At 36.5% G+C, this 72,089-nt stretch overlaps 2 protein-coding genes across 3 annotated transcripts in view; one reads left to right on the forward strand and one right to left on the reverse strand.

Moving 5' to 3' along the window:
• Positions 1 to 19,819: 19,819 nt before the first annotated feature.
• On the reverse strand, positions 19,820 to 37,162 carry LOC108682908 (nucleolar protein 6). Of its 2 annotated transcripts, XM_047882221.1 has the most exons (25): positions 36,846 to 37,162; positions 34,614 to 34,733; positions 33,824 to 33,943; positions 33,379 to 33,558; positions 32,541 to 32,696; positions 32,166 to 32,286; positions 31,809 to 31,966; positions 30,512 to 30,632; positions 29,871 to 30,061; positions 29,443 to 29,564; positions 28,920 to 29,244; positions 28,213 to 28,382; positions 27,251 to 27,284; positions 26,303 to 26,361; positions 25,492 to 25,663; positions 24,981 to 25,026; positions 23,876 to 24,027; positions 23,227 to 23,408; positions 22,447 to 22,591; positions 22,139 to 22,244; positions 21,814 to 21,967; positions 21,307 to 21,436; positions 20,545 to 20,751; positions 20,211 to 20,315; positions 19,820 to 19,963 (listed from the first exon to the last, which is right to left on the reverse strand). In XM_047882221.1, exons 1-25 carry the CDS (start codon positions 36,963 to 36,965, stop codon positions 19,820 to 19,822), a joined length of 3,540 nt encoding a protein of 1,179 aa, XP_047738177.1. In that variant the 5' UTR covers positions 36,966 to 37,162. The 2 variants fall into 2 exon arrangements, with proteins under 2 accessions (XP_047738177.1, XP_018027652.1); XM_018172163.2 differs by lacking the exon at positions 26,303 to 26,361 and having other exon boundaries at positions 27,192 to 27,284.
• Positions 37,163 to 66,064: 28,902 nt separating this feature from the next.
• LOC108682909 overlaps positions 66,065 to 72,089 on the forward strand; it is a 13,464-nt gene continuing 7,439 nt past the window's right edge. The window contains exons 1-7 of the mRNA XM_018172164.2: positions 66,065 to 66,754; positions 69,035 to 69,202; positions 69,327 to 69,403; positions 69,916 to 70,110; positions 70,537 to 70,706; positions 70,962 to 71,043; positions 71,872 to 72,002. Of these exons, the coding sequence (XP_018027653.1) occupies positions 66,541 to 66,754; positions 69,035 to 69,202; positions 69,327 to 69,403; positions 69,916 to 70,110; positions 70,537 to 70,706; positions 70,962 to 71,043; positions 71,872 to 72,002 (1,037 nt within the window). The 5' untranslated portion in view covers positions 66,065 to 66,540. The remainder of the gene's footprint in view (positions 66,755 to 69,034; positions 69,203 to 69,326; positions 69,404 to 69,915; positions 70,111 to 70,536; positions 70,707 to 70,961; positions 71,044 to 71,871; positions 72,003 to 72,089) is intronic.

The raw sequence follows: 72,089 nt of genomic DNA on the forward strand, positions 1-72,089 counted from the left end.
GATGTAGAGAACCCAAGCGAATTACTACAGGTAAACTTTCCTTAATGTCTTTGTGTAGTAAAGGATTCCATGTTTAGGAGTAAAGAATTCTATGTTTAGGAGTAAAGGATCCTATGTTTAGGAGTGAAGGATTCTATGGTAACCTGCTACTCGTGAGTTTTAGATAATAACTTCCAGTTGAACTGTGAAATTTTTTAGTCTTCAAAGCCATTCGCGACGAAGCTGGTCTTCGTCAAAAGACTTTGCTTCCGACGAGTCACGTGTCTGTGAACGCAACACTCCACCAGCAGCGTCACAAAGGCGCCCACTGAACCTGGAAATACCAACATAATAGCCAGAAAATTGAAGCACAGCGTCAATTTTAGATCTAAAGTGACTCCATAATGCAATAATCGGCACAGTACCCTGAGATAAATCACTCTAAAATACAATACTCGTAAAATAGACGCAAATTAGATCCAGAAATTTAACCATGCTTTGATAATATGGGAGACTCACCTAAAATGTAAAGAATAAAGAGTCCCAGAAAGTCACCGAAAGAAAAAGGCCGAATTTCTTCAACATTTTTTGGGGGTGGCTTGGGATTTGTGCACCAAGTGGCGTTGCGCAGTTCAAAGTTCTGGATGTGGTCTGGTAGTCCTGCCTGAATTACACGTAAGAACCTGCGACGAGCCAAACAACCCCATATATAACGATTTAAAATTTTCATTTATTTGTAGAGGACGCATAGTTTCGGTGCGAATTTCATGAGACATTATTAATAATTGATTAGAAGGTTGTAGCTGGAAATTATTTGCGGCAATCGAGTTTCACTAGATAAGTACTATCTAGTACATTGCAATTTTATTTGTAGGTCAATCAAGCAAACGTATGTTATATGCATTATCATGTACGTTTCTGATCTATCATTTACATCATTCGTATAAATAATGTCCGGACAAAATTAAATCACTTCTCTAAACAAACAGAACGTACAAATGAATATAGAAAGTAACAATATCATTCTAATCATGTCATGCATTACATATACTGTCATATTATGGTAGAAAAATTCTCTAAACAAACAGAACGTACAAATGAATATGGAAAGTAATAACATCATTCTAATCATGTCATGGATTACATATACTGTCATAATATGGTAGAAAAATCATAATAATAATGCGTCACTATAATAACGAGGCCAACTCACATCATATCCATGGGCTCACGGAGCGGAGATTTTTTCGGATAAGCGAACGTGAGGAAGATGTCGTGGAAGCCTCTTTTTGTGAAGGCCAGGCGACACTCACCTGTCTTCGAGGACATAATAATGCAACGTTTCTTTAACAAAATATGAATTGAATATCATGGGAAGGAATCACGCGTCAGCGTTCAAAAACTTGCCATCAGCTGATCGCTAGTTTGAAGATGATTTGAGAAATGAAATTATATCGCGATGGGAACATGAAATTCTGAAAAACCTAAAGAAATAAAGTTGAATGTTTTTTTTATGAAACACGCGGCTGAATCCAAACAGCAGAATAATTCCGTTACGTAATATAACACAACACAACATAAAATAACATAACAAATATAGCACAAATTTCCCTATGGTTCTCACCTCAGAAAAATCGATGGCGATGAATCCCTTGTGGAAGACACGCGGAGCAACAACTGCAAGATTCACCGAATAATAATATTTTTAATAATTATTATAAAAAAGAACTGTGCGAGCAAACTGGATAATGGTGTGAGAAATTTTTCATTGAAATCGGGTAAAAATTACTATTAAACATCACCTATTTTCAGGGATCACTAATTTAAATCAGTTGAATTGCCCACTGAAATAACCATGTTCTATAATTTTACATATTGACTAGAAGTCGAGAACAATCGTAAACCTAAATATTTGAATGAAATATTCAAACATGTTAGAGGTATTGGGAAATGGCGAAAACACAGTCTAGGGTTATAAACTTCTACATGTTATTTTGTTACGAGTAAATGGCAGTGCTTGCAGCCACTGATTTTCTAAACTTCCAGGTGACGCACAGCTTTCTTCACTAATAAATCGTATAAATTTTAGTGCATCAACTTTCTGTAGGCCTTGTAGCCATGAATGAATTTGAAAAAAAAATATAACTCAGTACTCACTGCAGTGAGAGACAGAGAGCGCATTTTCTCGTCGACGAAAACTTGAGGTCACGGACAGACAGACGGACAGACGGACAGAAAGACAGACAGACGGACGGACGGACATTGCGAGCACAATAGTGCATTTTTTCCCTAAATGAGAAAATGCGCTAAAAACTGTTATATAAGCACCTGCAACTTTTTTCTCGAGCGCTGCAGGTACGACAGCCTCAGCGTCTTTGAGCGGCTCGTCTTTTAGAGGCCACATGCGGCCTTGCACCGTGTCCGGGTAGGTCTCGTGGGCCGCCTGAAAAAGAAGACAGTTTTGATTTTAATTTTTTATTTAAATTTTTTATTTCAATTTGCAACTTTGAGGTTTTTAACCTAAAGAAACAATTTTGATTCTTTATGACAATAGTCACGTAAGTCAGAGATAATAGTCAATAGTCACGTCAATAAGTACGCAGTCACGTAATTGAGATAACGCATTCAGGAGGCTAATATTTAATCAATTTTATAAACGATCGCAACATAATATATATTGGTTATAAACGTTTAAATTTTTGTATCAATAAAATGGTAATATAAATCCTAATAAAATTCACGTCTAATTTCATTCAAAAAACTCAAGAAGCCGATGCAAGAATTTTCAAAGAATTTGTAAACTGGTATATGAATATCATTAAGTATATACTATTGTTTTCATAACCAAATAGAGTATATCCTTTGTAAGAAACTTAATAATTAAAAAATTATGCGGATAAAAAACCTTGAAGAATCCACCGTAGTAAGTGCCGTCCACTAAAGTCCACTTATACTCCGTCTGCTGCACCAGCTGCTCCATGGAGTCGAACGGAAGTTTAACCTGAATCAATAACGACAGATCATTCAAATTCAATCAAATTTGTTTTGGTAGTAAAATAATAAATAAAAAATCATGATGCAGAGGCTAGACACTATATGATAACATGTTGACACTAAATAAGGCTAGACACTATATAATAAAGAACAGGTAGATATTATAGACACCGCTATAAATACGAGATATTACACAAAAGTATGAGACATTCCAAGCGATTGATTATTAATGTACACCTGAGTAGATTAGGCTACATTTGTCTGCTAGTACAACTTTAAAGCAATAATTATTGACGTCAGTTGGATCGTCCAAAATCTTCTAGGTCCACGTGACAAAGTTCCGTTTTTCCGTGAATTAGAAGATATACATAATATTATATTATACATAATATTATATTATACATAATGTACAAGTACTCATTGAAAAGTTGGCATGCCAACATACGTATAGCTCTCATGCATAATTTTTTTAATTGTTTTTAGTTCGTTTAATAATGCAACTGAAATAATAATAGTTCGTATGATAACGAAATTGAACTCAATTACACATTATACACAAACAAATTTTCAACGAAAAATATAACTGTTATGGTGCGCTATTTTTTAGAATTAAATATAAAATTATCTTTGCAGTTTCACCTTATATTCTTATTTGCTTAATGACCTTACAGGTGATTATGGCAATGTTTTTTAATAACTTTTATGGCATATTAACCTTATTTGTGATGAGTATATACTCATTGAAAAGTTGGCATGCCAACATACGTATAGCTCTCATGCATTACTTTTCTTAATTTTCTTAGTTCGTTTAATAATGCAAATGAAATAATAAAAGTTCGTATGATAATGAATTTGAACTCAATGACACCATTAGTACATGAACAAATTTTCAACAATAAATAAAACTGTTACGGTACACAATTTTTTTTAATTAAAAATAAAAATACCTTTGCAGTTTCAGATTAAATTTTTATTTTCTTAATGACCTTACAGGTAATTATGGCAATGTTTTTTAATATTTTTCATGGCATATTAACCTTATTTGTGATGAGTATGGCCTTAAGGTTGCACCGATACGTCAAGGACAAGACGGTGCTCGTGAGCATCCAAATCAAGGCCAACGTTCGTCCAGAGTCACCTCTTGGTCCGTATAATAAATCTGCCGAGTCAATTAATATAAGGTAATACAATTATAGTTTTATATAATGTTTATAAATTGCGTATGTAATATATATAATATATATTATGTAATGTTTATAAATAAATCTTAATATATTTATAAATTATAAATATATTAAGATGCTTTTTAAATTGTTCACATGATAATTTCATCAAATAATCAACATGAACTGCATGCTAAAGTTATATAATAAATTAACATAATTAATCTCTGCAGTGTTTTCAGAATGAACAGCGCAGACCAGGGAAAAAGATTCATTGTGAAATTATTTCTTGCTTGCACTTACAATAGATATTTCATATTGCTTGCAATATGAAATTATTTCTTGCTTGCAATTGACACAGACACTCATGACTCCGGCAACAGACACTCATGACTCAGGCAGCAGACACCCATGACTCAGGCAACAGACACCCATGACTCAGGCAACAGACACCCATGACTCAGGCAACAGACACCCATGACTCAGGCAACAGACACTCATGACTCAGGCAACAGACACTCATGACTCAGGCAACAGACACTCATGACTCAGGCAACAGACACTCATGACTCAGGCAACAGACACTCATGACTCAGGCAACAGACACTCATGACTCAGGCAACAGACACTCATGACTCAGGCAACAGACACTCATGACTCAGGCAACAGACACTCATGACTCAGGCAACAGACACTCATGACTCAGGCAACAGACACTCATGACTCAGGCAACAGACACTCATGACTCAGGCAACAGACACTCATGACTCAGGCAACAGACACTCATGACTCAGGCAACAGACACTCATGACTCAGGCAACAGACACTCATGACTCAGGCAACAGACACTCATGACTCAGGCAACAGACACTCATGACTCAGGCAACAGACACTCATGACTCAGGCAACAGACACTCATGACTCAGGCAACAGACACTCATGACTCAGGCAACAGACACTCATGACTCAGGCAACAGACACCCATGACTCAGGTCACCCATAAGACAGGTATTACCTTGGGAAAGCAACACACGAAGACTCCATTCCAGCGATCGAAGGCCAACGCTTTTCTTGGATTCTTTCTCATCAAATCGATGAACTTCTTTGTTCTTATACACTCTGGAACTTAAATCAAATTAAATTGATAATTATCCGTTAGTGAATCAAAGGTAAATATTGTAGCCGGTATTGTATTAAATTCACGAAATTTGCTCTGGAATAAAATAGCTCTACCAAATTAATAGTCATGAGTAAATACTCTGTTCGCAAAAATGCTTGTAATTTATATTGTCTTTTTCTGTTGCCATTTGTTATGAACTTAATTTCTACTTCATTAGTCATGCTTGTCCTGGTTACAATAATGATAGGGCAATTATATCAAATATTTTTTTTGGAAGATTTCAGTTCCTACCTAATAATATAAAATTATATGATGCCCTAAAAATACTAGTAATTGTAACAATAATAAAAATTGTAAATAATATTACCTAAAATAAATTATTAATAATAATAACGATAATATTAATATTGATAATATTAATAATGATGATTATAATAATTTGATTAACAATAATAATATTAACAATAACATTAATAATCACAATAATAACATCAATAACATTAACAATAATATTAAAAACAATAATATGCGTAATTATTTGCCTAAATCTGCTTAGGTTAGCGAGACTCACAGAGCGCGAGGTTGAGTGAAGTTAAGCAGAGCAGAGCTGGCCGCTATGACGAGGATGGCAGCGAGCGTGTACGTCCACACCTACATGAACAAATTTCATCACGACCAGGTAAGGTGATAACCGAAATAGGCTCGACGACCAGGTAAGGTGATAACCGAAATATTCATCACGACCAGGTAAGGTGATAACCGAAATAGGCTCGCTTGTGTCAAAGCCATCAGTGAAGCAGTTCTATGATCAAATCATAGTTGGTGCTGTTGCTTGAATTACAAGCGGTTTGCAACACTTATTTTATGTATACGTTTAAGTTATGATTGCAACGTACGTTTAAGTTACGAGTGTGAGAAAAGGTGCTCCTTCTATGCACAAAAATAGCAGAGTGCATTGTTAGAAAAGTCATTTATTATCATAATTTTTTCCAGTTCTAGTCCTACGTGGTCATATTAAAAACCTCGATTTTAGGTTGTAGCGAGAGTGATTAGTTGACCGATAAATGTTCAGATAAACTTTGATGTTCTTCCGATAATGAGGGGTGTAATCAATAGAAGCATTTGGTTGGTTATGAATCAATTCATGCTGAGTTTTGATGCCATCGAATAAATCATGCTTTGCATTAAAAACATTAGTATAGTATAGTTATAAGTATTCCTTACTTTAAAACAACTCCCCTGCTTCCTGACCTGGAGCTTCTTCTCGAAGCGATTGTTAGAATTTTCTTTATTGAGCTCTACCGTTCGAACGCTTCAATTATGATCAAATTCTCCAATGTAGATATACGCGTGGATTTTCTAGTCCAGCCCTTTTCTTATAAACCAAATCATTTATAAATTGCCATTCGCCAATTTTTGAATCCCCAATTTTGTTTAATCGCCTTAGATATAGAAATGACAATCAATATAAGAGCAAGAGGTCGCCAAACTTTTTATCCGTCTGCTCCTTCATATGAACTTTGAACTTTACCATCACATAGATAATTTTGAACGTATTGAAATCTAGCAATACTTAGGTTTAATAATTAATAAACATTGATTCAATTACAAATCCGTAATGAAAAAAAAAAGTGTCATATGGACTGCGCTGGCACCAGCGCACGCTGACTCAATTGCGATAACTGTACTGAAAGCAATTGTTCACTACATTAATTTTTTGAAGATTAAAATTTTATCCTGTTGATTGGAATTTGACAAAGCTTCAACTTTTTGTGCAAAAATGAAAATTCTATTTATGGTCTTAAATATTTTAAATATTTATCTCATTTTTACTTATTTGGCCTCATTCCGACCAGCTCCATTTATCGAACGCCTGAGTTATTTCTACGATCACCAGAGGTCGAAATCGACCGCATTGCCGAATACAGAAATGTTTTTGACACATGGTCTAGAAAAACGTAAATAATTTTCCGATTTCAATTATTTGGCCTGGTTTTGACCCCTTGAATTTATCGACCCCTGAGTACCGTCTTCGACCACCAGGGGTCGAAATTGACAGCATTGTCGAATACAAAAATGTATTCGTGTATAAGGTGTAGAAAACGTTATTAATTTTTTCATTCTAATTATTTGGTCTCCTTTCAACCCCTTAAATTTATCGACCCTTGAGTACTGTCTTCGGACTCCAAGGGTCGATATCGACCCTATTGCCGGATATATGGTCTAGAAAACGTAAATAATTTTTCGATATCAATTATTTGGCCTGGTTTTGACCCTTTATCGTCCCTTGGGTGCTGTCTTCGACCTCTAAGGGTCGATATCGACCCCATTGCAGACCCTAGCTCCAGACCTAACGTTGTGCCCCAGCGGACGCGCTGACAGACAGCCCAGACAGCATCGCTGATTGATCTACGTTTGAATTAAGACTGGAAGAGCCAGTGCTCTACCAAGAATAATATCAATTCCTGTAACTGCCACAATAAAGACTATTTGCATTTAAATTAAGGCCGCAGGTATTGTCGAGTTTTATTTTTTAGTAGAAATACGCGTTTTTACAGATACAAACGCAGCAATTTCTTAGATGTGGCTTGCTTGATTTAAAATAATTTTCCATGCGTTCTAGAATTTTTGATAAACTAAGCTAGTTTCAGTTTCAAATGGAATATATGTTAATGAATGCAGTTTCAACCGTGAAATATTTCCGGTTATAAAATTGCGGAATTGCATAGAGGTTTTCAACGTATTTTATAAACAGAATATTCGCAATTTAATCGAAGTTACCTATCATGAAAGACTTCATCCACTTCTGAAGCACTTCGACCTAATTTTTCATCGATAGTTCACGAAAGGGATTTTTATCGATATTTCCAATATTATATTATATTATATTATATAATTGTATAATATATTATATATTATCCAATTATAATTATATAATGTATAATGAATTATAATGAGGTGCAAAAACAATTAAAATATTGTCAAAAACCTGATCGATGAAAGGCTTAGTGAAGATGAACATGTCGGGCTGGATTTTTGTGATGGCTTTGTATAGGAAGTTGTTATCGCTGTTCATGTAGGCAGCTGCGTAATCCACGACTTCTGTCCTCAGTAACGTCACTCCCAGTGGCCCCAGAGCCAAATCTGCTTCCTAGTTTGAGGTAAATAGCGGTTTAATAGCGGTTTCAGCGTTTAGTAGGCCGGAGGCCTGTCGCCGATTTTTAACATCGCAGAACATTCACAGCATTTTGCGGTCTCGAACTCGCAACTCACTGCTACAATTCTGTCTCGCCGATTCTGACCAGAAACTGGCGCACAGAGCTGGGATCGAACCCGCGCTTCTCTGCGACAATCTTGGTTCTCTGAACTTTATGCACTGGGCCACCCTGCTACATAAAAGACATTTAAATACGCAGCGAAAAACAGCTGCGAAGTAACCAGGAAAACAATAGTTATAAATTGTTAGCAATTTGTAATGATCTTAAAGAAATCAGATAATTTGAAGCAGAGCTACAGCTTTTTCAAGACCATTAAATTAACAGTGACATTGTTGGGGATTGAACTGATAACGAATTTGTGATTTTGCGTTAGAAAGAGTTAGACGTGACCTTGTCCAAAATAAGAAAGCGGATTCAGTATCGCGTGTGCCGTGGATATGTATATAAGGTACGTCTTGTGTTGATAGGATTTGAGGAATAAAGTGAATGTTAGTTATAGAGTTATCTATGGTTTCCATCTGTGTATACTTTTTGTAAATATTTCAGTAGCATTTATTAATAAGATTTTAGTCGTGCTGATTATTAATCGGATATGCATGTTTAGATTAATACCTGGTTAGATATTTATTTGTTCCATTTGTGTGTTTCAGGAGTCTCAGAAATAGCTCAAATCTCAGAACCTCAAGAATAGCTCAAGAATTTCAGCAATAGTCTCGAAAGTGTCTCGTTTCTGGTTTCGGTGTTTACCAAGGCTTGGTTTTAATCTGTAATAAAGATAAATCAGAACTCGTTTATCACTTGAGCCAATGGGAAGTACCTATTCGATCACAAGGCTGAACAATGCAGGGACGAAGATGGCTTTATTCATTTTGTTGAGTGCGTCCCTAGCAACATAAGTATAGATGATTAGCAATCATATAAAACATTCTGGGCATTCTCTTCATGAATTACTTCAAGAGCGTTCAAAACAAGTGAGAAAAAATGTCCATAAATCTTGAATTCTAAATCAGTTCTAATGCTAATTCTGGCAGACATTTACTAAATTAGATTCTAGGTAGCGGATGAGTTCGTAAAAATTCTTCCTATTAGTTTAAATAAACTGGGTGGTCAGGACAGCGTGAGCTCTAAGCTCTGCCGAGAGATGGTAACGCAAAAAAATATAACTCAGTACTCACTGCAGTGAGTGACAGAGAGCGCATTTTCTCGTCGACGAAAACGTGAAGTCACGGACAGAAGGACAGACAGACGGACATGACGAACACAATAGCGTCTTTTTTCCATAAATGAGAAAATGCGTTAAAAAGATTATTTTCTTGAGATTGCCACCAATGATTGACCCAATAAGCCTCTTTAACTTCATGTACAAGGAACACAAGGAATTAAATTAATTTTCGATAGTATGGGAACGACAGTGACTAGAACTATGGACTAAGGTCTCGGGTGAATGATATAATGTTTGACTTTGTTTATAATTTTTTCGCCCTTCCTTTATTGAAGGTTTCATATTATCTGTAAAAAATATTTTCTGTATGTTTTATTTTAATAGTTTCATTAATTTATAAACAATGTGTTTCATAACAAAATTAGTAATTCTGACCTTTCTGTCCAGCATGCCCACCATGCCCGTCCACGTGCCGTTCAACTTGTCCCCCCACTGCTGGTCAGGCGTCGGCAACAAGTAATAACTGCCACAGGAAATAGCAAATTCTGGATGAACGTAATGAATTTGAAACTAAAAATTATGCCAGTTATAAACGTTATATTCTCGTGTTTCCTTTTATTAGGATAACGCTATTCGAGACTGTAGGAATAAGTTGAACTAAATACTAATATTATGAACAATGTCACTAGGTAGAATTGAACAAACACAACAAACAACGCTAATATAGCGTTGCTTTCAACACTGATAAATTCCTAGATGTGACAGGGATAAATTTTATATTATATTGATGAAGTTTGCGCAGCGAACATATCGATAATTTGGTACAAAATTTCCAAGAAATTATATTGACACTCAACTTTTTGCTTGCTTATATTTTAATGCACTCATAATTTACGGCATATTTGAATTAGAAAATATACTTTGGGAGAATTTTTAGCAGATTACCTACCACCACTTGAGGCGCTCCATCACCAAGCGGAAAATGGACACATGGCTGCCAGTGAAGGGAACTGGCCGCACGTCCACTAGTGGCGGCCACTGTTTTTAGCCAAGCGAAAAAATATGACAAACTTATGATAGAATATATAATATAAAATAATCGTGGTTCAAACGCTACTACAGAAACTTTAAATTTAATTTTCATTCAATAAATTGAGAGAAATAGCTGCGTACAAAAGATTTACTCTCGTCAGTCTGAAGACAGCCAAAAACTGATATTTTATTAGGAATTATGTGAGCAGCAGGACCGTAGGCAGAGTAAATTAATTGGCATGAACCTAACTTGAGGTTCGCAGCTCTGAATCGCTGATGCGCTCTTTGTTCCAAATCATAAGAGCCTGATTACTGTGTTCTTTCTCCCAGAAAAGATAATAAAAAAGTTGGAAAAGAGGCAGTCTGAAATTTGAAATTGGATGTTTGACGGACACGTCAAGCATTCATCCGATTTACCTTCATGTGAAATTTGCTAAACTGAAAAATAAACGGTTTGAACAAATTTCCTAAACTCTACTAAAAATACGTCACTACGACTTGCAGTAGTTTTTCCTGGTCCTTAATTCTAATCCGCTTTCAAAGCAAGGGTGGAGTTTAAGCTTATCTCTATGCTGGGGACATTCTAAGTTTCATGTAGAAAGCTCCAGTGTATTATATCTCTACGGTAGGCTAGGGATAAATGAAATTATTGAAGGCTAGAGCAAATTTAGGACTTAATTTTAGTCTGGAGACTGAAGACAAGCAAAAGGCGCTGGAGTTGTAGCAGGCTTTTCAGTGTGTTTGTGTCGTACTTGGAGATTTATTGAACACAGGACAATGGCAGATTTTTTGAGAAGCGAATTCCAAGTACGATTTAGAGTAAATTGAATTGTAGGCATGTTAGTAGATTGGAATCATTGCAGGATTTATTATTAATATGCGTCATATTTAAGTTTATATAGTATGTTAAAGTACGAATTAGATGTTTAGTTAGCATGAGCCACGGTAGGCCAATCTTCGGATGCAAATATGCTGGGCTTATCAAAAAATTTGAGCCATGCATGGCTTCATGTTTCACGTGTTGGCCTCAATTCATGTTAAGCTTCATAAAGCTTCATATTAGCCTGTAGTCATGCTGGGCTTTGTAATTGACCATGTAGCAATGCAGGGCTTTGATGTAGCTTGTAGAAACTGGGGTTAATAAATGCGTCGAGTCATGTTGGGCTTTGTTGTAGCCTGTAGCAATGCTGGGGTTTAAAAATGCCTGGAGTCATGTAGGAGTTATAATAGCCTGTAGCAATGCTGGGGTTTATAAATGCGTGGAGTCAAGTTGGGGGTTGTAATAGCCTGTAGAAATGCTGGGGTTTATAAATGCCTGGAATCAAGTTGGGGGTTGTAATAGCCTGTAGAAATGGTGTGGTTTATACATGTCTGGAGTGATGCTTCTCTACAGTCAAGCTTTTGCGTAATTGTAGGTGAATTTCAGAGACGAATCGGTCATTAATTCTTGACCATTGGCAACCTTTTGTGGCTCTCATGATGAATTAAGTGGCCAAGAAATGCCGCGTTTTGTTAAATCATGAACGTTGTTGTTAACATGACAGCTGAAAAATGTACCATAGTAACTTTACAATTAATTCGATTGAACTGAACTTTTAAATCGTGCATATGCCGTCATAAAGTAGAGGTCATCCTCGTCTCGCATCCGATGAAGAACTGTGATGATGAAATTTAAATGAAATCAAATAGAGGATGAAAGGTCTATAGTCGATCATTGACGAGTGAAACAAAGACCCCCACTTCATTTGGAAAGTAAAAGTCTGGCCTTGGGAAGTTTATAATAGAAAACGGCTGAGAATCTAAATATTTTTTTCAACACGCTGGAGCGATGAAACAAAGGTATCAGTAATGACCCTGTAAGTGAAGCTGAATGCTCATTTTACGCACACAATGATTCCATGAATTATTCTGGATACTGACGAGCTGGCAAACCAATAACACGACAGAAAAGGAATAAATAGTCTGGAATTTTGAGGTTTTTTTTTGTTATTGCTTCTAAAGTAAATCAGTCGGGTTCAGAAATAAACTATATATACCTTTTTGTCGCATTATCTTAATTTTCTTTTATTAAAATTTTGTATGATTATCGTTTAAAGGGCTCTGTCAGAACGCAATAAAATATAAATACGAGAATTCTTAATCTCAGTGTTTTGAGAGCTTGTTTAAAACATAGTTTTTACTTAAATTACGATATTCGTCTCTACGATCGAGGCAACTGGCAAAATTGCTCTTATTTTGTAGAAAAAAATACACCTGAGAATTTGTTTTCTTGTCTTTTCTGCACAAGTGTGATTTTACGAGAAGTTCATCAATGAATCAAACAAGGGTTATTTTTACATCTAAGGATTGAAAACTGATGCCCGTCAGATACAATTACTAACAGATTAAACGCTCCAGGGATCGAAGATGATCATTTCTCAACCAAGGGTGAAGATTTGCTCCCGTGAACAAATAATACTTATATAAAATGCAATGTGTAAATACATCGTCATACCTCATATATAAGTATGTATATGAATACACCGTCAGAGGAGACCGCTGATCGTAACATTTTTGTATTCCGGAGTATACAACTATATAAATATCGTAGTATTCTGTGTTTAAATAAAATATAATGTATAAATTTCGTAGTATTCTGAGTTTCGTAGTACCCCGCCGTATTCTGTACCCGTAGTATTCAGCACCCCGCCGTATTCTGTACCACGGAGTATTCAGTAATCTGTTCCAGATAATTCTGAGCGCCATGTTTACTCACGGCAGACACGGCGACGGTGATACAGCCTGGAGTTCTATGGAAGACCTCCAGCGCCGAGCCGTTCATTGCCACCGGGAGTTCCATGCCAAGCTTGAGAAGCTGTCTGTCTTTGCAGTGTCTGCGTGGTAGAAGTGAACGAAGAAAAATAAATTTACGTTCATGTTATAAGTAATATGATAGTTAAAGTATTATTTTAAGTGTTTAATATATATAATTGTATATAAAATCAAAATTTTCTTCACGTTTTAGCGCATTTTCTCATCTATGGAAAAAAGGCACTATTGTGCTCGTCATGTCCGTCTGTCTGTCCGTCTGTCCGTGACTTCACGTTTTCGTCGACGAGAAAATGCGCTCTTTGTCACTCACAGCAGTGAGTGCTGAGTTATATTTTTTACTTTTATCTACATTCAAATATTTATTCAACTATTAATATGAGAATAATTTTGTAACGATCACTAATAATATAAGGTTGTGATGGCATCAGCCTTTAACGATTAATCCCTTGGCAACTTGGCAAGAAATGAAACGCAACAAAAAAAACAAATCCACTCTATCTTATTTAAAGCATTTTCTTAGTTTTTAAATTCTTAGTAAACATTTTATTCAAGCGGACTGATGATTTTCAGTACTAAATCTTTGGTAACTATTTGTCCCATAGTCACGTTTAATTATTATGCGCCTCCAGACTTATTATATTTTTATCTGAACCTGAGGACAGGGATTCGTTGAATAAATGCTTGAGGGATAAGTAAGACTTCATCTCTCTAGAGAACTGTGGTACCTTGATACAGTGTCCCAATACATAAGAGTTATATTAGTGGTAAAAGGATAAATCGACGTCGACCGTTAGGTAAGGAGTAACTTTAACGCGAGTTACTTTGCAGCGTACTTGTTAGTTACTGTGGCTTTACGAAGGTTTCCAGGACAATTTTAGACTTCGTACCTCCGTTCACCGGGTACAAATTCTCCGTACACTTATGCTGTTTAAGCTTTCGACTCAGAGTCAGAGGCAAGCTCTCAGTGACACAATGGACTCATAGCTAACTATGGGTCTGGTGGTAAATACATGAGAATTTGTATCCACAAATTAATCTCGGACACGACCCCCCCCTCCCTCGGTGAAGATCGTCCTCGATTTTAATCAAAATCAAGAAAACATCTAGTTCAGAGCTTCCGGTCAATATCGCATCTCATACCTTAAGTAAAGTCGTAAAAGTTGTATAAGTGATTGATTAATATATGAGGATACAGTTCCTTCACTTAACAGTAAAAAAACGGAGGATGACACTTTTAAAATAACCGGTTTATCTCCAACGAAATTTAACAAAATCCGAACTGGGAATTTTGAACACTGTGCTATTTAACGCTACGTTCTTTGGCGATATGTCAAACAAATTTATGAATTAATAAATTCAGAAGCCATAATCGCAATCAATGGTTGGTTAATATCTTAGAGTCCTCATCTCTACTAAATTGAAATGAAATTCAAGTCTTAAAGTGCAAAACACTAATCATCTTTAAAGTATAAACGTTGCAAAAATTTGCTCTAAAATTATTTACGGTCTAATACAGTAAAAATAAAACCGTTTAAAATACATTCTGCGTTCATGTAACCAATGATATCAACATTTTAATTTCAAACTAAGGAAATTTTGCATTCGAGTAGGTAAACACACTAATTGTATCAAACCATATGTCATTCGCTGCCCTTTATTCAAATATAATGCAATATTTGAACAAAGAAGATAACACTTCATATATATTCAACCATTGTTCGAATTATTGGGCAAAATATAGAACATGATATTGTTGCATAGACATTGGCATAAATTACATATTTAGAGTTACCTATATTTTAGAATAACAAAGTGATATAGAAATGTTTCGCTGCCGTTATCCATGTTTCGTAACGTTTTCACTACTCCTTGCATGACAAATGTTTCTTGACTCTTCCGAGTAGAATTTCTCATCACGAAACGACTTCGTTATTCGAGTCTAGCATATTCACTTTTTACTTTGACAATCATTTTATCGGTATATACACTCGACAATAGTTGTTTATGATTATTTGCTCTTCGTGCTATTGAAATTCAGTGCACGTTATTGAAATTAATGTAATCATTACAATTATTTATAGCCTTTTAGCTCTTGCAGCTTTCGATTTTGTTTTAACTCCGCAAAATCGTGCACGACGTGAAATTTAATTTATAATGAACCTTTACTTCGTCATTATTTTACATTCATGAGAATTATATTTATATACATTTTTAAGCATTTAGGTAAGTCTTGGATACTCAAATCTTTCAACCTTTGAATTATTTAAATTCAATACAATACTTTAGCCCAATTTATCTAGCATTGAATGTTAAAAGTTGGAAGGTAGCAATTATTCATAATACGTATATCAACGATCGCGATGAAATGACATATTAATCAAGTCTCAAACCTAGATGATTACAATAGGAAATCGTTATGCAAAATGAATTGCTCATTAGACGTCAAATGTAAAATAGATTTTACTCGACTGTACGTCATCGGTTGTACTGTTATAGGTCGGTTACTCATTGTAGCATCGATGAGTATATACAAAGATATACATATAGATTATAGATATAATGACTGAATGTAATACGGGTTCATATAATCCATCATTAACAATGACCCTGTCTGAACCTTTATATGACGTCATAACAGTACACATCAATAATACGTCTGGTTCATCATTAGCTCTGACATTCATCAATGTACGCTTCGTCAATGCACGTGGCCGTCGTTCAAGGATATTTAATTTGTTGATTCATTAGCATTTATCGAAGTACGTATGAAACTTTCAGCGAAGCATTAAATGCGATGATGAATAAACTGTGGTACCTTCGCTGTGGTGCTACTGTGGTACCTTCGCTGTGGTGCTGCGGCACTGTGGTACTTACGCTGTGGTGCTGCAACGCGGGAGAGGAGCGGTTGGCGTCTGAGCGCTGAGCTGGAGCGCGGCTGCTGCTATGCGAGTTGCTGCACGATTTATTACGAGTTTAATTGCCGAACCGATCAATACGCCAATCCCACGTGCCTTTGATAGGCCATGAAAAACTATTCGAATCCACGATGAATAGATAACGATATTCGAGCCAACAAAAGCGTGAAATTTATTTCATTCACACCATCATTCGGTGCACTGCTATTGCATGGTGAATGGATAATGATGGATCAGACACCTCTAAGATTACAGATTTATCACTGGAAAAATGGCCTTTGAGATTCGTGGCCAGCTTTTTCAATAAGCCATAGACAGTTTTTGTGAGACCTCGTGTGGTCACCAAGAACACACATGCGTTTGATGGTTATTCATCCAAAAGGCTGCTTTCTCTGCTTCCCTAATGCAGTTTTAAACCTTATATATCATGGATATCGGGTTCAATGCAAGTCGATGAGGATCACGATTGCAAACTATAAGATGGTACAAGCGGAATCACACCACACAATATTGTAGCAACTTCAGGCAGATATCATGCATAAATTAAACACAAGTTCTCTTTGTGGGGATGAACGCGGCTAATAATAAAGCGAGGTGGCATGTAGAATGTTATTGGACTTCAATGATGCTATAGCAGGTTGTGAATGTTGTATTCGGCGTTCTTATGATGTGACCAGATGATAAATTAAGGCGATAAAATCCAGAGTCTTGCAAGAAATTGGCTATCACTACTAGGCGAAGATGAGAATATTTTATTTAGAATATGATATGTTGTTTATGCGCGAATAAAAGTTGGATGCGTGAACACTGAACACACGCGCGTTGGTTTTTCTTTAGCGATTGGTGACACAGAAGAATTGACACTTCTTAGGTTAGCATAAAATTGAACAGAGATAATTTTCAATTCCATTTTAGCAAGGAAATGTTCTGGTTGCTCCTGCAACAACATTATAAATTGTTCCTGTGTGCCATATCATGTTCTTGTGTCATTTTATGACAAACTTTTTATCAAATTGGAAAACTATTTGTCACCACGAAGGTCTCAAATCACGAGTGTACCTAAAAACGGTGAATTTTGCTAAAAAAATCTAGGACACTGACAGAACGATGAAACTTCCAGGATCTCTGCACAAGTTGTGCAAGAAAAATGGTAAGTAACGAACAGAGCTGGGCAGCGCTACTTTGAAATGTAGCGGCGCTACCGCTGCCGCTACATAACATAGTGATGTCGGCGCTGAAGCGTAGGCCTGATGTGGCCTGTCGCCGGGCGACACATGCCCTAAATGTAGCGGGCGCTACCGCTACACCCACTAGATTGTAGCGAGCGCTATCGCTACCGCTTCAGTAAAATGTAGCGCCGCTACAATGGCCAAATTGATTGGAAATCTTTAAAACTTTTATTGTTCTGCTATTGGGATTTACTCAAGAACATTTAATGATAAAAAAACATTTTCAAACTTATCAATGCAACTTTATTGCAAGTAACCTAACCGAACTAGTACGGGTTAGATACAGTAAACAAAAGTTACATTTATTTTTATGTTTTACCTTCCCTACATGGATATCTACTTTAATCTACCAATCTAAAAAATTATCCACATATACATATAAAAAATCAGTCTTTTATTTGTATATGTATGTGGATTATTTTTGAGATTGGTACATTAAAGTAGACATCCATGTAGGGAAAGTGAAACATAAAAATAACTGTGTGAAAATAACTGTGCGCAAACTGAAACATGAAAAAATACCTGGAAGTGGCAACTGGTAGCAACTTAACAGGTAACAACTAACATGTTGACACTACGTAGTAACAGGCTGAGGTTGCCAACATTACATCGAAATCTTTCGTAGTTTTGTTCTGTAATTTATATTATGTATGTATCATGCTGGTTTTTAAATAATATTTAATACTATTGAGTAAAATCTAAAGGCTTTACCTATAAATGTAGCGGTAGCGCTGTAGCGGCAAAACCTCGTATCGCTACTTAAATATGTACATAGCTGACGATTGATTGAGATAGCTGCTGGACTTATTGCCTGGTCCTTAATTTGCTAGGCATTTTAAGACTGAACATATGCTCCTGCATAGCTTCGTCTAGTCTGTTTTTGAAGATGTTCATACTCGGAGCGCCAACGATGTCATCAGGGAGGCCGTTATACCTGTCGGTGACTCGAAGCGAGAAGAAATGTCGCATGGATGTGTTCCAACGCTGTTTTTTTAGTTTATAGCCGTGGCCCCTGGTGTTGGTTCTTGTTTCAAATTCTAGTAATCCTTCTGGGACCTTGTATAAGCCATGAGTATACTTGTATATGTATTTCAATGAGGTCCCCACGCAGACGTCGATAACTGAGGCTTAGTAAATAAAAGTTACATTTATTTTTTGTTTTACCTTCCCTACATGGATACCTACTTTAATCTACCAATCTAAAAAATTATCCACATATACATATAAAAAACAGTCTTTTATTTGTATATATATGTGGATTATTTATGAGATTGGTAGATTAAAGTAGACATCCATGTAGGGAAGGTGAAACATAAAAATAACTGTGAAAGTAACTGTAAGCAAACTGAAACATGAAAAAATACCTGTAAGTGGTAACTGATAGCAACTTAACAGGTAACAACTATCATGTTGACACTAGTAACAGGCTGAGGTTGACAACACTACATCGAAATCTTTCGTACAGTTTTGTTCTGTAATTTATATTATGCATCATTCTGGTTTTTAAATAATATTTAAAACTATTAAGTAAAATCTAAAGGCATTACCTATAAATGTAGCGGTAGCGGCAAAACCTCGTATCGCTACTTAAATATGTAGCGGGCGCTACCGCTACATTGCTTTAAATGTAGCTCCGCTACCGCTACTGAAAATGTAGCGACCGCTACATGTAGCGCGCTACTGCCCACTTCTGGCCTAACGAGGGGATGCATACCTGGCTGCGATTTCTTCAGTTCGACTCGCGATGCGTAACTTAAACGAAAAATCGATTGGCAGTTCGCCCAGCTGATAGCAGTTAATTACTTTATCCGTTTTGGGTACATAGTTTATTTCCCCCATCCCTTGTCTCAAATTATATCGTTTCAAATCTAAGTTTACCTTAGATTTGACTCTCATTAGTTCCACAAAATCAATAGCAGTTTTATCGAACTTTTTTTTCTCTCACATGGTGCGAAAAGCGAGCTTGAAAACTAAACTTCTAAGCAATAGGTAATTGCCGACACAGTCCCGATTCGCAAAACTTACATTTCAGCACAATATGAAGCTGTCGTACAGACTATATAAATTCGAGAATCCAGCCCAGAAATTAGAAAAAGTTTCTCGCGAACTGGAACCATCGCATAAAATATACTCCCATTCTAGTACAACGTATACCTGAAGAATCAAAAGTTCATGGAATAAATTAAACAATGCAGGTCAGACTCGTGAATTTTTTATTTCAATGCTGGCAATGAGAGGCGAAAAACTCATTTTCAGAGACGATGCCAGGACATGAGGATCATATTGCACGGAGCCGCCGCGCTCTTTGGACACGAGTTCGTACTCTTGCTGCCACAGAATCTGCGTCCAAAAAATTGACATTTAAAAATCGCATAAAATTTGCTCTAGGTGGGAATGAAAATACGAGCTAGTATGTTTTACTCTGGTGAAAACGATCTTTAGCTATTCATTTGGTAATATGAAGAAAGAACACTTGAATATAATAATAAGAAACAAGTAACATTGAGTTCAAAATTAATAACAGTAAATTATAGGTTCTGGAAGCCAAAAAATCGAAAATAATACACTAGGACCTGGCAAAACTCACCCGAGGGCAAGGTTTCTCTTCCAATGATCCAGGCTTAAAGCAAACACCGATGATGTCACCGCCATAAGCATCGTGGAAGATCAGTGCTATGGAGCCAATGCGGTCCTGAAAAATCGGTTTTTATTAAAGTTTTTAGGCGGTTAGCCTAAGTTATTCTTCATTAATACATCACCGCATTTGTATAACACCTGAGACGTTTCAGGAAATAAACCCAAGATATATAAACCACATTGTAACACAAGTTAAAACCTTCATAAAAAAGATTCCCCATTGAATTACGCTGTACATACACGTTCGATTACCTTTCGTTCCAAACAACAAAATGCAGACTTACTTTGAGCACCTGCAGCAAAGTAGTGTAGATGTTGACTTCTGCAGGAGAGCGTGGCTTACAGATGGTCTGTGTTTGGTCCTCGCAGGTCATCCTCATTAGCTTCACTTTTTTGACATCAAAATTGAGATTTTCTTCATACCGGTAAATATGCTCCGGGTTCAAACGAATAACCATGTCGAAGTATGATAACGATGGTTGAAATAAAGACTGCAACAAAGAAATATATGTAAGCAAAATACAAGAAAGAATTTGAGACAGGTATTTGACATTAAAAAAGCTGACGGTACAGTATTCGACATCAAAGGCTTTTAGCACGGAACGTGCAAATATGTTACTTGCATATTTAAAGCAAACGGCAGTGGCTTTATATCAATCTTTAGGATTTACTTTCGGCTTTTGTAATAAAAAGCAGATTTTAATCTACACCAAACTTCAGTCTTCATTAACACAAGATCGCAAGAGAACAACTAACTACCGTGAAAAATTGGAAAAAGTTCAGTTTCCAACATTCCGTGCAAGAAATCAATTTCGAACCAATCTTTGTTCGCTCAGTTGCCCATAACTAGCATCTCATTGGCTATCATTGGAAAATTCTTCGAAAATTTTCTTTTGTGCATCACATATACGGTATGTCATAACATTGGCTGCAGCTATAGTAGGCACAAAATAAAAAAAAATTGTAGATAATCTACTTGAAGAACAAAACGAATATGGTTGCAATTGTACATCAGGGAGCAACATGCATGTTAAGAGTCAACTCACAGCGCAGTCGAAAGCAGGATTAGCACAGTTGTCGGTGTAAGAGGAGAGGCTCTGCGTTGCAAGGAGTTTGGCGAGAGCCAAGACGTGAGCGTTGGGACTCTCACGGCTACAGTGAGACACCAGCCCATATCTGTGATATAAAATCAACGTTGATTAACATCAACACTTCCGCGCAAGAGCTTCAAAAACAGGCTGCCAGGAATCGAATTAGGTTTTTGTTTGCCAGGCATTATTTATGAGACAATTAATACTACTACCTCCTTCATGCTTAGTACCTCTCTTCTATTATCGGCTCATTCAAATTGCAATTTTAATCTACAAATTAAAGTAACTACAGCTACGATAGCGACGATTAACTCGAGTACTCGACTCTAGAGAACTCATAATTTTTACATGAGGTGCAGTGGCCTGCACCTGAACTTAATAAGAGTTACTATAGCTATGATAGCGATGAATGTCTGGAGTACTAAAGTCTATAAAACTCGTCGTTTTTACAGTGACCCTCACCTGAACTCAAGGGTGCTGCGACTGACATTCTCAATGCCATCAGCCTCGAGCTTAGCAAGGCTTCCTCTCACGTCATACGGCGTCACCAAGAACAGCGGCGGCAAAGTCGACCGCTGATTGTTGAAGCGCAGTTGTAGTTCGCTCATGTCCACAGCTACAACACAATTAACATCATTTGCAAAGATTCAAATGATCCCACAGAAAAGAAAGCTTTCAACCTCAATAAAACATTAAATGCTAATATTTTCAGTTATGGAACTTATACATTAAGACCGGATTTAGTTGATCCCTGAATATTTATTAGCGTTTGAGTACAGCAACACACCATGAAAGTTCTCTCCGACGCTTAAGAAGAAAGGAGTTGTGAGGAAGTTCGTGTTAGCGAGCAGAGCGAGGAACCGCAGCAGCCCAACCGCCGGTGTGTGTGGCACCTGAACAAGAGTTACAGTATTACAATTTGCATTACACAATGAATGCAAATAGACAATTTATCAATTAGACGTAATCACGAGGTAACAATTAATGTGTGGAAGTTCATTATTAATTAGACGTTATCACAAGGTAACAATTAATGTGCGGTAACGAGAAGTTCATGACAGATAAATGAAGAAGTGAATGCTTATTATAACTCACGTCGAACTGTCCAGGGTTGAGGTAGAGTTGAGCCACAAGGAGCTGGGTCACGAGGCAGGGCACGTGAGGCTCCAGCAGATGACAGCTCAACCAGCGGCGACACAGCCGCACGGTGCCGCTGTACGATGAGTACTCACCCCCAAGACTGAAATAAATACTCATATCATCAGTTTGCTCAAATAGCAAGTTCGCCGAGAATTCAAAGGCAGGGAAAACGTCAAGTAAATTCTCCATTAATTTAATTCGATGACGACATGATTAATTTACGGTACTTGGCGTTTTCTTTGCTTCTGAGTTCTTGGCAAGGCTGAAATATTTAAGTACTAAAGACTCAGAGCTTCGACACTCAAATGGTCAAGGATAGCAGACACAAATAGCTTTGAAATGCCATGTGGTGAAAGGAAAGATAACATTTTCGTAATAAGACAACTTCCATTTGGGATCTGTGTAGAGGTGAGCCGAGCCTCTGAAATTTTTTTCTGAAATGAACATTGAACAGTAAGATTTTATACATCTAAATACGCATCACTTGAACAAAATTATTAAAAAGCTAATGTGAAGCAAGTTATCCTTGATTGATTTCTATTTTCATTGAAGCAATTAGGGTTTAAGCAAAAAAATACTAGTTGCTGTAGCTAAATCTAAACGTGGCAATTCCGAATTCCAGTTAGCCATACCACCCAAAAACATACGAGTACCCAGCATCACTCAATATCTGAGATCACACGGGCTAAGGAAGCTCGGGTGTTGGAAACAATCAGAATACCAAGAACCACTCACCCGCTGAGAGCTGACACGATCCTTGGAGCGACGGTGGTGGCGATTTGTCTGGCTACGGAGGCAGGGGTGTCTTTGAGGCTGTCATCTTCATCGTCTTCTTGTTCTCCTTCGTCAGCACCCACCTGACGCAGCAGCGCCACCTCGCCCTGGTAAGTCACCTGCACCGCAAACACCCACCCACGCTGCGCAGGGGAAAAGGTAAATAGCCTATGAGGTGGCTTCATAAACGTATCTGCAAAATACCTGCTCCACAGCCCTAAAAATTGAGGTGAGAGAACCACTTAATAATATTTTTTAAAAAATCTCCAAGCTGACACAACTCAACATAAAGGACCATACTTACCATATAGGATGGAAATATCTTTCAGAAATAGCAAATCTATCAATAATTGTTTGCATTTGAGCAAGTTATTATACTATCATAATTAGCTTTAGATTTGCAATTTATAATATATACAGGGTAGCAACAATTAATGAAAATGAAGTGTAGGTATTCAATTGATGAAAACGCTAAAAAAAATAACATCTCCATGACTCCAGGAACAACGTGTAATAGCCTTTCAGAATCCCTGAATACATGGGCTTCTTGGCAACTACCCAGGGAAGCACAATGCCACCCAAAATATCTATGAGTAGACGCAACACTCACTATAGCGACGAGTAGGTGCGAGGCAGTGAGGGTGGCCGTGAAGCCCTTCTTCAGGAGCTGCTTCATCATGTGGCAGTGGAAGCCGCGCTTCATGACGTTCACGCGCTCCAGGTCTTCTGGCCACTTGCCGCTCCTTTCCAACGACACAAACACTGACGAGAAAGTTGATTCGTTAGAAATGTTATATTTTCACTTAATGAGGCGAATTTCGAACAGGTCATGGTATGGAAAGAATACACATCTAGTAGTGTTATCAATATTCAAGTGATATTTGGTGTTTTAAGACAATAGAGATCATCCATAAATTGTCTTAAATACTGAAAATTTTGATGGAATGCATAAAAACATGAGATATTGAAATTTTTTGGGTGAAGATTTTAAATACATTTAAAATGAATTGAAGGGGAAAGACAGTTCCGACACTTGAAAAAAATTAGGCAAGACGTGACGTACCGGTATCTGTCAAAATACTAATGAAACTAGACGAGATTGCAGCATATACATGGTGATTCATGGAAATTTCCCGATTTGAAAGCTCAATAAAAAAATAACTAGTAAAGATATCATTACAATATAAATTTTATTGAAAAAAACATAACCTAAAATTTTTTATCACTTAGTTTTATAAATGGCATCGCACAAATGACGGCCCCCATTGTCATGGATAAATTGGCCCACATTTTTGAAGTTCCTGTCAACTCGCTGAAGCTTATTGACCGGTATGTTGGAGATGGCTTAGCGTACTATGTTCTTCTTTAAATGAGGTAAGGCCCTAGGACAGTCATTGTAAACAATTGATTCAAGATAACCCCCATAAAAATCAAACTGAGCCAAATCGAGGGATCGGGCCGGAGAAAGAAGGTGACTTGGTAAGGAGATAAAGATATAATGGAATGGCTATTAGAAAAGCCCGTCTCAACAGCAAACGCACGCTGCTCACTTATCCAATGCATAGTGGCAACAGACTAGGTGGGACAAAAAAGTCATGACCTTGCCCTTCATATGGAATACTTCTCAACAACATCTGGCTTCGCGGAGCGAAATACAAAACAGGAAGTTTATGTGAATCACCCTGTATATAATGCTTTACCATTTAAGATCATACCTTCGATCGGATCAGGAGTTTCCGCTAATTTGAATGCCTTGGATTTCTGAAAAATGAAAATAGTGAAATTAGCACGCTAGCTCTCGAGGTAAATTTTAAACTCAACTTGTATAAAGGGTGTTCACGATCTATTTAGAATTTATTAAAACCAAAGTCAAAGGGACTGAAGATAAATACTTAATTTCAATATACGATCAATTATTTGGCGAGTTAATCTTGTCGATAAATCAGAAACTCGGACGGATCTGATGCAGACAAGCATTCGATATTGGAATAAAATTGTTCTATAAATTATAACTTCATTTAAACTAGGTGTCAAACATCAACAAACATTATCCTTTGTCATATGACAACGTATTGACATCAGTTGACAATGACAATGTCGATTTTAGGAGTCCACTTGAGCTCAGAAGTAACGTAAGATTTCATGCATATGTAACCCATATGGCGTATATGTACTTCCAGTGATATTAAACTTGATGAGCTCGTTAGTTTCAAACCCTGAACTCACAGGCAACTGGGGATCAACACGAGGTCTTGGGAAGACCTCACATTGCGCCAAGACAGGAGCAGAGCTCGCGAAGCCCGTCACTGAGAGGTTAACATCGAGCGTTCGAACTTGGCTGCACAGCTCATCATATGCTTGTTCTGCCTGCATGCAGAGCGTCTCGCCCGTGCTGTACCTGCCACACAAATACATGTGAGAGTGTCTGCCATGTATAGGGTGTGATTAATTAAAAGGAATTTATTGAGTAATGGTTTTTATTTGAGACCAAGCTTAGAAATGGACATTACATCGATATGGTGTGATTAAATAAAAAAGTATATGAACGTGATTTTCTTTATTTGAGATGAAGATTAAAGGGAAGACTCCCTTCAAAAGTGTCTGTTAATAAAAGGTAATTATATTCGTGATGCAAAGATAATCATCGTTAGAGAATAAGCCTAAAAAGTGTGTGAGAAGTCAATCAAGCTTTAAACATTCATACTATCACAGTGAAGACCATTGGGGACCATTCTAGTTAAAAAAATATCTAATTCATAAAAGACTCAATTTCAATACGCATGAAGCAATTAATTTATTAGGCCTCTTCAACAGTGAAAGTTATAATTAAATGCAAATTAAGAATGAATTTTACATCCAATAGAATTCATTTACTTCATTACTTTCCTGTAAAATTCACAGAATTGTACATCCAATAATTGAATCGCTATCTCTAAAATCACCTCGTTGGTCAGCACATTTCCGGATCACGGAAGTGTATTTAAACTGCAGGATTTTACAGGGATAACGCACGTGTCATAATTATAAATGAGCTCACCTGACGTGCTCATCGATGGCCGTCGGTAAGCGCAAGACGTTCTCCAGCTTCGGGCCGACTTGGAACACGTCGCATCGCGGGATCATCATTAGCATTTATCGAAGTACGTATGAAACTTTCAGCGAAGCATTAAATGCGATGATGAATAAAATCAAAATATAATCAACAATAAATTTATTGATAAAAATAATAAACTCCAAGCGCACGCGGAATCAGAGAAGAAAAAGTTGACGCTTGTTATCGTGTATTTTGAATTTTTTGTTTTATTCTCGTAAGGTTAATAGTCAGTTAAGTTTTGAATTAAACGTGAGCTTCTTTGGTTTTTAACCTAGCTGTCAATGGAGCAGATGTCCACAACGTTTCTGTTTAGCTTACAAATAAGATTTGCAGCTTCTTTGCACCCGAAATTCACGTCAGTTTGCGGCTGAAGCAAGACTGAAGTTGTGCTGTGGTACCTGCGCTGTGGTACCTGCGCTGTAGTGCTGTGATGCGGCGGTGCCTGCGCTCTGGTGCTGCGACGCTGTGGCACTTACGCTGTGGTCCTGCGACGCAGCGGTACCTTCGCTGTGGTGTCGAGGCACTGTGGTACCTTCACTGTGGTGCTACGGCACTGTGGTGCCTTCGCTGTGGTGCTGCGGCGCAGTGGTACCTTCGCTGTGGTGCTGCGGCACTGTGGTACCTTCGCTGTGGTGCTGCGGCACTGTGGTACCTTCGCTGTGGTGCCGCGGCACTGTGGTACCTTCGCTGGTTCTGCGGCACTGTGGTACCTTCGCTGTGGCACAGTGGTACCTTCGCTGTGGTGCTGCGGCACTGTGGTACTTACGCTGTGGTGCTACTGTGGTACCTTCGCTGTGGTGCTACTGTGGTACCTTCGCTGAAATGAGCTCACCTGACGTGCTCATCGATGGCCGTCGGTAAGCGCAAGACGTTCTCCAGCTTCGGGCCGACTTGGAACACGTCGCATCGCGGGATCTGGAGATGCCTGTGCACAATATACGTAGAACAAAGTATAAGCCATAGTTCATACAAGGGAATTGAATTTCTAACTTAAAGATTGAGATAAATTATTATAACGAATAAAATCGATACATAAATGAAAGAATTTTGAACGCAAAATAATGCGCGAATTTTTTTGCAAATACTGGTGTTACATGATGAATAGGAGTAGTAAACGAATCCTACACTTCCCTCTAGGTTTTATTAGGTCAGTTATTTATCCAGCAATTCCCTTCAGACGTTTTCCCTTCTCAATGGTCACCTGGACAGTCACTAGACAACATATGCTTCACCCTTGACCAACAATTATTATATTTACAAACGACGCAGATCACGGACATGGAAATACATCACTTATTATGCCAGAAATACTTTAGAAGGCAAAGCGTTCTAAAGTATTTCAGGAACGCAAAGTATAAAGTATTTAGAACGCAAAATATGTCCAGGTGCTACAAGCACCTGGACAGCAAATGCTAGGCTAGTTTGCCCGGTGTTCAATTTATCGCTAATTCTGCCAGAAGTCCTTTAGAACATGAACCTCAATGGTCACCTGGACAGCAGATGCTTGGCTATTTTGCCAGGTGTTCAATACATCACTTATTCTGCCTGAAATACTTTAGAACACAAAGCTCAATGGTCACCTGGACAGCAGATGCTTGGCTATTTTGCCAGGTGTTCAATTCATTACTTATTCTGCCTGAAATACTTTAGAACACAAATCTCAATGGTCACCTGTACAGCAGATGCTTGGCTATTTTGCCCGGTGTTCAATTCATTACTTATTCTGCTCGAAGTACTTTAGAACACAAAGCTCAATGGTCACCTGGACAGCAAATGCTTGGCTATTTTACCCGTTGTTCAATTTATCGCTAATTCTGCCAGAAGTCCTTTAGAACACAAAGCTCAATGGTCACCTGGACAGCAGGTGCTTGGCTATTTTGCCAGGTATTCTACGGCAGTCGCCGGCGCCCTCGCTACCGTCACCGAAGGCGACAGCCTCGCATGCCGTGCCGTCCCTGAAGCGCCTCAGGCTGCTCAGCTCGCCCCACAGATCTCGGAATGCTGCTGGGTCGTCTGCCACGTCCTGGAAATATCAGAATTTAACGAAATTTATTTCTCACTTTCAACAGTAAAACTGAGTCTAATGTCCTGCCTCTGAAAGTCTGGGTTTCTATTTTCTAAAATTCACTTATATTTGTTTTGGACAAAGCGGCTGCTTCATTCTAGTGTTATTCTATTCAGTTGCGCTGTCGTTTTTTCTATATTTTTGTTATTAAATTAGGGCAATCAATTCGTTACAAGTAGGTATAAAGTTTGAACACTGAACTCGTGTCACCATGTAAAATGCAACAAAACTACAATACAAGTTCAAAATTACAATAAAAAGTGCAAGGTAATATATGATACCCGGTAGTACTCTGTTTGTTAAGAGTGCTAAAGAAACCAAAAGTTTGTACTGTAAACACTGTGCGAGGAAGAGATGTAATAATAAATCTTGAAAAATAAGAAAATAAATTCGCATTCAAATGCGAAAAAAGAATAAAGAAAACAATGAAGACAACTTTTCGACAATACACAATAATGAAATAGGACGCTGATTAAAAATTTAAACGCTTATTACTTTGATCAAGAGACTGAATGCAACGGCAGGATCGAGCCGCAGGCCTAGCAGCATAAACTCGGGATCTTCAGGAGGATTTTCGTCCACATCCCAGGCTTCATAAGTGACCAATTGAGGAGCAATAAGCCGGGCACGCCCAGTCAAACCCTTCTCCAGTACAACGATCACGCCATCAATAATGGGATGCATTTCACCGACGGTCGCGTTTTCGTCGTCAGTGTTGGACGGCGGCGAGAAAAGCGAGGGGTGAAGCTGGTTCACCAAGTGACCAGCAGTGGACGAGTTGGCCGAGCTATAGAAATGCGTCAACGTTTCCTTCGAGATCCTGAAAAAATTTTTCATTATATGAATTGCGATAATAATAAAAAATAAATGTCAGCAAAAGTGGGGAACATTCAACTTGAAGTCATGTTATATAAGAAATTGACAAAATATCCACAAACTGAACTACAAACTAAATCATATTACAGCGGGAAGAAAATATAGATGTGATATTAAATTTTCGGCGTGAGCAAGCAATTACCTTATAAAAAGACTCTGGTCGAAGGTTAGATGGAAATCTGTTCTTTGGATGAAGAGGCTTTCGAAACTCTCCCGAGAGTCGGAAGAAAGCACTGTAAGGCCAAGCTTGGCTTCTTGCTGAATCTGCTCACAATAAACCGATATAGTTTAGTCTAATGTATAAGTACCATGCATGCACAATTTTAACAGGGAGTCTTATATGTAATTTAGATCCGAGATATAGGTATACAGAAAAAATCTCTGAATATTCAGGAGCTCGAATAAACAAATCATCAACTGCTCTTTCAAAGTACAGAGCAGTAAAGTAGGATTAAGCTTATACAACATGAATTGGCGATTGACAATAGTAGTATACCTATACCTAGTTTTCTCATATATTATCAACCATCATATTAATCATAGTAGATCTAAGTCTTCCTAAACACTGACCTGGGAGAGTATATGTGGTGACACAGTGGACGTGAGGTTAAGATATCCTGAAGGATCAACAAAGACGACCTTGTAGTGGAGGTGGTGCCCGGCGACAGGCAAGACTGTGTTGGCGAAGGGGTTGGCGGGCGCAGAATTTTTGTTCAGTTCGTACAGGCTGACGCCAGTTTTATCCCAATTACATTCATGCTCTGCAGAAAAAAATCATATGCATTGTGTGAACATAAATGCAGCACTCATATAGCAGAAATTGGTTATAACTCGTTCTTACATTTCATTGGTACAGTAAAAGTGACAACTGTTTGCTTACTGATAAAAACAGTCTGAAATTTGTCTCAAAATAATCATTAAATACATGAGAAAAATAAACCTAGAAAAAATGAAAAATATTATTCGATAATCAACATCCAAAACTAGTAAATATAGGGTAAGCATGAAATTTTAATAGAGTGCCGGCTTCAGGAAGGACCTACCTAGATAATTAAACCCCCAAAGTTGGTTAAATAACCATAAATGTAGGCTTACAGAAAGACTTATATTGATAATTAAGCTACATAACTTACCTAGATAATAAAGTTACGTAACTTACCTAGATAATTAAGCTACATAACTAAGCTTGGTAATTAAGCTAAGTAACTTACCTAGATAATTAAGCAAGACTCTGAAGACCTGATATGCGCTCATCTGAGCATTGATGCGTCGCAGTCGGTATAGGAAGAGCACCAGCATCGACACCACGTGACCCGACATCGAGCCTCGGCCCTGGTGGTATACAGAAATTCTCACCTTAAACTGAAAATACGATGAGCATCGAGGTACTGCCGAGATATAACGACAAACCTTTCCTTTAGTAACATTCATATTTATATCCGGATTTATTCAGCAAATTTCCATCTTGTTTGCATGAAGATAACTTCAATGTCATTTTCAATCTATTTATCCTTCAGAATCTTCATCAGATGAATAGATTTCCTTTGTAGTGTCTTCAGAAAAGCAATGTTCCCTTTGCAAGAACAACAGTTCGCGACCAAATCGTCTATAGCAGCAAAAAATTTCACTTCAATGCGTGTCATATAATCAATGAATGTATGTACAAATGAAACAATTGGCCCTGAACCGATTGCTCTGCCATTAAAACGATAGCAGTGGACACTGCGTTTACTAACGGATCAGCTGTGAAGCTAAAGCCATCAAATAGTCAATACCACACAAGTGGAATAATTTATCACAACAAATATTTCATTACGAAAATTGCACTGTACATTCACGAGGTACAAAGTCTCGAAAGGACAGTAATGAATTGCGACATTGAAGCTATCGCAAGACTGTGTAGCAATATATACTGTAGATATAGGTACGCAATTCAAAATTAGGATGGCATAACAGAGCCTCAACCACTCCTTAGTTAACAGCAAAAGAGGCATCCAAATTAAATAAAGAGAGAAGAAGTTTAGGTCATGAATCCTGGCGACTTGAGAACTTAGTTATGCATTACAGAATTAATGCTTGGTGATATAAACTGGATGAGACCAATAGTACCTATAGGTGTGGTTTTTTTAGTAATTTTGCAAAATAGCCATTACATGCGCCCTGATCTCTGTCCTGTTCACGTCTTGTAGATACCCAATCTTCGTCACAGTCCAGGTTACTGGCAAGCTTTGCAGCACCAGAATCTTTGCCGAGGCTAAATCCGACGGCAACGTGTTTAGGGTACTGGCAAAAACGTGTGCAAAGATTTTCTAAGATACCGAGAATTTTTTATCTTCTTAGCAGTTTGTCTTTTTCTTTACTAATTCAGTTTTCCTTTCTTCTAACCGTTCTTCCACATCAGCCAACTGAGACACCTCCTCTTGGCCTCCGGGTTGCAATGTAATATAAAATAAAAATCAATGTGCGCAAAAATTTTCGTAGATAGAAAGAGACGAACGTTACACTAACCTCATTGAGATGTCGCTGACGCAGCCACACTTTGACGAGCTTGACGGCCTGCAGGAGGCCTGGCATGGCCGGCAGTGTGCTCTGCAGGAGGCTGTTGTTGCTTGCCAACGCCAGGTCAATACCGCACAAGAAGTTGATGCCACTACACGAGACATTTCCTGCAATAACACATTAACTTCATCAATGCTGCAATATCAGTTATTAATAGCATGTATCAAACGTTTAATGACATATGAATACAGGATAACAGTTAATGAACAGGTTAAAAGTTTCATACGACCAGTCCTCCATGTAGCAATATAGAAACATAAATGAGAAACTACTTGACGCTGACTTCACCATTGGTAGACAACTTACCTTTAGTCTTGATGTTAAGCTTCTGTGGTGAGAACGCGTGCACCTTGAAAGCAGAGTCAGCAGGCACAGGCAGCAGCCTAATCTGCCACTTACCCGCACCTCCAGTCAATTTGGGAGTAATCTGAAGCAACATACAAATAATGGAAAGATGGTTTAGGTGTCTCTCTGTTTTTTATATAGAAGTAAATGAAAAACTTTCAAGCACACATTCAGAAGCAATGCAATCTTTGAAACGTGCATTGATTTATTATGACATCTACTCCATCCAGTTGCATAATATCAAGTTAAACCATAAATATTTTTGAAAATGAGTTGCTAATGATTTAAGTTGCTTGCTATTAAGTTAAACCATTTATATCTATGATAATAACTTACCAATAATACCGGTCGCAGGGGTTCATCGAGATGGCGACTCCAGTGCATTTGTGCCACCAGGGAGCAGCTCTTCAGAGACTTGGCGATGTGGGCTAAATAATGTGCACGCTTCAGGAGCCACCGCCCATCACGGTGATCACCAGCTTCAATGCAATGCTGCAGCAATAATACAAATGATTAGGAACAATTGAAGCCAAAGGTAGAGATAGCCAATTCAACCCCATAGAAATTATATTAACAAATTGTGCTCATAAAATAACTTCTCAACAGTTAGCAAGATAAAGTACCTAGGTATAGAGTTATTAATGTGCTGAATGCCATACAAACCACTGGTGGGTTTTTGCTGATTTCCATCTGCTGCAAAACGACACAACACATGGGCTGGTCTTTTATTAAAATAAACAGAATATTTAATTGACTCCCAAAAGTTGGTATTATTGGTATATTTATCACACATCGTGTTGATAATAAGATATACAGGCTTGAAACAATAGAAAATGTGTTTATTGTATTTGAATACCAGAGACAAAGCATATTTATTATTTTTAATTGGAGTGTTTAATTGGAACCTGAAGTGAATTGTACTAAGAGTCAGTTGGTAGTTTCAAGAACAGCATTCACCGTGTTAATAAATGAGCACAACAGAAAAACAAATGTGAATGCTTACATAAAGATAAGAAAAATCAATGACCTTTATATTGAGGAACACAAGTAAATATACCGGTATCACATGTTTTTAGGTAGACCCTACAGTTAGAGCTGAACACATAGATATATTCCTAAAGAATTAACCACAAATAGTACATAATATCCATTTTAATTACAATCAGAAACTTGCCTGTGGCACTTCAACTTTAAGGTCTATAACTTTGCTGAGAGTGGTGATGGTTCCATCAGCATAGGAGCCTGTACATGCAACACCAGCAGGTGGAACAAACTCAAATGTGCCCTGAACCCCAGGCAGCCAAGGCAGGGGGGCAGTGACTCCTTCATTTGAGTACGAAGACCAGTCACTAAACTGAAATAATTAGAACAATTATTTCCATGACAAAGACCGGCTATGGAACATGAAATTTTCCACAACAGTAATATAAAAAGCTGCATTGCAGGGATATATAAAATCCAAACTATACTCAAAATATTCCATTAATCTTGGAATTTTATCAAATAAGTAAATAGGAAATGGATATACGTACACACTCAGAGCATAATGACAACTTACTTTAACAGAAAAATATTGCTCAAAATTAATAGATCCTAAAGAAATAGCACACAATACTCACAGGAACAGCTTCACTTGCTGTGGGCAGAGCAAGAAGATACTCAGAAAACTTGCTGATCCATTGATCCAAAATCACCTTGTGCTTTGCTTTGATGGTCACTTCACTCAGGAGAGTCTCAAGCTGTAATGCATAATTACAACTCAACTTATGATAATAATTCTGACAAACATGAACAAGCTGAAATGAGAATTTCTGTGCACACTTCACAGGAAGTAAAAACAATATTCAATGAAGAAAAATTAGGCAACCTAAAAAAATATATTGAGGCAACCTTCTATTTCTTCATTGATTCATTGAGAAATAAAAGCACTTTAGGAAAAGCCATGGCTCAAATTAATTTATTAAAAGGTATTTTATGATCATTTCTATTAATTTTGACATTACTCAGCAAATACCGATAACTAATCATAACTAAAAATTTGAAAAATAATAAGTACTGGGATCATCAAGGAAATAGAAAATCATACCATGTAGGTATCCTTATAATGTTAATGATAAATTAATAACCTAGTGAGGCCCATGGCACACAGAGCAGGGCTTTGCTTTACGTTTTCAAAATGGTTCTAAATCTCAAGTCAAACTGGAAATAATTTAATAAAATTCATTCTAAAAATCTTCAACTAATTTCAATGACCTATGAATATATCACTCATATTTTATTGAAATCAGTGATACAGATAGCCAACAAAATCATTGTTTCTTTTAACACTGATAAAACTACTGCTGAACGTTATCGATCAAAGAAGGTATATTATTAGATGAGTTTCAGCCTTCCTGTCAATATTCCCACCTGTATTCTGAAGAGGCTATTATTATACAGAGCCTTTGTTTCCTTCATGAAGATCAACTCTTGAGTGGAAGGAAGATCTTCAACAATCCGCTGGTGTTTTGCAAGCGGCCCATCCTCTTCCTGAACAAAACGTAGTTATTTGTTAAAGAAAACAAATGAATAAATAAAAAAATTCATAAATAAAATTTATACAGGAATTATTTGAGCAATTTACAAGTGCCATTAAGTATTCAGAGCCATTTACAAGCCGCAAACTTATTTACAAGGTCCTGTTCACGTGCTACCCCAAATCTCTAATTTTACCCTAGAAACAGCACCATCAGTAATATTTGTCTTTACTTTAGTAGCAACTGAACACATGATAATGAAGTCTGACCTGACTGCAACTATGCAATCTTCAACAAAATGTTTTGGGTTGACTCCAAACCATTACCTTCTGCAGGATATTTTGTCCTGAGTGTTGAAGTCCAGCAGATTGCAGAAGTTAAAAATTGAATGAAATGACACATTTGCAAAATGCCAACTGCAATTTTTTCAAATGAAAATACATGATGTTAGAGGCTAGAGCCCTGAGATTTCATACCTACTGAAATTATATGATATTAGAGCCATAGATTATTTAAAAAAATAGGACTTTTCCCAATCTGCCCTGGGCGGTGTCCCGTAATATATATATAGTCAGATGGGGTAAGACAGGACCGAAATCACTAACAAGCCTGTAGCACCTATACCATGAATAACTAGAAAACCCTAAACCTGTCACAAGGTGCATTTATGCAATGGGCTTCTAAGCTACAACTCAGACGTTTTGCTTCTAACATAGTTTTCTGTACAGATTAAGAAAAGTGAGCTGGTCCCATCATACCCCATTGGGGTAAGATGGGACCAGGCTGGGGTAAGACAGGACCAACTGGTAATTCTTATGTTACAAGGTTTCTAATAAAAGTACAATTCTGATATTTAATATTATCCATCCAGGACCAACTGGTAATTCTTATGTTACAAGGTTTCTAATAAAAGTACAATTCTGATATTTAATATTATCCATCTAGAAACACATTATTTGATTAAACAACCACTTGTTACTGTTTTGTGTTGTGGGAAGTCATTTCAAATATCAGTCACATTGGAGGTTTTGTCACAAGAAAACTTTGTTGACATTAAATGCAGCCATATGATCCATTTAGTCTTTTGAGCAAAAAATATGGATGATATTATATAGCTGGCATAGTTAATTAATGTCAGGCAGTGATGGTAGCAGGTAGGAATGCCAAGTATGTCTCAAAAGTTGCTCATTACTTGAGGTTACCTGCCTACATCCACAAACCTGGCCGAAAAATTTTTTGTCATTAGACAGAGCTTATTTCCTAAACAGGGTTAACTATTTTGTGACCCTTCTTCACATAGGTTTTCTTTAAAAATTAGCCAGAAATTCAATATTTGCAGAAGAGGGTTGAAACAAACACTGAAATGACAGGCAATGATTGCTCTAACATATTCTTTTGTCAAATTAAATTTAGTGCAATTAGAATGCACACCATGGGCAGGTCCTTTCTTACCCCATGGAGGCTGCGATCCTGTCATACCCCATTTGACTATACCCCGTCTAGTAGAAAAGGCCACAATTTTTTTTTTTTTTTGAGGTTGACATACACAAGTTCCATCAATAAAATTTTAAAGCTCACACCAGTCTGCAAGTTTTTAACTTTTTATTGAGCAAAATTTTTTAATATGGCAAATATTTTTTTTTTTTAATGCAGACCTTATCCTCAGCAAAACTAGGGTACTTTGCCAAAATATAATTTTTTAACATTTTTTCAGTGATTTTTAGGGCTAGTAAATGTATCATGTATGATTTCTCTATTTTCTCAACTTCCTTCATTTAATGCTACAGTACATAGATAGGAAAAATGTTGAAGTTTACACCGCCATTTCTAGGTAGTTTTGCAATACCTATTTCAAAACAGTTTTGATGTTATAACAGTTTTAAGCCAAAAAAAAGGACTGTCCCAATTTACCCTGCCAGTCCCTTATTACCCATATGATGGTATCAAATAATCTACACATATCAAGTAGGTAGTACCTAAATTTGTTGTTACAAATTACAGTTGTTTAGAAAGTAAGGCCCCTAGCAGGCTAGCAGCTGCTTGAATTTTTATAGACTGACACTGACTGGGTCTGGGAGGAAGAGAGGTTTTGATGCCAATTAAATCAGAACATTTTACTGCTTACCTGATGAATAAATGTCCGTTTTGTTGCTCCTGTGCTCTTCGTTCTATGAAGAGGTCTTGATGCATTCCCATTATATTGAGTTCCCTCACCATCAAACTCATCTACAGGGGCTTTGGCCATGTTCAGTTTGATCACTTTTTTCGTAGTAAAATTTGAAAAATATTCAATTGCAGTACACTAAACTATTTAGGGAGCTAACAAAAAACATATAACAAATAAGTTAGAGCTTTTTATTTGGCATTTGAAACGAGTAACGCAACCGCGACGTCACTGACCAAACACAACTTCGTACCTAGGTATAACACCCAATTCATTCTGTTCGCAAAGTTTCTCGTGACTGGGATTTAGATTATCAAGCCTGGAACATACAATTTTCTCAATCGCAGAAAATATAACAAGAATGGCAGTTTAATTCGCCACCAATTTTAATTATCACGCTAAACTTAACATTTTAGAATGTTTTCCGCGCCTAAAATTTTTCAAATCGAAACCAATTTTTACCAAATTATCTACGAAGCTATTTATCCACAATACACTCCACTCCTGCTATCGTTATAAGAACTATTTTCGTCCGTTTCCTTTTCACGTAAGGCGCAACGCGCAAAGTTTAAGTCACCTCTTTGCACGCTTTACTAACTCAGTGTGTAGAGCACTACCTGAAAACAAAGCTGACGAAAATAATTCTAATAGCGCTTGCATGAGCATATTGTGAATATATAGCTTCCTCTTTATTAGGTCAAAATCTGTTTCGATTTAATAAATTTGATGCGTGGAAAACATGCTAATACTTAGCATTTAGCGCGCTAGTTAAAACGAAGTGGATAAAATAAATCTTTCGTAAAATTATAAGCTTAATGTCAATGGATATCCCATTATTAATTTTGCCTTCATCGGTTTCGAATTGACAAACATATGCGTGTAAAACCTGTTATGGAAATTCGTCCCATAAGTGTCGATGTAGTTACCTCATTATCACACATATAGCGTTTCTGTTCGCACAATCGTGAACCAATTTACTTTTTGACATGATACTTTTCGGGCAAACATTATAGTCAATGTCTCGCAACATTTTCAACTAAAATTACGTCTTATTATTTAGATCTTGAACGTACATTTTTCAGCTTCATTTCACGTTTCATTGTTCTGTTCTTTCCACATCGCCAGAATCTCCAAACACGTTTCCAGCCAAGATAGACGTTATTATAAGGATACAATTCACTGACAACCAAGCAAACGAAATTTTTTTTATCTTTCCGCTAGATTGATTTTATACTCTAATGTTTTAAATTCCGAAGAACGGGAAATCAATAACAGTTATTCCGATTTCTTAGGCATGTAATAATAATTACAAACACCAAAAATTGCCCAGGCGTGGGAATAAAGGAAACAGACGTCGCTTGCGACGTTTTTGTGATATAACTGCCGATGGTCTTCATTCAGCCTCCGTTGTGCGTGGCAAAATTTCCTGAACAAAAATTTCCTTTCATGCGATTAAAATTTCAACAAAGTCGTTCTTAAATAAATTAGTTCAGCAGTGTCATTGTGTACAGTAATATAATAATTTTATTCAGGGCTTGTCTCGATGTTGTATTGCTCAACAGGAGCATCGATCAAATAACTACTATGTCATTATGCTGAAAGCGTATACAATATGGTAACCATAAAATCTTTGAGACTCAGAATTTGCTACACAATTGGTGTCAAGAAAAGCCTCGCAGTCCGCCAATCTCCGGAATTGTGCAGCTTGTATGTCAAACTTGCATGGAAATTCGTCTGGCGGGCCTTTTGACCTGAAAGCCAAAATTATTTCTTATATACTGGAATCTGAATAGGGAATTCGAACAATAATTTGCTTGCAATTCCTATTTTAAGCAGCCAGTTAGAGGATAATATCCAAATTTACATTTATTATCAAAAAGAGGAATCATGCGAATTCCTACAAATTTACTCGATCTTCAAACATTCCTTTGCATTTTCTTTTTTTATTTTGAGTTTTTTACAAAAAAAAATTTTCAAGCGTAATCTACCATTTATAAAATCGAATTTAATATTAATCCATGTTATGTGAACACTGTTACAACTTCATATTATATTATATTATATTATATTATATTATATTATATTATATTATATTATATTATATTATAAAAATCCTAGATGAGGCATGGACGCATAAGCGGCTGTACGTAGTAATCCGGCAATAAGTTCATGAAAAAAACTCATTTCAGGCAGAGATATTACCCCTCATGTTTTTTTGACATCGGTTATAAATCGATTACTTTTTGGTTCATTATATTAAAAATTATGCTGTTTATTCGGGTCTAATATCACCGTTTAATCGTTAAAATCATGTAGAATTAGAACACTTCTTTAGGCATCAAGGTCTGAAGGTCTTGGGACGCTCATACGTTGAAAGGCGATAGATGGCAAGTGTTCGGTTATCAAGACGACTAATGCAAGAAATTAATGAACCAAAATAGGGTTCAACACTTTGCAGTGTGCCTGTAAGAACTGCCAGACTATGCAGTGGTGTTCTACCGTATGACCAAAGATTTGTCATTGAGATCAATGGTGACTCTTGAGGTGCAAGTGACCTATTTGGTCCACGGTCTTGCATGCTCTTCAGATCATTGAGTGTTACGTCTATTTGTCCCAAATTATGAGCTTTTTTAACTTCTTCTAGAACATAACTTCAACCATCTTCAAATACGATTAGATTTTGAATACGCATTCCCTTCTTCAAAAATAAAATTCAACATTGTGAGCCTGTGTGCAAAAAATATTCCAAAATGGAATTTTTCTGGGCGTCCCAGCAGTTGGAGCGCTAAAAATTTTTGGTACGTTTCAAGATTATTTCAGAATTGAATTGATGCTTGCTTCTAAGGCCATGAAACAGAGTTGAGAGAGGTGTACTACCGAACAATACAGTGTATAATTTCCTCTGCACAAAACATTATTGGCTGCTGTCTGGAAGCTCGACATCCTGTCTTACTGATCATCAATCATTTTTCATCTCTTCATCTATTCTTAACATCCATATTGATTGGCCACTCCATTATTTTTACTGATAATGTACAGCATAAGCATAATATAAAAGGTATATATTCGAATAATTTTTTTGCGCGCGTGACGTCAATTTATCATATTTTTGTGCTCCCAATAAAATCAATAAATTATTAACATAAACTCGAGTCGTGGTGTATATAATATGTATCTCACCAGGAAATATATATTTGTTCGTACACCGTTCCCTATAAAAGTTTCCCCCATAATGAAATATACAAGAACGAAAGTCCCATGGGTTTCGTCCGTCAAGAGAAAGAATTATGATGTGATGATAGAAGAATTATGATGTGATGATAGAAGAATTATGATGCGATGATAAGAAGAATTATGAAGTGATGATAAGAATTATGATGTGATGATAAGAAAAATTATGATGCGATGATAGAAGAATTATGATGTGATGATAAGAAGAATTATGATGTGATGACAGAAGAATTATGATGTGATGATAGAAGAATTATGATGTGATGATAGAAGAATTATGATGTGATGATAGAAGAATTATGATGTGATGATAAAAAGAATTATGATGTGATGATAAGAATAATTATGATGTGATGATAAGAAAAATTATGATGCGATGATAGAAGAATTATGTTGTGATGATAAGAAGAATTATGATGTGATGACAGAAGAATTATGATGTGATGATAGAAGAATTATGATATGATGATAATAATAATTATGAAGCGATGATGGAAGAATTATGATGTGATAATAGAAGAATTATGATGTGATGATAAGAAAAATTATGATGCGATGATAAGAAGTAAATAAAATGGTGATGGAGTTGTCCTTTGAAAAGTTTTCATTGAAGGTACATTGAATTTACTTTGGTCTTTTCTTTGTTTTTAAATTCTTGGTGAATGACATTACAAATTTAAAGCAGGTACTGACGCCTAAGTAACAATGAATTACTGGTTTGAATCTCTATTTTTTACAAATGGACAATATATTTTGTATGCAGGATTTTGTTGAATATTGTGCCTCAAATCTTAAGAATCGTGGTCTTTCCTTCACAATCATTCAAATGAGTTACTTGCCTCATCAATTGCCTTAAGGATAACTTTAATAATCACGTAACCTAAACATCAATGATATATCTTTCCTTACAGCTATGAAAAGGAGAACTATAAAAATTAAATTATTCATAAAGAAAAAAGTCCGGTGGGCTTGAATCCACTAAAAACAACATAAATTATAGAGCATTTTAAATTAATGGTATATGTCTGTAACCAAAAAGCTTTGCTCGAAAAAGTTTGGCAAAATATAACATGTCAGCGTCCCATCCTGTTCTTGACAGTCATTAGTACAATAAATGAAGACGACCAGACACACTTTGACTGATGAGGAGCCGCTATACGCTTCCTTTTATCCTCTACATTTCAGGTTTGAAGCCAAAAAAATGTATCCTATAACCTACATATCCAATGTCTACTAATCAGTATTCTTTCATAAACAGTTTTGAAAACTATTCAATGTCTCGTAGAAAAAATGTCCAATGGCAATTTTCAAGTTATCAACATTACTTTCACAGTTGGCAAGCATGAAATATATATAATTACATATATTATATATTAGTTCATGTATTGATTTAATTATTATGGGGCTTAAAATTTTGGTTCTAACCCAAATAAATTTATGAATAAAATAAAAAGTGAATAAAATTCACTTCAAATATAGTCATGAATCGGAAATTATTGAAATTCAGGCTCAAGCAAGAAAGCTCAGCGACTCCATCAGCTTGACAGGCGTGTTTATGATAGAAGCATAAAGAAAATCTGAGTAAAAAACGTACTTCTTTTGCATGATTTATTAAGACAAGATCAACGTGATGCCGCATATTGTAATGCTCGACAGCGGCTGGTTTTTCCCCCACATATGAAACGCAATGTTCGTTAACTTACCGCACTTTTCGTGCAAAGATACCGGGTGTGGCTGTGAATGCGGGGTTCACGATTTAGAATATTTTCTTTGGCCGCTTTTTAGCGCATTTTCTCATTTATGAAAAATGCACTATTGTGCTCGCCATGTCCGTCTGTCCGTCCGTCTGTCTGTCTGTCCGTCCATGACTTCATGTTTTCGTCGACGAGAAAATGCACTCTCTGTCACTCACTGCAGTGAGTACTGAGTTATATATTTTTTCTGCTGTTCAGTTGAAGAAGATACCGAGTTCTGAAATATAGCAAAAATCTGTAATTGGGATATGTTCGTTATGTTCGTTATGATCGTTATATGGATATCTGGGTACTTGGCACAATGTATTTCAATTGAAGCTTCTGACATGAAAACAATTTTTTTTTCACAATGTTACGTGAAAGTTTGACAACTTCCCGAGTGTATCGAAGGTGTCATTCAGTTATTTATTTAGGGTTTTTTGCAGATGAATGATTTCCGTTATATTACTTCCAACAATTAATGTACAACAATCAGTGTAAAATTACGTTACAAGAGAAAAATATATTTTAATTTAGGGATTTATTTAGTGTATGAGTGTGAAAGTATTATATTTATTTATTATTTTATGAAAAAATTTGAAATCTAACCTGATCGATTAAACTATTCAGAATCCATTAGGGATAGGATTCATGATGCAGCTTAAAATCCAATTATTACCGGTAAGAAAGTAAAGGCCAAAAAGATTTACATGCTCTCCCATGCAGAATGGACACCCTTGAACAGACTACAAAGAGGAGGTTGGCACATTACTCTTCACCCCAAACTGATATTGTGCAGATAGTTCATGTATTGATTTAATTATTATGGGGCTTAAAATTTTGGTTCTAACCCAAATAAATTTATGAATAAAATAAAAAGTGAATAAAATTCACTATGCAGAATGGACACCCTTGAACAGACTACAAAGAGGAGGTTGGCACATTACTCTTCACCCCAAACTGATATTGTGCAGATAGTTCATGTATTGATCGTGTTGTAACCTAATCATCATCTGACAGAACATACAGGAAAATTAAATATTACTGATATAATTCTATGAAATTTTATTTCTCTCCATTGTAAGCAATAAACACTGTGTTAGTGTGCAGCGTTTTAGTGGTTGCAATACTTCTGTGTTATTCACATTTTTTATTAGAGTGTTAAAAAACTAGGTTTTTCAGCTCCTAAATTCGGTGGAATAATTGTCATATAAAATTAAACCAATTGCAAAAAATTTTCTTAGATGCGTGAAGCCGTGATCCCTTTCCCATCACATCATCCGCCTCTACTCATTCACGATTGTATGAAATAAAAAATGTGAGCCTCGGGCAATTTAGGAAGGCCACCGACGATGCTCTACTACCATTATTTTCCAATTTGACTCACTTATCGATATCAATTTAGGACGTTCAATCTAATTGTCTTACATTGAGGTCTGCAGGGAATGAGCCTCCGCACGATGACTGGCCGTGTGAGAATGTTAATTGTCATGGATGCTTGCTTGGAGATCCTGCTCAGCATATGATTGTTAAATGTGAGTAAAATTGTAGAAAATTGCTGATAATTACAATTTGGTGTTGTTATTGGTGTTGATATCTTAAAGCTTAGCTACAGGACTTTTGATTCTTGTTTGCTAGGTTCTTTTTAAATTTTAATTACAATCGGACAAATTTTATTGTTCATGTAAATACGGAAGAAAAAAATATAGCTCAGTACCCACTGCAGTGAGTGAGAGAGCGCATTTTCTCATCGACGAAAACTCGAGGTCACGGACGAACACACGGACAGACAGACGGACATGGCGAGCACAATAGTGCATTTTTTCCATAAATGAGAAAACGCGCTAAAAAGGAAAATCGTTCTTTTTGTTTGTTGTACATGCGTTTGTAAATAAGATTTAAATTCAATGAAGATTGTGCTAGTGATGACATGATAATATAATATGAAGGCAAATTTTATATTTTGGCTACAGGCTAAATTCCAATAGTATAGGTTAATTTCACAAATTGACCAACGATCAATTAAATTTTTAATATTTCATTTTATCAATACCACTTTCTTTACCGCTACGTAGTAACCTGCATATCTCTCTTGCCAACTGTGCTGGGATGAAACTACCTATTATTGAGGACATTTTGTATTGTAAAGCCGCTGCTTCTATAAGCCGCGATTACATATTTTTTAAACTCCGTCGTATTGAAGGAAGCCGACACAAGCTACAGCTCCGTAACAACCACGACCATGTCACGCCGTGCCAGAAGCCATACCATCCAGACCAGCCGTTTATTGGCCCATCTTTGTTGTTGCCAAAGCTCCACGATTTTAGGGAGACATCTGCTGCCTGCAGGGGCGGGATGGATAAGCTAAAGCCCTCCTACTTAATACATGTTTCTGACTCCAACAAACCAGTTCACCAAGATTATAACCGGGGAAATTAGCGTCAAAACATACACACACAAAAAACATCCTTGATACATCATGAAGCTGCCAGACAATTTTTCAGGAAGGATCATATAGTTTAAGGTGGGATATAGGATATGGATAACACGCAAAGCGGTAGATGAAAACAAAATTCAAAATGAAACTTCATTATTCTCGTCAAAGCTCAGACCTTGTATAGTTGAGAACATCGATTTTTGCTAATGAATCAGTTATGAAGAATATGTGTTCAAAAAAAGTTTCGCCAATTTACGCATAAGGTGATGAGTTTAATCATATGCGAAAATCCCTTCTTAGTGGAATCAAAACTGAGCTACGGGTTCATTTTTAATGGGTTGAAAGGATTGCTACTGAAGTTCTCGATTTCAGTCTCGGCCAGCGGAACGAATCGAGCGTGACGGGCATATGGATGATGAGGTTCAGAACGTATTTTCCTGTTATTGCGTAGCGTTGTGTGTGGTTTTCCCTTACACTGCACTATACCTGAGCCTAAAATTCAAATTTTATAAATTAAACTTCCAGAATTATTTTTTCAACAGTTATGTAATATCCTCCAACAATCGTTGAAATTTTTTTAAATAGCTTGAATTTTTGAAATCAAAGAAAAATAGAACGAAACACTGGGAGCTATTAAAACAAGCATTAAATTTAATATGTTAAAACATGGACGAGCTCTCATATCATTTATCTGCTGAAAAATATTTATACTGCAGAGAAACAATCTGTAATTTGATCCTCTTGAGTTTGGCAAAGGTAATTCGTAGGTGGTCTACAACTTACTAATCATTATAATGGAGGAGAGACCAGAGGAGACACTGAAGGAAAATTACCCTTAAATTGCTACCTTTTCAACACCAGACAGAAACTTGAGACGCCTTTATGGCTTGAAGTGATACCTTGTGAGCTGTCGGTGATGTTTCGTGGGAAAGATATATATTCATCAACCACATAATAAATGGTCGAGAAGAAGGTCTACTCACTCTTCAGCCTAAAGAATGTCCAGCCAAAATTGATATTTATTAATCATTCAACACATCATTTAAGGAAAATGTCAATTTATCTTCCAGCCAACACAATGTAGCGGGAGAACTAAGATATATCGGTAAAGCTTCAGGGTTTCTACCCGCGGGCCTTGCGAATGGCGGATGACATAAACTCGTGGAAATATTTCTATCGCTGGAAACTGAATTTAAAAATTTGAGAAATGGATTATCGATATTGTCAATAATCCAATAAGCAGATCAAGTTCGAAAAACCTCGAAATGAACATGTTAAAGTTTATGCCAAGCTAACGAGTATTCCGCGGCTACTTTCAAAGACGGACAAGCGCGAAAATTTTAATGTTTAATCGCTTTTTGTGAAGCGCTGCGGCTTAAACTAAAACGTACAGCGATACAGTCGCGGTCGATAGTTGGTCCGCTAAAACAAAGCCATGTTTTAGCATGTTTATTGTTTATTATCATGTGTCCAAATTCGATTTGAGACTGTAAATTGAAAAATACGCTGCGAGTGTTTAGGCAAATAATGAGTGATCAAAAATCATGCTCGATGGAAGATGTAGTATAGTGTCGCACAAGGTGCTTACATTTCTATAACTCCATTAGTTTACTGATCAATTTCGTGATAAATATGCAGCTTAAACTTCTCAACAGGCGTCATTTAAATCCTTATAGGTTCTCATCAGCATTTCAGTGAATATTAAATTTAAAGCGCTGTCATACTAGAGCTAATAGCGAGTAATGTTATAGCGATCACGAGGCTATTAACATTATACTCCATTTATTTGTACCAGTAAACTCACGGATATTTTTATATACATAATTTGTTCCCACAATTCGGCATACTTTAACATGAAAGTTCTAATATTTTCTTACGTTTTGCACATATTTCCTCGAATAAAAAGTTGATGAAGATCAAACAATTTTGCAAGATGCAACATAAAAATTACATTAGCAAGTGATGTGCAAGAATTACTCGTAGCATTTAGGTGTGAGATAACATATTACCGCCCTCTCACCGACCGCATTCTTATAGAAGGTCGCCGAGCAATCAGATCGCCGTGTTGCTTCCGAAGAAAACGGAGACATGAGCCTTCAATGACGAAACTTAGGGAAGAAACATCAATATTATAGTTCATAATATCAATTTATATTCTTTTTTAAGCATATACTGGAAATTCAAAGGTTATTTTAATTCTTTATAAGAATTTATTTCGTACCGGAATGATAAGAAGGTCAATAAGATGTCACAAAAAAAAGGAATTTAATAATTTTTTTGGAGAAGAAAACAGATGATAAAAATATTAGATACTGTTCAAAAATTTATATCAGTATTGCGCCCCAATCTTTACCGCGAAGGTCGTATGGAAAACTCAGAAATAAATCTGTCGAGGAATTAAACGTTAACCTCCTGCCCGGGTTAATCATCAAGGCTTGGTTAACCGACAATTTATCACGAAAACCTCCAGGCTAATGTCGCGTTAACCCGCCAGTGCTCAATGACAGGCGGCTTTGCCTCGATTAATCGTCGATTTTTTAGAGGCCAGCGAAAATTCGCCTGGTATTTTTAGCGCATTTTCTCATTTATGGAAAAAAATGCTATTGTGCTCGTCATGTCCGTCCGTCCGTCCGTCTTTTCGTGACTTCGCGTTTTCGTCATGCGCTCTCTGTCACACACTGCAGTGAGTACTGAGTTATATTTTTTAATCGCTTGTTCGTCGTTATGGAGCGCGTGCTGTGGTTTTCATGGAGCGCTGTATCCATGGTTGAATTAATACGTATTAATTCAACCATGGCTGTACCCACGCCAAGGCTGCTAGACAAGACTCCATTATCGCGGCCAAAAACAAGTTCATTGCATTCGAGAAGAGACTCGTTATCTTCATGCAAAAATACATTTAAAAAATTTGTCGGTACAGTCGAAAACAATTGATAAAATTGACCGCGACAGTAATTGTTACGGGCGTCCATTAACGCACAATACTTGCTAAGAATAATTTTGCATTTTACGTTCATCCACATTGAAAATTCTTTGTTTGCAACTGGTTTTAAATAATGCAGGCTACTCCCTGCTTGCGGGCGGGTTTCAGCAAGACATTTTGAGACTCACAAACAAGTTTCGTGGACTCAATTTCACTTTCGAGAGGCATTTCGCTCGGACCTCCAAAAGTTGGGCAACGAAAAGCTCGCTCTATACACAGCTTTAGAAGTTATTTGCTATAAAATGCCAATAAAAAATGTATAAAATCGTCCGCCGAAAGTCTATCATAGACCAGCGATGCGTGAAGTCGCATTCTGAGATGAAGGGCAAGCTTGCTTTATCCAGTGAGATTTTTGCTTTTTAACAAATTTTTTTATTAAGGCACAAATAAGAGTATCATATATTATACAAGATATGATGGGTATTGAGCTCACGGCCAGAAACAATGTTCGGAAGTCATGAAGGGCTATCAGAATGTTTTTTATATAAAAGACACTAGGAAATGATTTATATGAAAGCCATAAAAAGAATTAATTCATTTTAGTTCAAGCAGAAGAAACAATTTGTCCTTCACGTTCATGTGAAAAAAATGCAGGTAGATTTCTATTCAAAGTTTTTTTAACAAATTAATTGATCTTTATCGTAAGACTTTGTTGAAAAATTCCTCTGTATAAACTTCCCGTCTCAGAGTCTCGCTTGATTGCACGCGCTCTTCCTTTACGTTCACTTCCTTCAACGCGGGGCTTCTTCCTTACTTTTATTCCTGCAACGGAAATTTGAGCAAACATTAAAAAAATTAAAATTAAAAAATGTATCCTTAAAATTATTAAAAATTAAAATTATTAAATTATCAAAATTATAATTATAAAAACATTAAAATTTATCGAGTGTCTCTACTGAAATAGGTGCTATTCCAATTATCATTAATTTTTGCCTATGCAATTTTTTTGACAAATTTTCGTTACTTGAAGAAAAATATTCAAAATGTTTTTCGAAATTCTCATGATTTAATGCGATCCGTCGGAATTGTGGGTCATAAAGATCGTTACTTGTGTCCACGTTATAACCGTGATACGATCCATACATCGTAGGTACTGCGATTTGCAATACTATCGTGTCTGATCTATCGCCGCCTCATTCATGAGCGCTGAACCGTCAATTCTCACGACAACAATTACGATCTGAATTCATATTGTCAAAAAATTCAACAATTAAATGAAAATAGACCTGATCATCACGAGAGGAAATTTTGTCGACAGCGAATATTTTTTATGAATATTTGTGTCCTGTTGTAGAGCCTCTTCGGAGATCCAACGCTTGATATCAAATCGCGCCTCTTCGGAAATTCAACATAAACATCAAAACTATAAACTTGTTCTTTATTGTCCTATTCGTAAATTTTAAATTCCTAAAATTTTTGTATAAATTATAGGGGTTTAGCATTTACTATTTTAACTTATATTATATTATCTTATATTTGGTGAAATTCCTTAAAAACTCGCAAATTATTCCTTTAGGAGATTCAAATTTTTAATTTATTTAACAAGCGAATAAGCATTATTCCTCTAAGCGCTCGGGATTTTAATTGCGCGCCTCTTTTATGTACTCAGCATCTGCTTGAAAGATAAGTTTACAAGTATGACATCTAAGTTAACAAGTATAACATCTAAGTTTACAAGTATAACATCTAAGTTTACAAGTATAACATCTAAGTTTACATGTATAACATCTAAGTTTACAAGTATAACATCTTAACTGAGAGCATCAACGGAGTCTGAACTTTCGTCTTCATCTCACTGACGCGCGGGTGACCTAGACCTGATAGCGCTGCTCACTGCAGCGTGAACGATCGCCCGACCAGCCAGCACTTTTTATGTTAATTCCCCCACTTCCGTCTTTAACTAACTCTCTATAATACTTATACATTTTTACCCACTTCGTTTTCTAACTAACTCTCTATTGTATAACTCTCTATTATACTTATACATCTTCCTTCACTAAATTTTCTAACTAACTCTCTAAAGTACATATATCATCCTTCTCTTCCTTCCTTAACTAACCCTTTATAATATATCTTATACATCTTTTATACATTTCACTTCCTAACGAGCAAACAAGTTCTCTCACTCCTAATTGTGAACACAAGTTCCCCCACTTCCTTATATGAGCATTCCAGTGTAGCGGCTAGGTATAATGTTAGTTAATTACGTTAAAATAATTAGAATTACAACTGGATGTTAAAACTGGGTTGATTTTCCAAACTGAATGTCACCTTTGAACGCAACATTAGTTAACATCGTTTTGACTTTCAGTATTTAAGATTCATTGCATCATTTTTTAAGTTGCTGTTGTGAGCTTGTTCATTGTTCAGTAACTTGAATTAATTTTAATCGTTAGACATGTTTATAGCGCGTGTATTTTTTATGGTAAGCAACAATGTATGATAGGTTTAAACAGGGTTCAATTCCTGGATTATATGCCCCAGGAACTTAAAGGCGAATAATTTTTCGTTCACCATAACTTGAACTTGTGCATACAAGTTCCCGCAATCACTAATTAATGTGCGACAATGATGCATTCGATGTTTATTTCCCATTTTACGTACACAAAGAATCACGCACCGAAATTTACAACACTTTTTTGAGCTTCATTTTTGTCATATATGAATCCCTTAATACGTAACTTCATATTTAATAGGAGATAAATTGCCTTCACACAAGGACAGTTGTTAATTTGAACTAATGTATCGCATCTATCAAAGTTACTGAAGGCGCTTACATATTTTGCTCATCTTAAGATATTTTTCTGCAGCATAAAACTCATCATGTAGTTCAACACATGCGATGGAAAATCTGTTTACGGATGTACATGGCCATATGACAAGTTAAATTTTATACCGAAACTGGGCAATTTTATTTTCTCAGTAACAATCATTAATTAAGATCTCTCGGTAAATTTTTACCTGTCGTCTTCATGAGACGTCCAGATTTATTTTCCATTGAATATTTTTCATTCACAACACTGCGATTTAGCGTTCTTCTCTACGACAGGCAATAATCCCGGGATCCTCTCGATGATTGACGACTGCCAGCACCACGAGAATTTCTGTCAGAACATCACTCATGAAAGCAGTGATTTTTCAGTGTCTATTTATAAGGGTTCATACGAGAGCTGCAAAATCTGCGTATCACGGCTTATGATGAGCATGAGTTAGACTATCCTTTTGCGGTCTTGTTACGTCACCAGAGATTGGTTAAAAATTTTAAAATGAACTGCAACTTTGTTTGTTTTTCTGTGCCCCTGCGTTTAGAAGTGCCCTGAAATTAGTTTCGAGCGAGATGTTTCTTATTGGTTTATTTGTAATGATATCATAGTAATAAATCTAATTAAGGTAAAGCTATGTATAGTATCGCAAGCTAAGTAAAATGCTAAGATAAAAGCTGTGTAAAAAGTTATTATCGATTTAAGAAAATTCACATGTTAGACTACAAATAAAAATTTATTTCACAACCTTTTGACCTTGTACGAAGTTCTTAAAACGTATTAATTAATTAATGTTATCCGGAAAACAAATAATGCGTTTAAACTGTGAGAAATCTGCGTTCGCTTGACACACGACAGCTTCTTTACAATAGAATTATTTGCTTAGAAAACTTGCTGCAACCTGAGCAACGTTGCGTGGCTGTACATCAACTGTGAGCCGCAGCGTCGACAGGCGCTCAGCTGAAGTGGCATTACGATTCGTCCCGCCAACCTCGGTAATGAAGCACTTCTGGCTCACCTTCATATGAGATTTTACTCCTGCGATGTACAACTCTTAGTGAAAGTGCATTCAACAGAAATCAGCAATGATCGAGTGACATCATTGTATTTTAAGGCTGGAAAATTTCGCAATCGCGTGACGTGATTCCTAGAAAAAAATCGTTGATGAAGTTTTATAAACGCTATTTACGAGACGGCTAAGCCAAATGCAGGAGATGCAAAATACAAAACTTCAAAATGTATGATATGTAATATGTCTTAAAATGCATGTATGATTTGAACGAGAAATAAATTAAAAGTTTTCGAAATTTTTCGATGAGCTCTAATGAGGAAAATTCTTAACGCGATTCAATTGGTCTTACTATTTTTTTTAGTTCTGTGTTTTGAGTGACGAGCGAACCTGCAACGAAAAAAGAATGAAGTCGAACGTGAAAGTTATATAATTGAGCATATTATTGAAATTAGATACTAAATAGGCCACTTTTTAAACCGGTTGTTCAGGTTTTTTCTCTCATATTAATTGCTTATAAAATATATCATTTCATATGCCATTCCTCACATTGGAGTGTTTGTATTTATTCTGCTACGCTGCAGAATTAATGCTGAATTTTAAAATTTTAGTTGTAACATAAATAATTTAAATAATAGTAATATAAAAAGAGATATTCTACTAGAAAACACACCAAGATCGAGCACGGAAAGGAAACATGTCGACGAAGTTTAATTCGGAACTTGGTCCACATTATGGAAATATAAGCACATTATACCTCATGACACATTGTTGAGCTGGCCAAGTCCACTAATTGGATGTTAGCAAATCTTATTAATAAAAACTGAAGAGAGATCAAGCTCACAGGAAAATAAATTTCAAGCGTCAGAGAAATTGAGGAGACGTGTGTCGAATATTTGACTTTACACAAAGAACTTTTCACGGGTTTCTGTATAATCATATGGTCTTATTTCCGTATAGGTCTCTTGTAAAGTTTCTTGATAAGAGCCAAACGCGCAGCCTGACTGGTCGATCGTCGTCATTGCACCAATAGGCGGATAAATGATGTACAACTTCAGTAATATAAGATTTGTGTATTGAGTCAAAAAGTTATTGACGATAAGGGGTGAATTTTATCATGAAAATAATAAGGTTCTTTGAAATTGAATAAGAGATTAAATATTAATGAAATTGCCAAATGTACTCGTTTTGATAATAATTTTCAATCTGAGCACTCGTAATTTCAGTACGGGGAGTACCGGTTGTATTTCTGCAGTGGTTGCAGAAGGCAGTTAGTCTGCGAGAGGGACTATTTAGCGATGCTATCTGAGGCCAACAATTGTCGCCCCTCGGGGTAACTGCGACAATTTTGTTACGCCCACCTAAAGGCTCCTCGCGGTGCCATCACCCGGCCTTATCGTATTCAAGATCAGACCACACAACCCTGCGACCAACTCATCCAGAGCGGGGAAATCAATTAGTCTGTCTCTGACACAACGCTTAATTTCATCCCTCAAATTGCCCTGAGATGCTCCGTCTCTTACATGTTTGTGAAGAAAGTCTCACATGCATGTGTGTGTTCTGGCAGTCCGTCTTGAGAGCGTTGAATGGATATCGGGATGAGGCTCTGATGTTAAGCATTATACATGACGAAGACTTTCGGGCCCGCAATCGGATTACAACTTGCTAATGAAAATGGCCATCAAGTCGAAGACACAATAAACCGGGACGCGAGAGAAGGCAACGCGAATATTTCTTACGTTTTACCGCTTCAGGGAGAAAGAGTGAGTTGTCTTCTCGGCTTAGAGATGTTGTAAAAATACTTAAGATCTTATCAAAAAGTACAGAAAGGCCGTTGTAAATTAAGGCAAATGCAGAGATTGCCGGCATACTGTAAAATTCGTATCTACTATATTTCACTTTAAATACATTTCTTTATAATATTCAGTGGTGGTCGTTACCTTATTTAAGGCCGTGCAGCGTTACCTAAGTTAAATGGTTATTTAGTGTTACGTTAATAATATTAAGGTCATTCAGTGTTCCCTTAGTTAAGACCATGCAGAGATAACTTGGTTTAGGTGTGACTGAAATTCAAAATTGTGGCATGACATGCATTCGCCTGATGATCATAAAAAACTTGTAAGTCTTACATTTGTAATAAAATCTCCGAGAAATCATGTACGCTGGACATTCGCTGTTGCATCTTTAAAAAAACTTATTAGCCTGAAATTCGCCGTTACATATTTATTCGGAAACAACAATTGCTCCGACAGAATAAATATTAGAATTTTCAGCTGTTCAGACGTTCCTTAATTATAAAATACGGTATATAATTTAACGACTTTCGTTTTTACTGTCTTTAGACGTTCCTTTATACGGTATAATAATATCGTGCAATAATTTCTTTATTAAATTTTGATTTTATCACTATTTGCCCAATAGTCTCTTCTTGATGACATGAAAGTAAGTTGAATATTGACGAATTTGCGTCAACAACCAAACTTGAAACAGCAAAAAACTTGAACTATTTTTGTTTATATAAATGGTCATTTACGTGTCAATCTAATTTTACACGTTCTAGAAATTATTTTATTTCACAAAATAAAAACATTCACACCTACCAGCACGCTGTGTAGTTCCTAGACGCTGTGTAGTTCGCTAGCATCAGAGAGGCTCCCTTATGAACTAAGGGGACGCTGTAATATGAATAAAAATACCGTCGCAAAGGTTGCCGTTTAACAAATTCGAATGAATGCAACGTAGTCGAATTGGGCAGTGCCAACGATGCAACTGGAAATGTTTCTATACACGAAAGCGACTCATCTTATCATGCATAATGATCGTGCTCGCGACAAAGCCTTCAAGCCTTCATGAGTTTTGCAATATCGTCTGACAGTCATGATTCTCTAAGTATCACAACATAAACATGGCTAGAAATTTAAAAGCGAAGAAAACTCCAAAACTCCTTCTTCGCTTTTAAATTTCTAGTCAATCTGCGATTCAAGCAATCTAGTGACATTATAAACATGTCTCAATTGGGCCAGTGTCTTTAACGGGAAGTACAAGAACGCACGGCTCCCGCCCGGCACGAATGTGAACAACCACAGCCCAGACTTCTTGACGCACTACGCTCCGTCCGCAAGCGTCAGAAATCAGCTCACCAGGGACATTATCTCTGGTTTTGAGAAGCTAGTCAATCAAGCTTCTAATTGAAATAAGTACAGAGAGATTTTCATTTGAGTTGTGGAAGAAATCTTATTGGCGATGCGATTATTGCGATTATAATTTATATGAATCTATAATCTTATTTGCGATGTTAAATTGATCTATTTTAGAGTTGTTATATATAAATGAAAATGTTCATCATTATTTTAGAAAGGAAAATTGCTATTAATAACTGTTAATTTCATTGGGCGGCAAAAATTTTTTTAGTTAAGAATATCAAGGAAGCGTTTAAAATACACCGTCACTAAAAGTATTGAGAAAATCATGGAAGAATGCAAAAGTGTCTAGAATATTTTTTGTTGCTTTTACTACATTTATATCTGCATTTGTCGTTTGCATTTATTTCTAGATGTTTCAATGTAACATCTCGGTATTTCGAACTATGTAAATAAGTGGCATCAACCAGTCAGTATTTTTGTTCGGGCAAACGTACTGGCCGCAGTGCCTGGGATTGGTCCAGGGATCTACTGCGCTCAGGACGGAATTAGTTTTTTCTGCATCAGAGGCTTCTGAAGGAAATCAATTTCCAGTCAGCAGAAAGCTTCCACTGTGATGGATTGCCTCATAATTCAAGACGAGTTCCATGCTTGTTTGCGCTACTCCACTCGATTTCTTTGCGGTAGAAAATGTTGCATAAAAACGGCTGTCCTACACAATTGCAGTGGTAAAAATTGAACCATTCAATTTGGCTTTTTATGAGCCGAAGTGTTGCTAGGTGCTCATGAGTTACGAGTACAATTTACGAGTTACTCATATTACCAGGTTGCAAAATTTTTGTATCGGTAGTTTTCTCATGTTCAATTCGGGGAAATAGCTCCATTGTGGATGTATACATTGCAATTGAGCGATTTATTTCCTTCAGAATGTTTTTATCAGAACAACTTTAAATAGTTTTATTTAATGAAAAATTCTAAGGTTCTAAAACGATCCGTTGATTTATCGTCCCTTATCGTTGATAGGTACGTTCGATCAAGCAGCCCAAATACATTATTTATTCAGATTTTTAATTCAGATGTAAGACGTATGATTCATTCATTTCATAAATCCCAAGAAAATCGGGAATGCAGTCGGATGAGCGGATGGGATTTACATTCTGAACATCAATAATAAGAGACCTGCTTCAGTCCTTGAGCCAATGCAATGAATTGATACTGCGATGGTTGCATGTGAATTGTTAAATATAATGGTCTGAGACAAGGCAGTAACTGAATTCAATATCGCTAGCTTTCGTGGTTATTAACCGCCAATATAATGATTATAACGATTATGTGTGTTTATATGGAAAAATCAACAAAATACTGATTTTTATAAACGGTCAATGAATGTGCGATAGTTTTAAGGAATATATTGTCTTACTGAATTGTGTTGTCTGACTTTTATTGTGAAATGAAAATACTGGATTCGATTATTTATTTCTGACGTAGCACTACCGCGCTTAAATCTTTCTAGCATAGCGTTCAGCATTTCGATATACATGAAATTCCTCTATTACAAAATTTTTTTGTTGAGAATTTCCTGTAAAATGGCATATTTTCGAATGTTCTTGCATCGCGCAGATCTGTGATTATTATAATATCATTAAGCCACACTCGTTTCTTGGCATTAATTTTCTTATACGTAAAATAAAATAGAATCGTCAACACCTAATTTTCCTTTATTGTTGATTAACAATTTTGTAGCATTTGTAATTGTGCAAGGGGGCAATGAAATTTTTGAAAAACTTCGAAAACTTCATTCTCCAATTAACGACGTTCACGAAGCAACATCAACAAAACTAATGAAAGCTTTCAGGGACAATAAAACAAGTCCACAAATGAATCCATGTTGTTGTCAAGGTTTCATGTCATTGGTTGATGAAAGGCATTCGGGGGAGATTAGCGTTCGCTGAGCTACTAAACGACCGAAGGATTCGCCACACTCTGGATTATGGGACAAGTTGCAGCCATTGTAATCCCCAGCGTTACGATCGACGGCTATACCACCCTCCCCGAACACAGCTAAGATTTATCAAACGCTAGAGGCGATCCATACAAGGGATGGAAGCCCGTGACCAATGCTATTACTGGCATTAGTCATGAGAGACGATAGCTTCTTTCAGTCGAAGCTCTTGAATGCGTCATCAGCTGCGTAGAGCCGCATGCAGACGAGCTTAAACTTTACATTCCTTGCTCTTTTACTTTGTTATTTCATAATAGCCAATATGATATTTGAGGCTGCTGAATCGCGTTAATCGCGATAAACAACAATAAAATGTTATCAATTGACTGTCATTTTTGCAATAGGTTTTGGTTTGTCATTCGATAATAATTTGTCATTCTTTAATGAAGACGGACGGGATTTATTTCAGGCAATTGGTGAAGCTGTTTCTGCACATACATGATTAATATTCAACAATAATAATGACATGTTGCCTGAAAGATTCCAAATCATTCCAAGTAATTTCACTGAAGGTGATATATTTGAGGCACATTTTGAATTATTCGCAATGCAACTAAAGTAGTCATATTATCAATAACATCAAAATTGTCTAGCTTTAACTTAAACTAATTAATTTCTTCTACAAGTACGACAAATTATGAATAATTTAAATTTTCTTGAATACTACGGGTCAATCATCCTGGAAAGCAAGCTATCATGACAGAAAAACTTACCAGTTTATACCGAGATTCTCTGTATTGTCTTATTATTTGGATTATTTTTGTATTATTATTAGTTGCAGTATTTCCATACACAACGCCATTGCTGCGAGGCTTGTAACTCTCTTGATTGGAAAACTTTTCTATCGATGTGAATCGTTCATTGACCGATGGCCGCAGCCTGGATCAAGCCTGAGCGCCAATGGTTCAACAAAGGCAAGCACAGACGTCTCTTATCCGAGATAATGATTCAACAGAGGTCATATTTTGTCCAAGATCCAGAGACTCTTCATGGAGGTTTATTATCATTATAACCAGGATAGAACAAGTCAAGAAGTTTTCCCATTTACCTCGCTAATAGATGGTGAGTGGTACTATATATAATGCCTATCTTGGCGAATGGATGGAAGCGTGATTAAAACCTAACGACTTGGTCATCAACTGAATTCCTTATTTTCTAGGAATTCGTCGCAAATCCTTTCACAAATCTTGCTTACTCTAAAAAATGCTACACAATTTTCCAACTTTATCTATCAATATTACTTTTTAAATGTAAATCTTAGAGTCGGCGGTTAGTTGCTCACTTCAGAACCACAGCCAGTATTATTTAATTATCAGAGCCAATCATCTACTTGCTTGGAAGCCAGCTTTCGAATTCGAATTAATTATATTATATTTATACTTGCACTTGACCCGACAATAACATTTACATTAGATAAAATAGGTTACACGCGGCTATTAAGATGTCATATATCCGCAATTGCAACAGGACTCATTTTAGTGTACGGATGGCAAGACAGCAACGGGCAATTGCACTGATAATGGCACAAAAACAGCTATAACTGTACTAGTATTCGCGTTGATAAATGCAGAAAAATAGTTGTCATCGTACTATTATTCACGCTGGTAAAGGCACAAACACAGCTGTCACTGTGTAGTGTCTTTTGTGTTTATGTGTCGGCGCTGGTGACACGGCCAACACGACGCTGGTGGTGGGTGGCTTGAAAATGACACCGTCAAAAAGGCAATTCTCGTGCAACTCGGGCATTGATAGAAATATTTGGTAATTGTTAATGCAGTGCAACATTTCCGAAGAATTGGACGCAAGTTTTAAAAACAATTACAGAAGTTCTTCCAGGCTTTTTGTCAAGTTTTTAACTTTCAATGATGACAAGTTTTAAATCAGTCGTAATTTTACGCTGACTGTATATTAAGTTCCAGGCTTGAAGCTTGGTTATTAATTTCGAAGCCGGAATGTGATTGGTTGAAGGATTATCCTCGTCGATTTTTTTCACGACTATAAAACGGAACTCTCGAAATATTTACTGTAGAAAATTGTGAAGCGACCGTATTCAAATCACTTAGTTCGATGATCCGACTTTCTTAAAATGTAGACCGAATTCTACGTTGTAACTTAATCTTGTATGCCGGTTATTCAACTGAAGACTTTTTGCCCAGACTGCATCTTGTATCAATTCCTTCCTAAACCATGTAGTCTCAGTCTCGCCAGCTAGCTTCAGAACCTGCACTACTTTATTTACGGCACAATTTAAGGCGACCGTGATTACAATTACACCCATTAAATAAAAAGCGATATTCGTGAAATGCATTCACTTTATTTACGGGTGTGTAAATTAGTGTTGCTTTGATACCATTTATTATATTAGGCAAATAAAACTTGACGTAAATTAAGAATATCATCTTTTCCCAATGGCTTCCAATCTGATGGTCTCAGCCTCAACATCAGCGACTAAAGCTAATAATAAATAGTCCAATGTTGTAGAATTATTGCTATATACTGGGTACTGGTGCTTCAAATGATTGTGGACCGTTGGAAGTACATGAATTTGTGTCGTCAGTCTCTGTAAGCCAAAATGATTCTTTTTGAAAATCCCGAAAGTTGGAATCTATTTAAATGTAGTCATGTTTACCGTAATTTTCTCAGATTAATTTAAAATCAACAAAATTTTTTCCTTTTTTAATCTTATAGTCATTCCGGCGAACTCCAAATCACCAATGTGGACAAAATCGCAGAAATTTTTTTGCTGAAATCGCAGCAAAATCTTACAGCCTCCATGCAATCCTTCAAGTCAGCACTGAACGAGAAGTTTATCAGCAGCCGCAGGAGCTGCAGTATTTACTACTCCGGGACACAAGTTTTATACCCACCCAATGGGCAGTCGCTTCAAAAGAATTTACCACGGCGTCTGCATCCAAATTCAAGATAATCGTCAAATAAAATGAATGTATTTCGTAAATGTAAACGAAAAATAATTTTTATTACATACGACTGCAAAATATGCAAACAGAAAAGAAATCTGCGACGAGTACATCCTACCCCTCCTCCTTGAACGTTTTAAAAAAATTTAGTTTTCTAAACTTTCCTTGCAATTTTCATGAAATAATAAATGTATTTCAAGTAGTTACACGGAAAAAATTCCTTGAGGTATCCGCTATCAGCATTCGGGTTTACGTGTGCCAAATATTAATATTAAATATTATTAAATATAAATATTATTAAATATTAACGACAGGAAAACTTGCAAACTAGTCAAAAAATTATCAATGGAACGGGAATGCAACCTGGAATTTTTCATCAACTTAAATTCGTATGGAAGCTCAGCCACAGAAGAGAAAAAAGAAGCGTTTACAAGTATCTTTTCCAAACGCGTGACTATGGACAAATCGGATTAAAATAAACACAGCGTGAAGTGTAAATTTTTTTGCGATTCGTTAGATTTCATCACAGATGGATAATGTAAAATGTAAATAATAGTATGGAACATTAGTTGACCTAATCAATACACGAGTGCCCGTCAATCAACTTCTTCACAACATTTAAAATTAAACGCTGATGATATAAAAAGTGGATACGCGTATGCAGACATATATTTTTGTTTATAATACAAATTAACATGAATCTTGAATCATGAATCGACTCAAGTGGTAATAAACGATCGTCAGGGCTTGCCGGAAGCGTCAAGAGGGTCCATACAATTGGTTGGCTTATAGACGACAAGTTTGGTTTCGGCCGCTGGTGGTCGAATGATCGATACTGGCTTGATGGATGGGCGAGAGATCGATTCACTTTACGTGCCTTTGAGAGCTGACGGCGCGAGACTGAAAGCACAAAGGCGGACATGAGTGGCTGTACTGCAGCGGTGGCTGCCGGTGGAGAAAAAATTGGAAAACTGAATAGTTAACTTGCTTTGGGGCAGGCACTGCGAGAGCATGGAAGTGCAATCTGCTGATGGACGAGCTAAACGCCCAAAACGGCGACAGATGTCATCGGTGCTGATGATGAAAACCTGAGACTGAACAATTGATGGAACTACAGATGTGAAATAAGTTTGTTTCTCTTATGCGACCATAAGAGAAACAAAGTCATTCATACGGTCAAGCTCGTATCTGCATTAACTTTACTTAACGCTACACTCATCCTCTGTTTCACGTTCATCCTGCAGCAACAGTCCACTTAATTGCTATTTCTGATTCTAATAAGGTGACTGAGGTCTTGCACAGTTATTTTGACTGGGCTTTAATCATTGGTTTGCTGGAATAAGGACTGAAATTTTAGTTAGATTCCAACTGGAAATTAGAAAATACATAAACAAATCGTGGGTAGGTTAATTCTCTGAGAGCTACGTGCAAAAGAGGTGAACTAACCCCCGCCCCCCATCCTAATTCTGTAAAAAGCTTCCTTGGTCCTCAACGACAGCAGCCGCTAAGCTCAACCTTACATCCAAAGCGGAAATCTTCAGAGGGACTCTGTAATTTATGAACTAAGAGCGCAAAAAGTCAGAAAAACCGCGAGTACAAATCATAAATTTGGAGCAGAATTGTGGGCTCGGTTAATGAGGAAGGCCCGACTGTTTCCGACTGAAGGCTTGTTTAAAATCAAGAATAGAATATAGGAGGGGAATGTTTAACCGACGGCCGGCCGACTGTGATTCGGCCTTAATTTTCGAGAGTATCAAAAATACGATGACCGTGTTGGTGATGTATGCTTATGACAAGCATGTTTAGTGAGCAGCTGTCTTAACTACATCCTTGTATGCAAATTTTTATCATTGAGGCATTTTTTGTAAACGAAACTTAAAGAAGAGACTTACCCGGAGAGAGGTTTTGCCTGGAGATGTGAAATGAATAATAACAAAGATATTTGCTCAGTTTTAACAAGGTATAACAAAATATTAACTCATAAAATTTACTTATTTGTTGAATTATCCTAACGATGGAGTATCATAAGAAGTTGATTCATGACACGATTCATACATAGACTCCAAAAATACTCTAGTATCAGCCTGAAGTAGTACACAGATAATTTACAAAAAATCTATCGTATATCACCGCCATTTGCAGGCGAAAAATAAAACGCTTTATTTTTTATGGAGTATCATAAGAAACTGATTCATGACACGATTCATACATAGACTCCAAAAATACTCTAGTATCAGCCTGAAGTATTACACAAATAATTTACGAAAAATCTATCTTATATCACCGCCATTTGCAGGCGAAAAATAAAACGCTATATTTTTTATGGGACTGCTTGGACTAGCGCCCTGTCTTGAGGAGCTTCGGCTCATTATGTTGGCTTGGAGATCAGATAGGAAATTGTGACGAGATAACTAACCGCGGAACACGTAGATCGCGAATGTCAGACCGTACGAACGGACTGGAAACCCGTTTGTTTCTGCCTCTAACAGTCTTGTAATGGACGCATTACAGTCACTGATAAGGTCACCCAAACTCGTAGTGTTGAGCATCGCAAAATCTCGTGTGCCGAATCCATTCTTGAAGGAATTTTGTCCCACATTTTTTCTTGGTTTTCAGCTTCCACAGCACCAGAAGTATTTTTTAAAACAAATTTGCGATAAATGCTTTAAGAGGAAAGCCTTGTATACTCTGTCTATTTATGCATATTTTTCAATTTTTCATTTCACCTAGATTTTACAGTGAAATCCTTCCAAGCCGTTAAAGTTTGCAACAAAAAAACTTGAGCTTAAGCAGACTCTGCTAAAATGGAGCAAAATTGAAAATGAGGCAAATTAATTTGGAAAAATAAAAGAAAGTTGTGTACATTGTCTCCATAAGCAGTTTACTCTTCTATTTAGCAAAATGATTGTGTTTCACATTCAACTGTTTGATAGTCATCTAATTTTTATTACAGCATAGATTTCAGAATATTCCAATACATTTTTTAAAACGTCTTGAGCAATGCATAAACTATGTAATTATTTTTCCAAGTATTACATAGCATATTATATAGTATATTACATAGTAACTATGTAATAGTATTTCTCCAAGTTCTTGAGATCTACATAGACTCCAATATATTCACCCAGGAAGCTTTCCAAGTTTTCTAAACGAAAATACCTTTCTCCTGCGGAAAGCTATTGCCTAACGAGTCATCCTAATTAAAAATTATGCGAGTAACTTTGGCTTTCCCAGCGTTATCTAAAAGCTCTTGGGAAGCAGTCACATTTGGTAGATCGTGAAGGCATGTAAGGTGAGCGTCAGCGTTATCAGGGATACAGCAAAGCAATGGCCATCGTTTGGGTGGTCCCGACAAGAAGGTTTTCCGTAAATGCCGCAATATAATAAACGATAGACGTTAGCACAGTGAGAGCAGACTCATCTTATTCATACTGCCATGGTTAATAAACGCTAGAGGACATAAAAAAGATAATAAAGAGAGTTTCCAGTGACTGCATTAAAATATAAATCCAAAAGTATGGTTAGATCATTTTACGCCAACTAAATCTGTTATCTGTGGTTGACGCAGGAAATATACAAAATCAATTATATAACTAAGTTTTAACAGTGTAAATTGCATATGTAATCAATGGCACAGAAGGTATAATGTCGATAACTGTGTCACGCGATCAATTTATAAAATAATTTCTGAACTATGGCAGTTGTATACTATAATGAAGGTAAAAGCACGTGGTGTCTTGCAAGTTCTGTTCTAAAAAAGAAACATTTCAATTCTGCTCATAAAAACACGGATCAAATCGTATTATAAATAGAGCTATGCCTTCTAACAAGCTCCATACTCATTCATGACACAACAAAATCATCTGAAATAGAAAAACAACCACAAGATATCTCCTTCATATCAAAAGTCATATAATTGCTCGCATGTTATTCTTCGAAATTTTTTGACGTTTTCTTATACTTTTTGTAGTATCACTTATTTTGCACAAAATAAACTTCACAAACGCGTATTAAGTGCTGAGTTTTAGGCTGACTAACAGAATATCCACCATTATTTTCAACTTTCGTGTTAAAAAAAATTGAATACCGGCCGTATATAAATTTACAACGAAACGCACATTTTTCATCGTGCAGAATATCGATTCCAAGGTAAAAGGGATCTCCAAAAAAAATAATTTCTTTTATATGAATATCGCTCATATTGCAGGAACTGGATATCAGCTGGAAATTTTGAATACTTACATATGAGTTATGTAAAAAACAGAATCGAACTTCAACTGATGAATTTCGAACCATAAACAGCTAGCTTTTGCTACAGCTTCAACAGCGTTTCTACTGAACATATAGAGAATACACGAAGAACAAAAAATTAACTTAATGCAACAATTTTGTATCTCAAAAAAATTAAAATGCCGGGCACGAGGAAACTATATTCGTAGTCTAAGACAAAGAAGTTTTTTTCTGGGAATGTTGATACCGAAATCAAGGTACCATTCCCACAACTTGATTGATATTGAAAAGTTATAGTATGTTATCGAGACACTCATATATTGCCTGATGCAATGATGACTGCAGGTAAATAAATACTAGAGCTACATGAGTAATCCGCATGACTTGCGTGCAACGCAAAATTTTCCGCCTAATAGTAAAATAGTAAACTGGTGCTTGTATGTGTCATGAACTAAGAACTTAAAGATATAGAATGTTTACATTCAATCGAGTGGCTGTGAAGTGCCAATCACTCAGCCAATCTTCTACGATCATCTAAGCTTTTAAATAACATATAAAAAAGCGACTGGTAAGCTTGACATATATATAAACATGCATACATAAGTTCTAGAGTCCTGACGTTCAGTGGTCTGATTGTGGAGGACCTCAGCTGCCCTCGTGCCGACACACATCGCTTATCAAGCGCCGATTTCCGGTGCCTAGAAGTGGCAGGACGAGCGCAGCGTCGGATGCCTGCTCGCAGTGCCGAATTTTCCGGCAGAGTGTCGGGCTTTCCTGAAAACAACGTCTCGCTTAGGCAGTCCCTTGTTGTGCCTTTTAAAGAGTAATGAAGTGAATATAGTTATTGTAGCGACTGGGATCGCTTCTACCCTGTAAGCGTTAGGTGTAGTTCCCTGCGTAGACGGCATCAGTCTGATCAACCATGCAGCTTTGCGGACAACGCTGAGTCCCAAATTTTCCGGTGCAGTGTCGGGCTTTCCTGAAAACATCGTCTCGATTAGGCAGTCCCGTGTTGTGCCTTTTAAAGGGTTATGAAGTGAATATAGTTATTGTAGCCACTGGAATCGCTTTTACCCTGTAATCGTTGGGTGCCTATATGTGTAGACGGCATCAGTCTGATCAACCATACAGCATTGCAGACAACGCAGAGTCGTGAATTTTCCGGTGCAGTGTCAGGCTTTCCTCCAAACATCGTCTTGTCTAGTCACTAGTCAGTCCTGTGTTGTGCCTTTTTATATGGTTATAAAGTTAATAGAGGGATTGTAAAGACTCAAGTCAAGAAAACTCTCCCCCGAGTAATCGCCGGATGTGATAACGTATCTATTATTTCAGTTGAATCAGCCGCATATCCACCAGTAAGAATTTTTTCGAGTTACTTCGTGTATAACGTCACCCTGGACCACTCACAACTAAGTCTGAGCTAAGATTTTCCTATTTATCCTATGAAAAAGATGAAAACTAAATTTAATAGCTGAATTGAACGTGCATACTTCTGTCTAAGAAGATCGATCGATATCCATTACTTAAAGTTTCGAAATATCATCTTCGTGGCCCCTGTTCTGAAGTAAAGAGAACAATCGGCAGGAAAACTTTGCTCTGAGTAATACCGGTACTGAAATATTTTTAGCAAGTGGAAGAAAAACGTAAACTTTGTTTTGCTAGTCTAGAGCATTACGTGTTTATTTTCCTTTATATTAGAGTAGATTGATTTGCACCTACTTGAGGTGACACCGCAGCATGAAGTTACATTATCAAAGTCACTTTAGACCGGTCAATTATACCTTTATCGATAGCCGAACTCTAAGAGAGAAAAAACCTCAGTCTTTCTTCTGTTAATTGCATAATTTAGTTTTGTGATCAGTGATGTTAAGGTCCAAAGTTATTTTTCAATGCATCTGCGAGCAATATACTATTTATACAAAAAGAGAATAAAATTCACACATCCAAACAGCTGATGATCTTGACAAGATTTCAATGAATGTGGACCTTATCAGTGGCGTTATCTGTTAGGTGGTATCTCGCCAATCGGAGCGTTCTAGATAAATCCTTCCTTTTCTGTCACAATTCAGTGCATATTTGGTTTTGGTGTAGAAAGCACTTTTCTCAATTGTAGTTCCAAAGCCGGGGTATCAATTTCAATAAATTTATTTCTTGTACTGAATTAATTTTAATTTTTTAATTGATGTCAAAGCTCGTGGCTCAATCTTACTGTCTAAGTGATGTTGTCTCAAAAGATGTTGCTAAAAATATTTGTTTTGTGCCCACTTCAAGTTGATTAAAAGCCTAAAACTTATATAGCTGGTTAATTGTGATCGAAAATTATCATTAAAAATAAATTCGAATTAGAGTTGTACAGCCCAGCAGGCAATGTCAGGTTGAATTCACGTCGAAACAACGAACTTCGCGATGTTGAAATAACATTGAATTCCGAATGAAAAGTGAATCAACGTAATTTTTTCACAGTCATACATTTCGACATTCCATTTCGTTGCATCGTAAATTTCGTTTTTGATGTTAAAAGAGTATTTTAAAAAGGTTTTATTATGTTAACATGTACTATCATGATTGTCACAATATTCACGCGATTTCAACGTTGAAACAACGTCGAAATGTACGACGTTGAAAAATGACGTTGATTCTCTTACCGTTCTAGACTTATATTCAACTTTATTTCAGCGTCGCGAAGTATGCTGTTTCAACGTTGGTTCAACCTGACATTGCCGGATGGCGAAGCTTTGTTTCTTTTCCCAGCGTGTACGAGTGTAAATAGATGGATATAGTTGCTCGCGATTGATCTAAGTGAGAGAGATTTGAAAATTTTTAATGGGCATAAGGAATTGGTTTAAACGAAGTTGGTTCAGCGCGTGGGATCAAAGTTGTGAACTATTTTTAAGAAATAGGTCTCGTGGTTTGTTCTCTGTGTATAAATAACGTGTAAGAAATATCCTGAGCCAGTCTTCAAATATTTATTGAAACAAATAATGTTCGCTATAAAATTTTCCATCGGAAACAAATCCTAAATTCATCGGACAATTCACACTGGCGGGTTTTTTACTTTAGATCGACGTAAGTTCAAAGATAATTTCTTTAAGAATAACATGTTTGTTCTAATCATGCGCCCATGCTGCAATAGCCAATCCATTCGATTTTGAAACTCATGAGCTGCAACGTGTGACGGTATAGGTATTGTAAAACTCATTAGCTGTAACGTATGAGGTATTGTAAAAAGCAATACGAAACCAACTGGAATGTAATTCTCGATGATATCTCATCAAAGACAGTTCGAAGAAATTGTCTCCGTTATTTTACAATGAATTGGTTGGGTTACCCAACGCTGCTGACGTTGTTGGTCATTACGTCATCAGTGAAAGGATCCAAGAGCGACATCGCTGACACCAGCTTCACTGAAGACGCCAAAACGACGGGTAAGTTTAGACTTCTTCCGGGCACGGATTATAGAGCGCCTGGCATTTAGAAAGATTTCTTGGATTTTGGAAAAATAGTTCTTTATTTATCATCAGTTTCCAGAAAATGTAAAATGTAAATTTTTGATGTTGGGTGTTTAATTTAGTAGCTAATTGTACTTGAAGAGGACTGCAACGGATTTTTTATCCGAGTTCATTTTTGACTAGTTAATTAGCAAAGATTAGCAATCGTGTTGCAACTGAAATGTTTAGACTTTTATCTTCAAAAAAAAATTTTTTTTAAGCAACTTTGAGCAATCATGCTCAGTAACTTGGAGTGAATTCATCGAGGATTCCTCGCAACTGAATTTATTCATGATCAAACTCTGTTGTTGCCGCTCTATGTTGACATCCAATTTGGATTTCGGAGGAACATTAAACCGTTTAGCTTTGGCTTATTGAAGAACCGTTGTTCATTGTTGAATATACACAATTTTACAATAACTTTACTAATAAAACTAATGACTAAAAATAAGTCTATTTAACTTTACTAATAAAACTAATGACTAAAAGTAGGTCTATATTGTGTAATTCATTCTCATGATGACGAAGAAATAAGTAGCTAGATGCACGATAGATAAACATAAATGTTTAAATGATGAAAAATCATGTTTTTTTCATTTTTTTTTATCTTTGTTACTTATGACAAAGATCAAAACATTGTCGATGACAAAAACTTATCTTATCAAATGGTCATCGCTTATTCGACGATTAGCCATCGCATCAGCGATAATGATTTCTTTTCTGGCTCTCCATTGAATTGAGAAAGAATGAAAATGCTAATGCAGATTAAATCCGCGCAAGAGGAAGATCAAAGCTAACTTCACTCTGGAACCTGGTTGTGAGTCTTGTATTTGGCAAACAGCTAGCCTTAAACTATGTCGTTTCTGCCCCGTACTTATTTAATATGTTGAATATTACAAACGATTTACTATCAAGAACTATTTTTTTTGTTCAATAAGAAATATTATGTTTGATTACCTTCAAGCTGTTTTTGATTAAACATATGTCTAATTTGTTGAGATTTTTTATCCGAGTTCATTTTTGACTAGTTAATTAGCAAAGATTAGCAATCGTGTTGCAACTGAAATGTTTAGACTTTTATCTTCAAAAAAAATTTTTTTTGGAGCAACTTTGAGCAGCCATGCACAGTAACTTGGAGTGAATTCATCGAAGATTCCTCGCAACTGAATTTATTCATGATCAAACTCTGCATGTTGCCTCTCTTTGTTGGCATCCAATTTGAATATCGGAGTATATAGCCTTAAGCCTTTTAGCTTTGGCTTACTTAAGAACAGTTGTTCATTGTTGAATATGCACCATTTCATATCAAATTTACTAATAATATAGACTAAAAATAAGTTTTTAGTGCGATTTCCATTCTCATGGTGACGAAGAAATCACTATTTTCTAAGTAGCCAAATGTACAATATATAAACAAAAACGTTTAAATGATGAAATATCATTGCTTTCATAACTTTTCTTCATATTTTGGGTCATTTGAAGTACTTCAGGCCCACTTTGATCTTCCATGTTACTTTTGCTTAAGAAAAAATATTATATGCCCATGGTATTATGAACGTTTTTAATAATCTCAGGGCAACTTTGATTCCTGTGTGAGTCAGGGTCATTTAAGTGGTTCCGGCTCAAAAACTATCGGCCAAAGACGCCATATTGTTCTAAGGCGTCTAAATTCACACAATTGTTAACAGGAAGAACCTCTATCATTATTGACGAGAAATTTCACGCTAAGAAACGTAGCTTCGCTTAATATTCTCGCATTAGCGATGGCCATCGCTTATTCGACGATTAGCGGTCGCCGCAACAATTATGTTTCCCAGCTCTCCGTTGAATTGAGAAAGAATGGAGATGCTAATGCAGATTAAATCCGCGCACGAGGAAGATCAAAGCCAACTTCACTCTGGAACCTGGTTGTTAGTCTTGTATTTGGCAGTCACCTATTATACTTAAACTATGTCGTATGTGCCCCGTACTTAATAAATATGTTGAATATAACAAACTATTTACTATCAAGAACTATTTTTTTTTGTTCAATAAGAATTGCTGAAATATNTTATGTTTGATTACCTTCAAGCTGTTTTTGATTAAACATATGTCTAATTTGTTGCGGGATTTTGATTAAATCTGAAAAATATCATTTGCAATGAACAGAAATTTAATTGCATCATAATTAGATTTCGTAATAAATATTCTAAAAATACCAGAGCTTTCTCCTAATAGACGGCAGATCGGAGGGAGAGAATAGTTCAGACTTGGCAAGCAATGTCATGATCATCGCGAATTACCCGGCACCCAAACCATCAGCAAAAACACTTCATGAAAAGCGACGAAGCGGCGACGGCGCTCGGGAAAAAAGCGAGTTCCAAAACTCGCTACCAAAAACTTGTGGTAAGTTTTCATCGGCTGTAAATTATCATTGAATCCATATGAATTAAAATCGAACGTAACTGTTTTTCACAAGCGTATTTTTAATCTTATTAATGTATGTAAATTCGTCCTGAAATTTCCTCAGGAGTAACTGATGACAAGCTGCTTCAAGCCAACGTGTTCCCTCAAGTTCATTCCGGGGCTTCACGGAGCCGTAGGAAGGTAATTCTTTATAATCGACAACTTTGAAGTTATATCATTCAGTCACCTTTTTAGCAATATTGTGTGTTTTTTCTACTCATTTCATGACACATAAATGACAATGATATTTCATGACAATGATTAATAATTAATTATATCCTTATACTTCTTTACCTTCTTTCCACTGCTTAGCGTCGTGAAGCGCTGAGGCAGAACGCCCCAACAGAAGCCTTCAAAACGTTTTTTTTGTCACTTTTTAGCAATATAGTATGTATTTTCTACTTATTTCATGACACATTTAAGTCAAAGATTACTAATTAACTATTTCATTGCACTTTTTTACCTTCTTTCCACTGCTTATAGCGTCGACAAGAGCCGAGGCAAAACGCCCCAACAGAAGCCTTCAAAACGTTTATTTTTTGTCACTTTTTAACAATATAGTGCGTATTTTCTACTTATTTCATGTCACATATAAATCAAAGACTAATAATTAACTATATCCTCTTACTTTTCACCTTCTTTCCACTGCTTAGCGTCGTCAAGCGCCGAGGCAGAACGCCCCAACAGAAGCCCCCGAAACTCTGTGGATTTCAGGAGGCGACGTGCGCGGGACGCGTCGTTACGTTGAAGTACATCTCGTGGCCGATGCTCGACTTTCTCGCAGGATGAACCATGACGACAGAAAACTTCAAAAATTCACTGCTGAAATCATCAGCTACACAAATGCTGTGAGTATTCATCGAGTTTGCATAGATAATTTATGTACGAAACTGCATTGAATACCTACATTGGGACTGAGTTATATCACATGCAGTCTGCGAGAAAAAATCTCTCATAATTTGTGGTTTCGTCAATTGATACCTACTATGAGCATGACAAAAACAATGAGGATTCAGATGGTCCAGTACACGCTTATTAATGTTGGCTGCAGGGTAGATTAAAGCAAATAAATCGCTTACAGACGCTTGGACATGAGATTCCGTTCAGCTTTTCTATAAAAAAACGTGAAATTAGCGACAGTGAATGCTTTTTTAAGCTTTACTGGAGTAAGACCTATTTGTTTTGAAGGCGGTGCGCTTTTCATTACAAAAATTTCATTGTTAGAATAGTGTTTGAACACGTTTTTAGGTCAATAATCAATTTTAATTTTCCAGCTGTTCGAGCCCCTCGAGATTAGCGTTGTGCTAAAAAAACTGGAAGTTTGGAACAACGGAGACAAGACGAGCATCACGGAGAGGCACGATGAGACGCTCGAAAATTTCAAACGCCACAGAATCGGTCAGCTGATGGAAGACAAGGACTTTGATGTCACTCTTTTGCTAACGTAAGTTGTAAACTCTCATTTTAAATCATTACCGAGCATCAAAACTCTCACTCTGTTTCTGTACAAAACGAATTCGAATATTTCAACGTAGGGCATAGATTTTTTAGTTTCTTGATATTTTTCGTGAGATTCATATTTAACAAATTCGAATATTTCTATGTTAACCATAGATTTTTCTTTTAGTTTTTTTTATATCTATCGTGAGATTAATATTTAAAAATAACAATATTTTGAGTATGAATACTTGATTTGCAGAGACATTGATTTTGAAAGCACCACCATCGGGTATGCGATCGTTGGCAGCATGTGCTCCGGTACGGCCGTCGCTGTCGTACAGGTGCCTATACTTAGACTGGAAATTCTGTAATAGTGAAAATATTTCAAGTATAAATGTATTTATCAGTTAACAACTTAAATTTTTTTACCTTTTCAAATACTAAAAATTATTCCAAAATAATTCGACTGATATATGTAATCACTTGAGGCTCAACATTTCATTTTCGCTTCATTTTGAACCAAGAATTTGTTAAGCGCATTAACGACGGTCATTATTATTTTTTGCGATACATGAAGTTAAAAACTATAAATTTAACATCAGTTGAGAGAATTAATTTATATTAAATTATCTTTGTTCATTTACAAGAGTTTTGTTAGCATTGAACACAACTGGATCTTTTTGTATGTAACTCATTTTCTTAGTGTTCATTCCTAGACAAAATTTGAAAATGGGAAGTTTGTTGATCGTTTTATGTAAATTTTTGCTATTAATTTAGTTCAGCTGACGTAACATCAAAATGGCATTCTGACAAACTAAATTACCTACATAATAAAACAATTATTGAGTGCTAAATTAGTTTGAATTTGCAACGGAGTCAGGTTTCATAATTATTTGGCGTTATCAAATTTAAATAGATACATTGCCCGCAATATATGGAGACACTTCCAATATCAAGCTCAAAAAAATAATGTTTAAAACTGAATACAAATTGCCGGGCCAAAACTGAATAAAAATTACCCACTCGAGAATAAAAAGCGCATCGCTATTCGGAGAAAGTCTCTTAATTGCCTGAAAGTAGGGAAATGAGTGAATAGATTTTTCCTCGAATAAACTCAAGTAATTGAATAAATTGTAATTAATTGAATTGTAATTCAAAACTGGAATCAGACGCGTGGCTCCGACGAGTTGGCTGTGTCGCACACGGTTGCCCACGAGCTCGGCCACGTGCTAGGTATGTTCCACGACGAAGCATCCTGCACGTGCAACGACACGTCGTGTGTCATGGCCGAGGAACTCAAGTTAGTATAGTATACATATCATTGCATCTTTTTACCGAAATAATGATGTATCATCGTACCAAAGTCATAATTGAATGAAATAAAAGA

Source organism: Hyalella azteca, unplaced genomic scaffold, assembly GCF_000764305.2.
Source record: "Hyalella azteca isolate HAZT.00-mixed unplaced genomic scaffold, Hazt_2.0.2 contig9924, whole genome shotgun sequence".
Lineage (NCBI taxonomy): Eukaryota > Metazoa > Arthropoda > Malacostraca > Amphipoda > Hyalellidae > Hyalella > Hyalella azteca.

Excerpts from the sequence above, each read along its gene's own strand:
- LOC108682908 (XM_047882221.1), bottom strand. The coding sequence starts at position 36,965 with ATGGCCAAAGCCCCTGTAGATGAGTTTGATGGTGAGGGAACTCAATAT. Across the intron at positions 30,062-30,511 it reads AGTCTTGCTTAATTATCTAG|AGCATGAATGTAATTGGGAT; the intron begins GTAAGTTACTTA and ends TTTTTTCTGCAG. Across the intron at positions 21,968-22,138 it reads CGTCGGAGAGAACTTTCATG|CTGTGGACATGAGCGAACTA; the intron begins GTGTGTTGCTGT and ends ATTGTGTTGTAG.